Source organism: Rhea americana, unplaced genomic scaffold (assembly GCF_003343005.1).
Source record: "Rhea americana isolate MKP2758 unplaced genomic scaffold, rheAme1 scaffold_218, whole genome shotgun sequence".
NCBI lineage: Eukaryota > Metazoa > Chordata > Aves > Rheiformes > Rheidae > Rhea > Rhea americana.
Genome location: NW_028186321.1, coordinates 879,794 through 951,882, shown reverse-complemented (window position 1 = coordinate 951,882; position 72,089 = coordinate 879,794). Strand labels below are relative to the sequence as shown.

At 34.5% G+C, this 72,089-nt stretch overlaps 1 protein-coding gene across 4 annotated transcripts; it reads left to right on the top strand.

Moving 5' to 3' along the window:
- The first annotated feature begins 20,766 nt into the window (after positions 1-20,766).
- On the top strand, positions 20,767-68,173 carry WDR11 (WD repeat domain 11). Of its 4 annotated transcripts, none has more exons than XM_085305272.1 (30): positions 20,767-20,924; positions 21,964-22,075; positions 23,478-23,631; positions 27,739-27,912; positions 29,277-29,463; positions 33,045-33,210; positions 34,351-34,465; positions 35,571-35,766; positions 37,595-37,698; positions 38,867-39,046; positions 40,531-40,615; positions 43,556-43,662; positions 45,311-45,386; positions 46,817-46,925; positions 47,264-47,388; positions 47,833-47,980; positions 49,819-49,925; positions 50,517-50,631; positions 52,240-52,411; positions 55,772-55,880; positions 56,707-56,769; positions 57,921-57,986; positions 58,707-58,878; positions 59,151-59,246; positions 60,342-60,507; positions 61,445-61,542; positions 62,456-62,601; positions 63,429-63,511; positions 64,634-64,732; positions 67,598-68,173. In XM_085305272.1, the coding sequence occupies exons 1-30, from the start codon at positions 20,839-20,841 to the stop codon at positions 67,609-67,611; spliced, it is 3,630 nt and encodes a 1,209-aa protein (XP_085161398.1). In that variant the 5' UTR covers positions 20,767-20,838; the 3' UTR covers positions 67,612-68,173. The 4 variants fall into 4 exon arrangements, with proteins under 4 accessions (XP_085161398.1, XP_085161397.1, XP_085161396.1 ...); XM_085305271.1 differs by lacking the exon at positions 67,598-68,173 and adding an exon at positions 65,759-67,590; XM_085305270.1 differs by lacking the exon at positions 67,598-68,173 and having other exon boundaries at positions 38,870-39,046; positions 64,634-65,393.
- The last annotated feature ends 3,916 nt before the right edge of the window (positions 68,174-72,089 follow it).

The window sequence follows — 72,089 nt, the reverse complement described above, 5'->3', positions numbered from 1 at the left end:
GGGCTATGACTTGAATTAAATCTCTGCAGTTTCCACTGGGTGTCCCAAGCTACTTCCATGATGTTCCAGAAGTGAGCACTTCCAATTGAAAAAGGACAAATCTGGAATATGCAAGGTATGTAGTGATTCAGACAATGATTCAGATATATTMCTTTCCCTCTGGTAATAACCCAGAGCAGGTAGCACTGTAGAGATGAATGCTTTCTTCCCTCTCACAAAATATGTTGTGATTTGTCCTTACAGAGTGAATTGTTAAAAACTGATGATTAAATAAGTCATGCATGACAACGGTGTTCAGGCATTCAGGTAAAGGAGCTGAAGGATGGTAGGCAGTAACAGATGCAATGCATGTTCATCGGCCTCAGGTAGCTGTGTCTTGTGCAGCCATTGTCCATGAGAACGAACGTGCTGTGAAGTGTGTACAACATCCCTACCAGGCCAGCTGTTTAAACTTGCTTACTTCTAGAGAATGGGCTAATTTCTATTTTTTTGTAAGGTCTTAGAAGTGTTTCAGCAACTCATGATATTATCTATTTAGTAAAGCTGTACCAGAGCTCTTTCATCTATCGAGGCTTCATTTTCTTAAAAACAGAGTTTAAAAATCTAAGTCTCCTTTAGCCGATGCCAGAAGGAACTGGGGCCATCAGGACTGAAGCAGGGCCAACTGTGGAGCAAGACTGAGATCAGAAGGCAGAGTAAGTTTTTCTAACGGCACAGGATTTCTTGTGTGTTTTGGGCAAATAAGCATTCCAGACTCCCACTTTAAATCTTTTGTTAAGGTGCTACTGATAGAGGAATACAGTGCATGTCTTGTATGGCTTATGATATGAATGCTGATGGCAGTTGTGCTAAATAGCAGATAGAGCTGTAAACTCGGAATTCTGAAAGGCTGTAAACAACATCTTTCCACGCTTGTATTTTGTACCGCCTATGGCATATAATGAAACTGCAAACAGGGAAGGAGAAGGTCCCAGTGCCGTGCCTTCTTGTCAGTCCCTTACCATAGAACTCCCATTTAAATTCAACAACACTGTCTTCATGTCTGTATCATCTCTGCTGCAGGGATGTACCTTCTTTGGTGTGTCGGCTGCCTGGTAGATTTTAGCAGTAGAAACTATACTAATTCATCAATTAATAAAGTTGTCAAAGGCAGGTTAGTTGGAGCATAGAGAAATAACTCCTGGTTGGGATTAATGACTATTGTGGTCCTAAAAGCAACCTTTGTCACAAGGATAGAACAAGTTTCCAGTTTTGCAAAATGAATTCACTACAGAAACCCTCTCAGGTCTATGAGGCTCCAAATCAGACAAGGGGCAGTTTGCGCGAAAAGAAAGCTAAAGTAGAGCTGAGCGTGCTCCCCAGTCATCTTGGAAGAGAATGAGGTGTGCACTTCCTTTTTTACAAGTGAATTAATAGCTGTAAGCTCATTTTAATAAAGATATAGTTTCAGTAGGTTGCCTAAATACAGTTAAACAAAATAGGTTTGCTTTAAGTTTCACCAGGCCTAGTACATTTAAAGATATTTTGAGTAGAAAAATGATTTCTAGTTCAAAAGAATATGTCACAGTAGCAATGGTCTTTATCTTCCAATCCAAGCCATATTAACTCCTGGGGTGGAAGCCAGAGGAGGCTTGAGAAAAAGGAGCCCTCTCTTCAGAGGAGGAAATGAGGCTTTATACTTCTTATTTAAGATTATAGGATCTCTAGTTTCAGTTTTTGGCTTTACCAGAAATATTCAAAGTTTTGTCAATCAATATAGCTATTGTGACTTGATGATCTCCCAAACACTTTGCATCTTTTACGGACATCTTAGATGCCTGAAAATCCAGGTTAGTGAGAAGTGCCATTGCAATACTATGGCTGTCTTGATAAAAAGATGAATGGTAACACCTCTGAAAGGATCAAAGTTGAGACAGGTTACAGGTCTAGGATCTATGCATTGGAGACAGTTCTGTTTTCTAATAATATATGCACAATAGAGGAGTGAGATGTTTCCTTAGTAGGCAAAGACTATCTAGACATCATGGAGCAAAGGCAAGAGGATTCCTACAAGTGTCCCAGACTGGAGTATGACATCTCTGATGTATTGTACAGGAGGAAAGATAAGAACTGTCAAAACCAACGATTTCCTTGAAATCCAATTCAGTCTCAACCAGTATCATCAGATTATGTTGTGTTGGTTAAAAATAGTAGGCCTGAATGGCCTTTCTAACAGCTGTTTTGGGTAAATTACACTTTTCTTGGGAGAAGATATCCTTTTTTTTTTTTTTTTTTTTTCAAATGTGAGTGCTCAAAGGTCACAAAACTTCCTCCTAGAGCATGAGAGGAAAATTCATTATTGAAAATGCATGTCAAAGGGGACAGTAGAGGTGAGTGTGATTGTTTCTAGCATTTAAAATCTTTAGGATACACTCAGATCAGCTTTTATTTGACGACGATAAACTTTTTGTTTGTTTGTTTTCAGTKAAAGTAGGAACTCTAGCTAGCCCCAGGATTAAGGAACTGGGGCTTCAGGGGAAACTGTAAATATTATGACACTAGTGCAAATACAGATTTTGCAGTTGTAAAGTTCCAGTATTGGAACATGGTTCAAGTATGTGAATTTCCCAAGAAAATCTTCATCATACACTATTTCATTTGTACGTTAGTGCATTATTTCAGCATAGGTGCTAAGAAACAAATCATTCATACAGGTTTACAAACCTGAGATCATTCCACCAAATATTTTAGTTGTTGTATATGTGGCCTTTGTATTTATTAAGGTAAAATGAAAGAAAGAGGCCTAGAAGATGATTCTATTGTGTCCAGCTCTGACTTTATGTATCATCTCCATTTTTATCCTTTCCTAAGTAGAGAGTAATATGAAGTAATGAAATTTCCCCCTCTTTCGATATATCTTTCCTGAGAAGAGAGTAACTTCAAGTAATTGAATTTTTTGTCATCTTTTTGTCACTCCTAAATGAAGTAATTTTGTCTTTTTAAAAATAGATTATACAGTATTAAATGTTTGTGCCACTTTCTCTTCTTTATCTTTGGAATTCAGCAGCACTGATAGTATTGTGATCATTGGCATCAAACTGTTCCTTCCATAAAATATTGGCTTTACTGAAATGATTTATACTGATTACACAGAAAAATAGTCAACCGTTTGCTGATTGTGTGGGTAACACAGCAGAGGGAGGACGGCAGACAGAGGGAGGACGGCAGACAGAGGGAGGACGGCAGACATTTGATCTAGCTTTTTAGAAATCTTTGATTTATCACTACTATGTTTAACTGAAATCCCATCCTCTACTTCTTTTTCTTTCTTTTTTCTTCTATTCTACTTTGTTTCCTATTTCTAGTCTTTTTTTTTTCTATTCTTCCTTTGCTTTTGGAAAAAAATAAAACTACTGCAAGAAACAAGACAGCAACAAAGCGAAATGAAAAACAAGTCAATTTATTTTCTAAATCTATTTTACAACCATGAACTTGTGGGGATACATTTTTAACATACTGAGTCAATTGTTAATTAGAAGATGTTGATGCCTTTGAGAACTCCAGGTGGTATGATCAAAATTCCAAAAGTATTTGTGTACTTCTAGACTGCTTTGAAAATATTGTTAACAAATAGGTCAAGATATGTAAAAGCTTGAAAGTTGAAATGATATTCCATTGTTTAATCAAGGAGCAAGATAGGAATTGAAAATCATCATCAACAAAGTATGAGCAGTTGCCTTTGGGAAAGATGACAGTAAATGTGACAGAGTAATACATGCAAGTACTCTAACAAAATCCACTTTCCTGTAAGTCAGTTGAAGAGACAGGTCATCTCATTGATGCAATCACTGATTTTTATAAGGGTTGTAGAGTTGATTTTTATACTGTTCTTTTCCAAAATTAAATTTACATTTTAAATCTTAACTCATGCCGTCTTAGTAATTTGTTGTAGCACCTATCTGTGCCAGTCACTGCCACTGCAATTTCTGTGAATTAAAACCAGTCATGGTAAGGTAAAATTAAAAATGTAAATGTCTGAAATTTAATATCCATTGCTGTTGTGGACATTTGGAAGCTTTGTTGRCAAGGCAAAAAATTTTCACTGCAAGAATTAATTTGCTGCAATAGTACTTTCTCAGCAGAGCAGCAATGCTGAGGTTACTTAGCATGATACATATTCACAGGTGAGTCATGCCCAGATGATGCCTGTTTCTAGGCAGCATCCCCTTTTGCCAAGAGAACAACTGGCCAGGTGTGCATGGCAAGACTGTTCACATCACAACCTATGCAAAGCATTGGCTTCACTTCCATGGTAAGAATTAAAAAAACAAAAGAGGTAGAACTTGCTGTTAAGAGAGAAAGGAATGGATCAAATTCAGTCTTGCTGTAAATCCACTGATGTTGCAGGCTTGCATTAGAAAATTTCCTTCTTTTCAGAGGCAACATTATCACAAACAGTGACAAGGGGTTTTGTGTCACACGAAGAGTTTGTAAAAGAGCCAGGATGTTTACTGTTTGTTAATGAGGATTCTCTTTCACAGATATGCTTTGTTCGAGTTGCTACAAGTGGTTTCAATATTACAAATACTTTTATGGGAAATGCCTGGTTTACTTATATTTAGTTAAACATTAATTTTCAAAGAAGAGTTGATATGAAAACCACAATGCATCTGTTAATGGTGAATTTTTGCTAAGCAGCCTCCTGCTGTTTGTCAATCCTTTTATTTGAGAAAAGCTGGATAGGGCATCAAAYTAGGATATGAGAGATTCTCATTTTCTTCCTGGCTGTGCTAGCAGTTTTTTGGATGACCTTGATGAGCTTTATTTTCCTGTAGAAAAAATCATTTCACAGAAAGATAGATATAATGTTATTTGCTTTCTTTAAAGAGTGAGTGGTAAAGAAAGTTAAGTAGGGTATTTAAGTATTCTTATTTATTTCAATTATAGGAACAGGAGTAATTTTCTAAGGAAAATGTCCTCTGCTGATCGTTTCCACAGCTTTTTGTACTAATCTGTGAATGTCTTTGTCAGGTCACTGACACTGATCGACTTTAGCAGTAAACACTTTCAGGACTAATTGCTATTGTGCTTATCACATTACATCATATAAAATACCACGGTTAACCAAAGGGAAATTAGAGTACCACTCAATGTTGACCATTAATGACTTGCTTTATGTGACTGTGCACATATACCATAGTGCATGGGTAGCCTGATTTTTTTCATTCAATCTTCAGAGCTACTTACAAAGAAACATCATTCTCCCACCCTCCACATATCTGCTAGTATTTTTGATCTATCTGCAATCTGAAATTATTGCCTATTACTACATCCTGCTGCACAGAAAGGTTCCTCTAACAGTGACTCACTGAAGTGAATAGAGCAAGTATTTAAAAACTGCAAATCAGATTGTTTTCAGGTTAATCAAAGACATAGGAACACAATTTGTCCAACAGCCCATCTGTCATGGATAAGGGCTGAGAAAATCTATATGAAACGTGGAAATTGGAAAAAAAACGTTGTTGCAATCATATTTTTCACTGATTTTGTAATAGAATGAGGAAGGTGCTTAATTATATTATCCCAATGGTAATATCTGAAATAATCAAGTTTCTATTTTGCTCTCTTTTATTTTTCCCTGCTACCATCCTTGTGTAACTTCTAATATTGTTAAAGTAATCATTAAATTAATGTCTAATATTATAAATTTTAATAAGAATATGAGTAACGGTAGAACAACATAAACATTTACAATGCCAATATAATTAGTCTCATCTGTTGCAAAAATTATTTCTTGTGAGCTACTTAACTAGTCCTCCAAAATTTTAGAAACATAGCAGAAAAAGCAAGGTAAAAATTAAAGCCCCCCGATACCCTTTCAGAAGGGGAAAAGGATGATTAAGGGTTTTCTTTTCTTTTCTCCTTTTAAGGGCGCAATTATTCCTCGGTAAATTGTAGCACAACAGATTAGACATGCTTGTTTATACCAAGCAAAAATCAAGCCCTTGAGATTACTTGTGTTTAATTACTTTACAGAGGGTTACAAAAGAAAAGATTATACTTTGAAGCTGGCTTTCTTCTTTAAAATCGTATAAGAAATTGTGGCTGTCAGCAATGCAAATCATTGCACCTATCCAACTTGTAGGATTTTACATGCAAATACGCATGCAAAAGAAGTTCTACACCTTGAAATGTTGAAGGACTTAAAATCTTCTGGAATTTAAAACTTCATACTTAATGCAACTTTGAGAAATACAAAACCTTACGGATATATGTCTACTTTTTTATGATACATTTTGCATACTGAAATTGCATTTAAAATGTGCGTGAAAGGTTCTTATTTCTGGCAGTAATATATGATTACTAACATACTTAAATGACTGCATTATCTTTTAAAGGAATATAGAGTAATCTTATGTTTGCAATTGAAAGATTTCATATACGTGAGCCATGACTGAGCATGAACGCGTTCGAAGAAACTCTCTCAGGAGGAGACTTTCTTCGAACGCGTTCATGCTCAGTCATGGCTGAACTTGAGTCTGTGAGGACTGGCAGGCATAAAAGGTGATATAACAAATCAGGATTGGTATTGTAGAAAGCCTTTAGTCAGAGCTCATGTATATAAAGCAAAAGAAATATATGCTTTTTACCTGCCCAAAAGAAAGTCAGAAGTTTTGAGCTGTCTGCATGAAAATGTCAGAGCAATATTGAATCAAGAGTTAGACATAGGAATTCGTGCTTTCTTTTGAGGAATTATTTGTTAATAATTATTTTTTATTATCAAAATCAAGAATGCTTTGTAATACCACAACTCTGACTTCAAATCTGCTTTGGCCTTAATATTATATGACTCATGTTAAATATTTAAATATTTTTAAATATTTTCTGCTCCAAAGCATGCATGTCTTTGATACGATTCAGACTGATCATTCTGTTTTCAAATTATGGATATTTTATTTAACTTCTGCAGGGACTGGGGAGCTAGAGAACCTTTATAATGGAAAAATCATCTACGATATTCCACTCTGTAAAACATCTGTGTTTCCCAGTGCATACAAAAAGTAGCGTGCTATTGAAAGAAAAGAAACATGAGGCTGCAAGACCAATGATGGAACAGAATTGATAATCAGGAAAAAGCTTTGTGCATTGGGCTCAGAGCTTTAGATCCGTTGATCTTGTCAGTGCAAAACTGGCTGCTTAATTCATATTAAATTGGATATCAGTCCTTCTCATAGGAGCTACAGCAATATGTTCGGGGGCTACACTAGCTCAGAATAAGAAGGTTTTGCTTAAACTTTCTACAGAAAAAAACTAGAGACATGTTTGCCAAATTGCTACAGCAGGAAGAAGTARTTTGTAGGGGAATAAGAAATAAAATGAAGGAAGTCCCTTCAAAAATAGTGGAAATCCTAGCCTGTTAACATTATGTTTACCACAAACTTATATTTACCATGATTTGGCCACTGATTTTGTTGGCCATGTTGATCAGCATTACTTCATTGTCTTCTTGTGATCCTTCACCTTTTATGTTTTCCTGTCATCTCTTGTCTTACACTTCAGTAACTTCTTAGGAGTTAGATCTAGCTCTCAGCTGAGTCTGTTGAGCTCTAGATGCAAGAAATTCTAACTATGGACTAGAACATGGTCTTATTTGGTAGTGAAATGATTGAAGAGAAATGTTAGGCTGTGGGGAACCAGGTCCATATTGAAATGAAAATTGTAGCTTCTTTAGTCAACAGAGAATGAACACTTTTCCAGACCACAGAATCATATCTTAGCTTAGAGCAATAATCTGCTTTTTACTTTGTCAACAACTTCATTTGACTGATTTTTGCTGAAAGTAGTGTTGATACCATTTGTGTGACCAGGAATCCATTTGGAGAGGAATACAGGCTGTTGACTTTGAATAGTTTGGGCACTCCATGAAACCAAAAAGACATGATATGAAAAACCGCTATCCCAAGACAGAAGAAAAGTATTTATCTTCCCACAGTATATGGGAAGCACTAGTATTCTGATATGTATGTCATTTATTTTAATTTACCAAATATTGCTTAGATAATTGATGATAGTTAACAGAATGTGTGATATACTATGATCAGATGTTTTCATTTATATCCTTACAGATTGGTGCTTCTCAGATCCATCAAACTTCCTTTCTTTCATGCTTTCATTCTCATCTCCAAGGAGAATTACATCTTAAAAGTAYGTGAGAAATGCTTTACTGTGTTAAGTCTTGCACCACAGGGAGCATACTGAAACATAATTCTCCACAGTGCTACTGCAAGAAGCCACCTGTGGTTTACATCTGCTGCCCATTAAAGTTTAGAAGGTGAGAACTTTGGAGACATCAGATACTGTGCTTTTAGTACAGACATGTAAGCCTTAAAACTCATTGCCTTTTCCCAAAGTGAGTTTAAGAAATATTCTCCCTCTGTCAGTCATGAAGAAAACTAGCAATCTTAGAGAAGTCACTTCTCCTGTATTGAAATCTCAGTGTGTCCACACGGCCATCAATGTGTACACTTACTAAATGATACCTATTAACAATTAAGGATTGGATAGTCCTTAAACTATACTAATTTTTGGCAGAAGTTTTTTTTAATGTCTTCCTTCTCAAGGGAAGATGAATATTTGTCATGTCCTAACCAAAAAAAAAAAAAAAAAAAAATCCTGATTTCCATGCTGGAAGTACTGAGAAAATACTACTGTAATGGATCTGGCGTGTTTTAGCACAATAAGAACTTACCAGTTTGCAGACTAAATGCATCAGGAAGAAATGAGATGAAAACAGACATATATGGACTCTGTGTTTATTAGATTAAGGAAAGTATCTCCTTACTCCATATATGAAGAGAAATTATTTTGCTTTTTCTTCCAGCTACTGTCGGCACTTCCATAACTTASGAAAATCAATGAGAAGCTGGATGGGCTGGCTCCAGTGGTAGGGACTTCAGGAGTGGGATGCTTCTTTTGTGCCAGTCCAGTCCAAGCATGCAGCAGCCTACTTTCCCCAGGATGTAGATATAGAAATTGTCAATATTCAAACAAAACTTTAGTACTACTTCTAAAGGGAAGAAGTAATTTATTTATTACTGAACACTAACAGAATTGAAGATTTGGCTTACAGTGAAATTTCTTTGATAGTTGTGGAAAAAAAAAGAAAAATAAATGTTTGCCTATAACAATACTTCAAGGTAAAGGTTTCTTACTCTTATGATTTCTTTTCCAGTAAGAATGCCAATCATCAACTATATTATTTTAAATAYGGCCCGAGGGAGCTGGCTTAAAAGTGAACACATTCCTTTCTTCTTGAACTCATGTAAGTAAATGTAATAAGTAAGCTGTCCTGCTTTGGAAAGGAGAGACAAAGAAAAACTGAAATCACTCCCTGTGTTTGCAGTACAGGAATACAGAGATTCTTTTATGGCAAAGTTTCAAGATAGCATTCTGAAAACGTTTTGCAAGAAAGAGATAGAGGTACATTTTCAAAAGCAACAAAATCCCAGTTAAAATCAATAGACGTTAAACTCTACAGTCACTTTCCACTCCGGAAAAATCTGACTCCTTAAATTACCTTACCCAGTGTAAAACCAGTTTTTAGATGCTTCCACATATTACTTGTGTGAAAAATTATTACAGCTTTGTGCATTCCCATAATTTCCCCTCTAAATGTAAGTTTCCACATACATTTATGATAGCTCTGCCCTGTGCCCCTACAACGAATAAAGTTTTAAAAAACATATTTTCTAGAGTAGTTTATCTTTGCTGAACTATTTCAACACTGACTAGGTCATTTCAGGGTTGCTTACTGAAGAGTGAAAGAACACTGTGTTTCCTCATGGAAGTGTTAGATTTCAGAGATTTCTAAGACCTACATTTCACTGTAATTCCCACTTGAACAGAGCTCACACTTCTAAAGTGAGATGTCTCTAACAGATAAGACTCCTGGAAAGAATTTCATGTCAACCCCTGAAGGCCTTTTATTTTTTTATGATCTGTCTTTATTTTCCCCCTGTGCTTCACAATCTGAACAATCAGAAATGGAAAGGTAAATAAAATCAAGTATAGGAATATTGCCACAATTTGGAAGGCCTTAAAGCCAACTTATCACACAACCGAAGCCAGTCAAGTCAAACTATCTCATGCATGTGTGAGAATGTACTAAAACAACAGCTATTATTATTATTTTTGTGTCATCCATTGCATCTTGGGAGAATACAATCACCTTTTAAAGAACTGCCTTTAACCAACAGGATGTGAACATTTTAAAAAGCACTAATAAGCAAAGAGCCAGATCTCTCTCCACTATTTAAAATGAAGGGAAAAAATAGATGAACACTGCTGATGCCACAGAATGTAAAACAAGATACACAGCTCGATCAGGACTTCGAAGAAATAAATCTTAAGAAATTCATAGCTGGTGAGGGAGGGGTCTGATCTCTATCACAATGTCAGTTTTCTCTCTCTTTTTTTTTTTTTTTAAACAGACTCTTCAGAGGATAATTTTCACATGTATGTATACATAGTATTTGTCTATTAATAGATAGTATTTCAGCAGTCATTTTCTGCCCTGCAGGCATTTATAGGAACAGGACATTTTATATGTCAAATATGATGGCTCTTGTGAGGAATTTTACTTCTATATTACATTTATCAGTGATCATAACACTTGCTTTTTCAGCACTATTTCAAAACCAGATCAAGTAACAACTGTACTTATAGGAAATATTTACATAAACTCTTTGAAATCTGAAATACAAACAATAACAAACCATAGAAAAAGTATGAAGAATGACTTGRTTTCTCCCAGTCACCCAATGTCATATGAGAAAAGTATGAAAATTGGTCATTGCAGGAGCCAGCCTTATTGAAGAAAAATCTGTGACTTGCCTTTACGCCATTGACCATGTATTTTTTCCTTTTTCCACAGTTCCTGGACTCTGCTTTAAACTTGTTGCTCTCAGCTTCCACCTTTTTCCACTTCTTATGCATGCAATTTTTCTGTAGAGATGCCCTCTAACTGATCTGGCCAGTCTGCCCCACAGACAGACCTGTTGCCCTCTGCTGAGAGGCCATCTGAACCGTACAGTTACACATAGCCAGAGAGATGCTTTCCACTGACCTAAGATTTTGTGCTATTTACCACAGTGGTTTGCTTTCAGGGCCTTTTTCAGGGGCTTCTTTCACCTTTAACTAAACCTTAAAGGTCAATTGATATTCCTTCCTTCAGGATGCTTCAGCGTCCTTTCTCTGTGCACCCAAAAGCCGTAACCCGTGAAGTAGCCTATAAAGCAATATTGCTTTACAGGTGAGGACCATCTTCAGTGGACCAGCTGATTTTTCTACATTTTAAAAAATATTTGAATACCAGCAGCTGTGTAGAATTACTCTCTCTCTCTGTCACAAATCTGGATAGTTTGTTCTGATATCAATATGTAGATTATATAGATTATAATTTTATTCTGCCAGCTATGTGGATTGCCACAGTATCTTCTGATTCTTATGAACTGCCATCCTCTTCTCTTGTTTCCAGGTGACCATTTTTGGCCTTATTTAAACTGGTGAATATAAGTCCCAAATCTAGTTGATGAGAAAATCCTCAGCTGCCTTAATGCTCTTATACCTTTGTTCCAAAACCTGTATCTTATCTTCCTGCTTGTGTTCAATTTGTAATTTCTCCAGAGGAAAATGAAATCATGGCACATCTAGAGATAAGTCGCTGTTCATCACTGTACTGAATGAGAAAGGATGCCCTGCTCATCCTATTTCCCAAATTCTATTGAAACAACTTTTTGCTTCTATTTACCTGCCAAGGCTGCCACTTTATACATCTCAGTGTATCAAAGGGATCAGAATACTTTCCTGGGAGGCTTTGAAAAGAGCAGTAAGTTTCACCAAAGAACCCAGACCCCATGGTAAATTGCTGTGCAGCACTCTTAAAAATATTTTATTAGAAAAAACATAAGCAATTACCAAGCTGCTAATGAGATTTAATATGTTGCGCCTTATCAGAAACCATGATCTAGAGTCATTAATACCACTCAGAGGAACTGGTGAGAACATACTTATGACTTGTAGCAGTACCAGCTGATAGCATAGTAACTGCCATGAGGACTGAAGCTCCATCAAATCTAGTGAACAAACACTTATTTTAATTAATGTTACTGTTTGTTTGCTAAAGCTGTTTCTGTTTAAATGGGGACTTGATCCTTCACAGGCCTTCTTAGCCTTTTATTTGATTATTTATATAGCATTATCCTACCAAGCATTCTCACTTAAGCATCTTCAATCTCTCTTTAGCTTATAAGACCTCCAGAAGCTCAAATCTCTACCATATCACCTTGTTCATAAATCAGCCCAGACCACAGAATTCACATTCCATTTTGCAGAGGGGAGACATTGGTGAAGCACTCATTATGGTTTGAGCAGCTGATACGCTAGGATGTTTGTTTCCTAGCCTCATGTAGACTGGACTTCTACCTATTGAATTATCCTGCCATATTGAGATTTTCCATTGATCTCTTCCATCTAAATCCTTGAAGCAGGACCCTAGCTGATAGACATCAACCGCCAAAGTTCAGTGGACATTGGACTAAGACAAGTCATATGTATTTTTTCTAAGAATGTGAGAACATTTAATGAAAATGTTATACAAACATAATAAGACACAAACATAGTAACTGAAGGTTAATACTCTGACAAGAATAATTTGTATCCAGCCTAAATATTAAGGAGTATATTAGGATATAAATATATAAGGATATATTACATTCAGTAAATAAAAATACTTTAATGGACGTACAAAGGAGTGCAGATACTGTTACCATGGTTGGTAGGCATTTGAATGCCTGTATTTAGTGAAAATAAACATTAATAATAATGTGGATTAAACTTTTCCCTCCATTTAATATGCAGTATACATGTGGACACTTTTATTTCTCAGTATTCACTTTATCAAGTAAATAGCTCTTAAAATCAGTCTTATTTTTGAAGATTTTTTTTCATGAAGCATGTCTTCTTCCTTAAACATTTATTTCAGAGAGCAAATGGGCTGTCAGAAACATTAATTGATTTAAAAGTCTTGAGTATACTACATTGCTGCACAGAGATTTCAAATTTCAGGTTCATATTAGTAGGCACTGTTACTCTTACCCTATATAAATGTGTGTTAGAGTAAAATGCACCAATGCAAATAAATTGCTTATTAGCCACAGGAAAAAAAAATAGTTTCTGTATATGCCTAACTAAATAGTAAATAGTGCTTTCTCAGATTGCTAGGTCATTTCCAAAGCTCTGAAACAGTCAGACAAGCTTGCTTCTCACCTTTTATCCATCTTCTGGATCATTTACTAGCATGGATATCTATTGCACAGTCTCTAGCGTCCCAGACGCAAAAATTCCATGCTTATCTGTAACAATATGCTCTCAAGGTGTATAAAAGGCCAGTGCCTGAATTTCAGCAATAGTCATCAATGAAAAAAGCTCACAATTATGTTAGTGTGATTACAAACTTTAATGATTACAAACTTTAACTTTACTTCTCAGGAAAAAAATAATTTTGAAGTCCAAATCAAAGGTGCACTGAATATGGATATCTGGGACCAGCATCCTCATTCCCTCTCTGTGTCTGTGAACGATTGCACTGATATTTCAGATTTATGTCTGTATCTGAGGTATTTCTCAGGAGGTTTTTCATGCTGTCCATGCGTAGGATATTATAGGATTCATGGTTACCCTGTTAATCTTACGCTTTTTCATGTAGGGCCTCTAGATTGCAATTTAGCTCAGAACTGCCAGCATGAGAGGCTCTACAAATACAGAGAAACAGACAATCCCTGTCTCAAGACCTCATAAACTGAACAGACAACAGAAAGGTGGGAGAAAGTATGTATTCATTGTTTTAGGTGAGAACAGGAGTAAACAGACATAGATTCTGATAAACTCACTCTCACTGAGTGCTTTTTAATGAATGTGACTACATTAGTCAGCATTAGAAAAGGTGGCATGATTTAAAGTGATTCGCAAGTTTGTTGTAGAAATAAATATTAATCTTTTTATCTCAGTTCACTGTCTTATTCGTTAGTCCTCTATTTTATTTATGACTTTTCTGATGCTATGTTTCCAAGCATTTAACAAACTTTTATTACAGTCAAAGTGGATGCAGCAGTAATTTACCTGTTCAATCATATTCTAGTTAATTATTTTATGGCACTGATACTCGGATGAGAAGATGTTGCCTAGGTAACAGAATAATCCTCTATTCTTTTTACAAAAGCTTTAAATCTTTTATGATTCATTTCATCCCTCATTCAAAGAATTAAGCCACCTCAATATTGTGGTCCAGTATCATTACAATGTATTGTTCCAGCTCCGAAGTAGTTTTTGACTTTCTCGTCACAAAAACCTATGCAAGCCGGACAGAAGAGGGAAATATGTATGTCCACCTTTTAAAGAGATAGCGGACACAATGCACTGTTCATACGCACAAAATCTCCAGTAATTATGGATAGTGTGAGTCACACAGAGGCAACAGCAATACAGCAGTACAAAGCTCATTCTCTCTCATGTTGTTCTCATATCTTGTTCCAGGTCTGCTCAGACATGTACTGAGCTGCACATCAGCAACGTATACCAGCGGGATGAGATGTTTGCCCTGAAAAGGGCTGAAAGAAGCCATGTCAGAAAGCTTCCAGTGTCACTATTGTCAGACACAAGAGAAGAATCATAGTTTGATTATTCTCTGAATCTCCCAAAATGAGATTTTCTGAACTTGCATCTGAAATCCAAACAGTTACATTTAATGAAAATTTTCTTTAACAACAGCAGAGAGGAATTCGCCTCAGCTATGAACTCTGATGTAGTAATACCTTTCATAGAAATGGGTGAATGCTCATCAGCAAGAGTATTCAAAGAAAGATCATGAAAGAACACATAAAGGCCAGTGCCTCTCAATGACTGTGTTAGAGATGTCATGGATACTTGGGGATAGGCTGAAATCAGAAAAGAAGGTAACAAAACTGATGATATAGAAATTGTTTAATTTATGAATAAAATCATAATTTATTCTGCATTTCATCATCTTTTGGGACCCTTAAAAAAGAGAAATGCTGAAGGCTAGGGAAAAGCCTGCAAAGCACTGAAGCATCTGGAATTTTTCAGGCAAACTGGAACAGCAAACTTTTTCAAGTTTTCTTGAAACTGATGCTATTGCACAGCACCAGGTGATGGGATGGGACAGTCAGGGAACATCTGCTGAATGAAAGGAAGCTGACTAAGCCAGCAGGATTACAAACTGAAAAACTGCTGATACAGGACTAAGCCACCCTTGAACCATGTTTACCTGTTCAGTGCTGTGAAATACCAAGGTTTAGTGATCCCTTTGGCAATCTGAGAACATGTATTTCAACCTGATTAATGTTTAAAACAACTTGTTCCACTGGGATCATTCTGAGGAGGTTGCTGCTACATTAACTCAGTTCTCACCCTTCCATCAGAGTTTGCTTTAAGTGGGAGACTTTCTGCACTTCCTCCCCTCCCATCCACAAGCAAAACACAGTATAATCATGGCAAGCAAGGAGAGAATAAGCGACTGCTGAGTGCATTTTAAAATACGTGTCTCAACATGGCTAAAGTCTGATTTCTTATCTTTGCTCCAGGTGGATACCAGGAAGTATGTGAGAGGAACTGTTGGTTTTGTATCACAACACCCCTCCTTTGTAATAAGCAATATTGCTTTATTGTGCAGGTGAGCAATCTTACCAAAGTTGACTCAGTAGTTTATTTCTCTATTTGCTAAAAAAGTAGATTTTATTACCAAAAAATAACAGCAAAAGGTACAGAAAAACAATGCAAAATGCGTATCTGCCATGCTAAGGATCATAGAGTTTGAGTGATGTAGTAATTTCACTGAATAAAGGCTTTCACATGAAATAAATTTCAAATAGGTACTGATAATCATCTGCGAATCTTCAACATATATGTACACCATACTTTTGCTTCATTCTAGGGTATTGCATAATCACTAGAGACAAAATGCAAAAAATGCAGAAAAATATTCTGTACTTCGGTGAAAGATGTTTTATGGTAAATAAATTGCATTTGTTGGGGAGAACTTGTTTTTTCTGTCTTTTTAAATAGAGAATAAAAGACTGTTAGTCCTGTTTTTAGGATCATGCTTTTTGTTTCCTATTTCATTTTGCTATTTAGTTACAGTCTTTTGTCCTTGGTCTGAATGTAACAAGGTATTAATATTTTGAAAATGGTTTTGTTCTTGCCTATAGTAGAATGAATATCTGTTCATAGAGATCTGTAGCTGGTGACACTGCTATCTGTTAGTAAAGGTGGACGTTCCACTTAAGATGGACAAGTTGTGAGTTTGTGTACCATCCTAAACAAACTCTGGTAAGTGCTGAAGAATTTTTTTTCATGCCTGTGGCTCACCATCCTTTACTGAAAAATGAGCAATAATTTACTCCAATTATCAGCTATCTGAATAGAAAAACTGATATTTTCTTTAATCTTTCTTTTCACTGTACTTCTCTTTGCCTTTTATTTTCCATGAAACTCTCATTGCCAAAAAGTTGAGTGACAGCTGGTCCTGTGAATATTTCGGTTTCAGAAAAGCCATGCTTTCCAGACTCGCAGGCCTGAACGCTAGCAAAAGTATCTGGCCTCCAAACTGGCTGGACGGAAACCTAAGGTAAGGGTCCAGGCAATTTCTAAAGGACTACAGCTATATCTGCAATGTGGATGTCAGCACATGATAATGCCCTGCTTATCTTGAAGGCAGCACAGTGCCTTGTAGTAAGCGGTTTGTCCCAGAGTGTTTTCTAGAGGATCAACTTCACACGCAGCGAGACAAAGTGGGCCATGTAGCAGCTTAGCAGCTGTGCCAGCAGCCTAGCCTGGGAGATGCAGAGATTTGGAGCTCTGCTCTCTGGCCTACGTTCCACCAAGCAGTAAAAGCTTTGCCATAAAGTGTCTGCACTGCGGTTGTATCAGAGAACTAAGAAGTTGGAGGCAAGATTCTATTTTTGAGTAAGAAATCAGTGTAAATATATTTCTTCTTTGGCCTGTTGGAAATACCTGCTATTTTTGCCTTTTCTGAATAGCTTAATGAAATAGCTAACAGTTGACAGATAAATATGGCAGAGAGTTAGTTAAGCACAGTAGACTTCACTGTTTTCTGAGTACTCAAATATTTTGTACTGCAGACAGGCTCTCTCTTCTTATTTTGCTCCAGTCTGAATCTACTGCCTTAGAAGTTCACATATATATGCCCAGCAGTTTTAGAAGAGCTGGATTAGGCTATGTGTGTTCACTTGAAAAAAGAGTTCCTGGGTAATTCTTGAACTTTTGAGTTATGGCATTTGCCATAAGGAGGCAAGTAATTGAGGCTCTGGTCAAAAGCATCTGATTTCTCATAAAACTGACAGGGTTCTAGGAGTGAAACATTTCAGATTCTGAAATTTGTATAGTCATTTTGTGATTTTGTGTTAATTTCAGCAGAACTGTTTAGTCTCAGCAATAGAATCTTTTCATAAACACCTTTTCTATCATCTTTTTCTGAAATTATGAAACGAAACGCAAAGATCTCAGGGTTACAAAGTTAGGCTGTGATCAGATTAGTCTTGACTTCAGATGCACTTTCTTTGCAAAAAACTCCCTACTTGCTTGATTTTAAATAAAAACGTTATCAACACTAATGCTCACTATTGAATTCCACTTGAATTCAGGGATGCTTTGAGATGTTTGCATCCCCTTTCTTTAGTGCAGCTTTAGAAATATCTGAAGTGTTTTGGTATACAGGCATGCTTAGCTGAATACGTATGTGATTGCTCACACTTCTTTGTTGCTTAGGAGTACTTTGCTGAAAGAGAATCTAATTCTCCAAGTCCTGATAGATCTGAGAATGGGATTACTCCTGCTCCCTCAGTTTAACAATGGATACTTAATTCAGAGAACACTTAAATCTTAAATACTTGGAACAGAAATGATAATGGTAGGGTAATAGCAATATGATTTGTAATGCAAATATAACTCTGCCCAATAGCCTAAATGACCTATCCTTACCAGTTACATATCCTGATTTCAAATACAGCTTTGTATAATGGAATGTAACATAACACATTCCCCAGTTGTTGTGGTATGTTGGTAGATCCCATGAACTCCAGCTGAAGGCTGTGGAAATTAAGGAAGTCTCAGAAGCTTTCACAAGGATTACTCCTGCAGTAATTACTATATATAAAAGATAAAAAGAGGAAGATTGTGTGTATATCTATATTTTGGTGCCATTTTTTATTGCTCAAACTCACATCAGCATTATGTAGAATCATGAGCCTAAAGCTATGTAAAATCACAGTTCTGGTTATTTATTTAATATGATGAGTGGATGTTGAGTTGATTTTACTAGAACAGAGCTCAAAGATATTTCTTAAGAAATATTATTATCAAGTAACTATCCCTGTAGTCACTACCCTTCTCTTACAATATTTTCCAGAGTCCTTCAACCTCCTCTCATTTGGAATAACAGCATCACTCCCTTTTTCTCCAGCCTTGATTTTAGAGTGTATATGGTTGACCAGCTTAGAAATAGTTGGTGTCTCTAGTTTTGGTTCACATCCATCGCTGTGTCTCAGTCTCTGTGTTAGGGAGGAGCTACAGGGAACAAAGAGATCACACAGAGTCCATCCAATGCACATCTTGCCCTCTGACAGTTTTTCCGTATCAGACATCTCACAATATTCCTATTTATTTCAGCTCTTCCAGTGACCCTTATCATTGTCACAAATCTCTTCCTCATCTCCTCTTTCTCTCTTTGAAGAATCTTGATAATGTATTCAGAGAGAGAATTGATGCACTCTGAAATGTTTTTCATTCCACTATCTGGCCCAGAAAACTAATCCATTCTTACATTCTTAGTTCTTCAACCTATTATTTTTCTGACACCGTCATCACTTCCTTTTGTCTCTCCCTTCTCCTGGTACCTTTCTTCTTATCTTCAGATACCTTAATGTACTCTTAGGCATTTCATTTACTCTTTGATTTTCCAAGGTCAAGAAAATGGATGGAAAACTTAAAAGGAGCTTCTGTTGTGTGAAAAAATCCCAACCCACCCTCCCCCCTTAACCACCCCCCCCTTAACCACCCCTCAAAATACTGCCAAAAAGCAAGCCAACTAACCAAGCAAATTACCAAAAAAAAAAAAACCCTAAAACATGAATAGCAACATGATGCCCAAGAATACTGAATAAAAATACAGAATAGACAAAAACCCTTAAAATTAATGAGATTAGTGGTTGCTCAAGGTCTTGCAGAATTGATCTCTTGAGGTGTTGCCTTCAACTGGTGGCAAAGAGGAAGGAACAAAGTCAATCTTATATTTCTACGAACACTGAGATGTGTTTTGGGATCAGATTTTGAAGGAAGGCATTCCAGTATTAAACGGTTGCCTTAAAACTGCATTGAGTCATGTACTGTGTCTCAAGGGCAAATTTCTTTAGAAGAGAGTAGGAAAAGACATCAGCTGCAGGTAGTTTCTTGAGTTCCTCCTTTTACAAATTCAATTGTGACTAATAAGAAAAAAGAAGAACAAGCCCTACTGCACTTTTTGTAACAAACTGGCACCACTGCATTTCAAAAACATATAGCCGACATTAGGATCTTGCCAACTCTGGCCATCTAGTGGCATCTTTTTCACTACAAAAAATATCAGTCAAACAGTTAATAGTCATCCCTATTTTGAAGAGAAGCAAAACCTGCAAACAACACAACATATGTCAACTAAAACTGAAAAAGCTTGCCTGAAACTATCTGAATCTGGCCATCTTACTAACATTGTGGCACAGAGAATGTATATAGCTTCCTCCAGTTCATTAAAAATACTGGAATTCCAACCTTTTTTTATGTTCAATATAACCATATAAAACAAACTGAGCACATGGTGTCTGCTGACTGTTCCTGGGTTTTGGCAGGGATCACGAAATATAACTTCAAAGAAATGGCAAATTTTGCTGTTCCAGTTTGCCTGAAAAATTCCAGATGCTTCAGTTCTTTGCAGCTTGGTGCGTTCCTGCGCAAACACACAACGTGTGCTTGTGTATTGTTCTTGCATTAGGGTATGTCTGTCTGGATGTCTCTGCCAAGCAGGAAGGACAGTTTGGAAGATGGGCAGATTGGAGTGTGGGTAACACAAGGTAGGACTCAGCACCTCGTGGTGAAAGGGTTTTGTCCGTTTTGGGCGAAGGAGCAGCAACACTGTGATTACTGCAACAGAGCTGTTGCTGTTGCCTTTCTCTATTTAGCAGGTAACTTCGGAGAAGAAATGAGTGTGATGAAAAAAGTTAGCTGGATCCAGTAATCGGTGCTGCAGCATGGAGGCACCCAGAGATCCAGCACAAAGGGGTTTTGATGTGACAGATACTTTGACAGATACTCTTTAGATGGGAACCTTTGAGGGAACAGCTGGACATTTTTGTGTTTACGTAACTTTTGGTGTTGCGTTTGCGGACTGGGAGGAGGCACATCGTTTCCCAGAGGTGTTCAGCAGAGGCAGGCTGAGGCCAGGAGATCCCTGCGGGTGCTTTCCGTGCCCAGGCTGTAGGATCGGAACTTAGGGAGGATCTGAACTCCGCGCCCCAGGCCCGGCGGTGCCAGCCGGGCTACAGCATCGGCAGAAACTGGCCCGGCCAGCGCAGGGGGCCCAGCGCGGAACTCGCGCTCTGGCGCCGCGGGGCCCACCCGGAGCCCGGCGGCACGGACCGGCGACGCACCGCCGCGGCGGCGCTTCCTGCGCGGCGGCGGCGGCGCTGGGCGAAGCCGGAGCGCGCTCGCCACCGCCGCTCCCCGCTGCCGGCCATGCAGCCCTTCACGGTGAACATCAAGCTGTCGGCGCGGACCCTGACGGGCGCCCTGAGCGCGCCCAACAGGGGGGCGGCGGACTGGTGAGGGGCCGCGGCCGGGGCGGGGCGGGGCGGTCGGCCTGGGCCCGGGGACGGCCCGGCGTCTCTGCAAAGCTTCCTGCTAGCCAGAGGGCCCCGTAGTTAAAAGCTTTAAGCTGAGGCTTACGTACAAGTACTGTTAGGCACCGGGCAAACTTATAAGAGCTCCCTCTCCTCTCCTGCCCTCTCTGTTCCTGCAGAGGCCAGCAAAGCATAGGCAGGGAGCAGTGGAGTTTGAGCTGCCCAGTTCCCAAGCAAGGACAAAGCCATGTCTTTAGAAGGGTTTATTTTATTTTTATTCTGGTAATATTTGTTTCTGGACTTGTAAAGGACTTGCTGATGTAACAAACCATTGAGATTTGAGTGGCTTCTTCTGGTTTCCAATATTGGTCTTTTTTTCAGTTACATTTTGAGTAGTATACAAACCATAAATACATTGGTTTTCGTATTTATCGACAAGTTCACCCAACTGTTCTGGGAAACATTAACCTAAGGCTGCTGAATCTGAGGCAGAGAAATTAAAACTTTTTAAAAACTATGACCTTTAAGTTTGTCACCTCTCAAAGAACATTGCCTGAAATTCTCTCTTCTATTTTTACTCTTTGATTTTCTTCCTTGATGTTCTCCCTTGCTTAGTCTTCACCACAGCTCTATGATTGTTGTCAACCTGTGAGGTCGAATAGGCCTCGACAGATTTTTCATGATTTCTGTAACCATTCAAGCACTGTTTCAAAAAAAAATAATAATAATAACTTATCAGCTTGTTCATTTATTAAATCTAAGAATTTACAAAAGGGAATGTTTATAGGTAAACACAAAGAGATACTTTGTGGCTTCTTAGGATTAGGTCAGCAAATAGTTCAGTAGGTGGTGCTGGAATTGCAGTTCATAGTGCTTTGGGGTGTTATGTTACTAAGTGACTTTTACTGTTTGGTACTTGTGTCTAGTAGCACGAATTCATCTTACCAAAACAAGCATTGTTATGGATGTGAACTGATTTTTGTTATTTTTGCCTGTTTGATGATATTGTATGCTATTCTAGGGGTTGGCAAGGTTTGATTGCATATGGATGTCATTCTCTTGTGCTCATAGTTGATGCCAGTACTGCTCAGACTTTGCAAGTTTTGGAAAGACACAAAGCTAATGTTGTCAAGGTGAGATATATGTGTTTTAAGGTATATTACTTGATTATGATGTGTATATTATTATTCTAAATCACTGTGAATACTTGATATTATATGGAACTTGCTTGCCTTTGGCACCTTTTTCGGGTAAGCCTTATCCTTGGCCTTAATTATTCTCAGGGTAGCCTTTACAGTGAATAAAAAAATAAATTCCAGTGTCTAAAATTTTATAAAAAATACCAAATATTTGCAGTAAGGAGGTAGGTGCTGTAGTGACAACTTTGTTCTAAAATTTTCACTTAGGTTAAATAGTAGGTTGTATCAAAATCAGTTTTGTTCCATCATTTTGATGTGCTTCAGCTACATTTTCAAGCTTTGAGAAGTAACTTCATTTTAGTAGAAAACCAAACATTAAAGTCCAAATAGTCTTTATGTAATTTATAAGAGAATTTTCCAAACCCACCATCTGGTGCTTTATTAAGAGAAGTAGACTCTAGGAAAGTACTTCTTCTTAGGAGAGTACTTTTACAAAAAAATGTAATTATAGGAATAATTTTTTAATTCATCTCCAAAAATGAGAGGAATGAAATGTATGTTTATTCTGATATGTTAAGAAACAGGGGTAATCTTGCTCTTTGAATTTGGTGAGATGCAGGGCACAAATTGTTGAAAAATAAGCAGTTGTCACCCCTATTTCTGGCTAATGCTGCTGTATTTTTGAGTCAGGATGGAGAGGCAATGGTCAGCACAGTAAGACAATAATTCCTTCTAGGAGAGGACCAGGGACTCTGGTGGAGCACAGTGTGACTGCAATGAGGAAGGAGAGTTTAAGAGTGTTAGAGCTGCACGTGTTCTGTTTAAGACTTCTCGCTTTTTAGAGTTCATAACGGCTGACAGCTCCACCCTTGGGAATTGATATTTTCCATGCTTGGTATTTGCTTGGAAGTAATATCTATTTAACTGAGGAAGAAATAGCTTTGTAGATTTCTCCTATTGCTTTTCTTAGTATTACATATTTACATTTCACATGTAGATGCTCTCACAGGAAATTTTTTTGTTTGTTTGTTTTTTGAACATTAGGGAGCAGGAATTACAAAATTAAAATTTGCAGGTAGAGGAGACTCTCCCAGGAATTCTTTTAGCGATTCTGATAGAAATATGCTTTAGCTTTGTAGTTAGAACTCTTTTAAGATTGCTTACTATACCTATGTAATGTTTTGTTTAATTTATTCAGCTATGCTTTTTGAGGTGCATCCTCGTCATACCAGGGTAGATGTAGCAAAACGGTGGCTAGTTTTATGAATTCCGTTGTAAATATAATTGATTTTTCAAGGTAGTGCTGCATAATGATAATTCTTAAATATATGCTTACACAGACATCATTAAATGATGAGTTATTTAGCCTTTGACCAGTTTTCATCTGTATCTTCAGGTTAAATGGGCTAAAGAAAACTACCATCACAATATTGGCTCTCCATATTCTTTACGTTTAGCTTCTGCTGATGCTACTGGAAAAATAATTGTTTGGGATGTGGCAACAGGAACAGCTCGTTGTGAAATACAAGAACATGCAAAACCAATTCAAGGTAATGATAATCGGTGATGTTTGTATGGAAGTTACTTTAGGAAGCCTTAGGTAAAAGTCTGTCAGCTAGGATTTATAAATTATGCCTAGTTCTGCCATTGAATTTTACTGTTGGAGTTATTCATCTTCTGTACGTTTATTTACTCATCTTCTGTGTAAGACATAATGTCTCCCAGGGTGAAGCTGTGTTAATTCATTATGGTAGTATCTTCCAGGTTATTTTGACAAAAAGTTGCAAACTATTTTTGTTAATGTTACTGACTGAAATCATAAAACTAAGTGTCAAGTACATCTTCCTGTTTTTGAATTGGAGATCTAGAGCGGCCTGCACTCTATCTGAATATTAGTGCCATTTGTAGAGGTGTAGTATTTTTACAGCATTGCATTACTGTAAGTTAGAGTTTTGATTGTGCACTTTGATAATGACTACTTTGATAATTATTTAGATGATTCATTACATAGCTACTGCTAGCCAGACATACTAGCCTTATAACATAAATTTGCAATGTAACCATAAAGAGAAGTTGTTTTTTTTTCTGAGCATATGTGCAATTGGCAGTTAATGGGAGCAGTGATGCTTTTCTATGCATAGGTAGCAATAATAGAGATAAATGTGAAGAATTAGCAACTGAACAGTCAAGAGAAAAAGTAAGTTTTGGATGGATACAAATGTTTTCTGCTTTCATTTAGGAAGATAGCTTACTAGTGGCATTTGCTTCTTATGATTCTGCTTTATATATGGTTGCCCAGTGCAATTGGGATGGTTTGGAAAGTACCCAAGAAATTCTACCTGAACAGTTTGGGGCAGCTGGGTATTTGAAGATGCTTTATCTTGTTTGCATAAAAAAGACTGTTTCAACATATGCTTATTCTCAACATATCTCTAGCTTTTAAAAATGTACACATTTCACAAATTTTGAGGGGAAGTAGGAAAGAAGTGGGGGAAAAACAACCTAATCATTTTTGATGTTGGAAGCTATAGAGAATTTATGCTCGCTTATGCTAGGGTAGAAATCTCTAGAAGTTTGGCCTGGCATAGAAGTTAGTGGTATTTTAATTGGGCTTAAAGGGGAGAGAACAGAAAATTTAGCCACTAACCTGATATAACACAACTAAGAGAAGGTGGGAAAAGAGTAATATTTCTCCTGGCTTCTGTTTGTGTTCTTCCGTTAGTGGGGTGAATGCTCCCTTTCATTAGTTAGCATCTTGTACTTCATCAGTACAGAAATTGTAGTAGTGGTTAGAACAGGGAGTCAAAAGATCTAGACTTTCTTCCTAGTAACATCAGATATCCATTATCATCTTTATTATCACTTTAATTGGTGCAGTTTGTAGTTGATAGTACTACTCTTATACTACCGCAACACTTGATTTGGGAGGGACAGACTTGTGATAAACATTTTTCTGCGTATTGGAAACACTTACAACAGATCTCTCCAAGAGCTGGCTAGAGTACTGGTTAGCTTTGTAAAGGACATGCTACTGTGGCTGGACTGTTTCCAATACCTGAGCTGCTGCTGCTGGGACTAGACTGCAGTCAACGTTAGACCAGCTCTTTTGAAGTCAATTGGGAAGGATAACTCTACAGGTGCAGCAGCATTTACATGCTCTGGGTGTATGGTGAATTTTCTGTTTATTGCTGCTGTTGTCTATTAGCAACATATCTGCAAATTATTTCTGAAGTAAAACTTAGATTACCTTTCCTTTAGAAAAAACCCTACGATAGTGATTTTCTAAAAATAATTTATAGTTTATGTGGACTATTTTTAAAAAACTTACCATGACCTTTGCATTTTTCCTGTTTTATTTTGAATTCTGTCATCTGAAAAACCCCTTACAAAATCGGTTTTTATACATTATGCTTCTATTTTTATAAACTCTGGGAAAGTAGGTACAGTATAGTAACACTACCTGTAAGTCATATAGTAGGATGCTGAATATTTATTCTTCTTTAAGTTCAATTAATGTTATTAACATTTTCTTGTGTTATAAGTTGTTTTTTATCCCTGACACTGAGTCATTGAATGTTTAATGTGGTTTTACCCATGCCATATGAAGGTTTCCCTGCCCCCCCCCAACTTTTGCAGACCTAGTGGAAGCCTTTCAGTGTGTAATTCTATTGGGTGGGGAAAAAATCAATAAGCAACAGAATTAAAATTGTATTTTTTCCTCAGTCCCTAGTTTTATTTACCAATAGCCTATGACAAAAGCAGCCTGTCAGCTACTTTCCATCTTCTTCTGAGCCTCTGGCTGTTTTCTGCAAGCCTGTAGAAAATAGTGGAAATGCAGAGATTCAGCACTGGAGTGATCTGTCAGCTCTTTGTATGTTGTCTGCAAAGGTTTCATAGGATAAAAGCTGGAGCTTTGCTGCTTCAGTGACAAGAAAAGTAGTGCTTCATTGTAAGTCATTCTATATTTGATCCAAAGTCTTCATTTGGTGGAGGAGGAGTTAACAGTGTGGGTACACACAGTATGAACAAAAGGCTGAAGGGTGTTTTTTGCTGCCTTTCTGAAACCCAATGAGAAACACTTACCAGATCTGAAAAAAGAAAGCTGAGTTGACAGACAGAAAAATGTCTGAGGAGAAAAGTATTTTTTCCCACATCCTTAGCTTCTTTACAGCATGTTGCTTTAATTTATGACTTGGTGAGACTGTGCAGTGGTGGGAGCTGGACTCGGGGTGAGGCTTTGTTCATTGCCTGCTCAGCCCTTTCCATTATCTGGTATATTGTCCCATGTAGTGTGCATTGCTACACAGTTTTTGTGTACACAGTTTTGAAAATACATTATACATTCCACTGAGTGTCTTTCGTGTTCGTTTTTTAAAGAGAAAATTGCATATTGAAAACCATTGTCTATGAAGATTTGAATAATTGTTTCTTCTTCTCATCAACTTAGAAATATCTCAAAAGTAATTGATATTTCATGCAAATGATTTATATGCATTTTTATGATGTCTTGATGTTAATTTTATTATACATAGCATGTGAAAATTTTATCTTACTAATTTTGTTCTCAATTTGTGTGGTATTATATATTCTGCAAAATTTCAGATTTGTTTGCAGCTTTTATTTTAATTTGAAACTCATTTCTGCCTGCCTTCCTTCTTTTCTCTCTGCTTTATTTTTACTTGTCCTGATTAGAACACATTGTCCAGGTGTTCAAGCAGTAGAGATTTATTCTCATCTGGCAAGTAAATCTAAATGAAGATTACCAAAAGGGTATGGGAAGAGAGAAGCAGAAATTTTCAGAGGGCATCTGAGTACCCCTCTTTGATTATACGTTTCTTTTGGTAACTATATGTACTGTCAGGCTATATTCCTGAATAATATTTTGAAATATTGAAACATTATACGTATAGACTAAAACCAGAATGCCTCTGATATAGGTATAGAGGTGCTAAGGTGAAGCAATACTTTGTAGTATGGGGCAGAATACCTGATCTCCAATTGAAAAAGAATTTACCTGTTTCATTACAGTTTTACCAGTGTAGCTACCTTTGGTTCTTCTGACTGATGTAGTGTAATATAGCTATTTATCTTAAGTATTTGTTTGGTGATATCAAGCAGTGATAGTCGGCAAGCTTACCTCTTCAGACTAACCGTATCACTTAGGCGATGTACTTGTGTACAGGTGTGGTACGGTCGCTTTCATTCTACTTTTGAACTCAGGACTCTCTGTTAAAATTATTTTAAGTAGAAAATACATTTTCTTCCATATCTAATGCTGACACTATTTCAGTTTTTAAATACTATTTTGGGGTGTTGTATTGTTCTGTTCATTGTGACTCTGTGATAGTTCTGCATACTACAGTGTGTTGTATCATATAGAAATTTCCTGACTGAAAAGACTTGAATCCTTCAGCTGAGATGTGGATTTGCATGTGTGTGGACATGGATAATCCACTGCATTGTTACTTATTACAAATGTAAATTCATTTTGCTCCCTGAATTTATCTTTTGGAGCAAGAAGTGGAAACATGATGTTCATAAGTCAGTGTTCGTTTCTTTAAAGACAAGGTGTTCTCAGAAGAAGAATATTTTTGAAATAGATCAACTTTAGAAAATCAGTGTCAAAGTTGACTGTTTTTCATTCTTTGTCTTAACAGACATGCAGTGGTTGTGGAATCAAGATGCTTCTAGAGATCTACTGCTTGCAGTTCATCCACCTAACTATATTGTACTGTGGAATGCAGATACAGGCACCAAACTTTGGAAGAAAAGTTATGCGGAAAATATTCTGTCTTTTTCGTTTGACCCCTTTGATCCATCACACTTAGCTTGTAAGTTTATAAAATAGTAATAAAGGACAGTTTTAATACAGCAGGCTAATTTGCACTGGCAGAAATTAGAAAAATATCTGTTTGATGTTATCCAGAATCGTGAATACTTATATTACTACCATTAGTTCAAGGTGGAGATGAACTTTAAGGGGAGGAAAAGTAGACACACACTAAGAAATACAGCCAGAGATATTGCAAGAGTTTGGTGTGACCTGAATATATGTGACCAGGAAAAATGTGTTAGTTAAATGAAAGGTATTGAGATTAAAGAAATTGATTAGAGATGATAATGCCGGGAAAAATTCTTATGGCAAAGACAGAGGAACCTTTCATTCATATTGAATTCAAAGATGTTGTTGTGGGAGAGGAAAAGAGGACATTGGTAGGGAAGAGAAGTCAGAGGTCTGAGAAGAAATGTTTGATTTTTATAAAGGTGGAAAGCTTGTGAAGAGCAAGCTGGAGGAAGCCAAGTAGAGAAAGTCCTGTTAAGCAACCGTAACAAGTTAGAGAAGCATTGGATGCTGAGAAAGAAAATCCAGTTTGATAAAAGTAGACCAAGAATGCATAGCATCTTGAATGTAAAGGGTTTTGTTTGTTTGTTTGTTTGTTTTATGTAAAAAAGAAATACAGTGTTATTCTCAGTTTCAAAAGCAATTCAGATGCCAGGGAGATGCATTGCATATTTATTTATGTTTTAGCAGGAAAAAAAAATAAGGAGAAATAGTGAAAATGACCATTTTATTCTTTAATTTAGCTTAATCTCACCTGGTCTGTAATGAGATAAGGTGCAGAACTGAGGCTTTATATTTGTGGTTTTTATCTGTTATACCATTCAAACTGGAAAAGTCTTTTTGTTCATAAACATGTAGAAAAATGTTAGCTGTCTCTTTACAGCTTGATTCAATTTTTATGCTGCAACATAAGTAATGTGAGTTAATGATTTTAATGATTCTTTGAGCAGTGCTCTGTGTGAGAACAGAAATGGCGATATAGCCAGTGTCAGTAACCCTGCTTTGTGTTTGTACTGTGAAGCTTAATGAAGAATAGTTGATGACAGAGATTCACTGTATGGAACAAATATGAGAGGACAAACGAAAGGTTTCTGCCAATAATTTCACAGTATTTTTTTAGTATAGACTTAATTTGGAAAAATGGAATTCTGTGGATTTTAATGAATTGCAGTAGACCATCTGCTACCCTTTCAGTAGAAGGTGCATGTTAGCTAGAATTATGAGTTTTCCATCTAGTAGGCGATTATTAAAGCCATTATCATTTCTCCCCACCAAAGTTGCATTAAAATAAAACACCATGATAAAATTGCAGATTACATTTTACTGTAATAAAAACTGTTTTTCTTGGTACAGTGCTCACCAGTGAGGGAATAGTGTTCATCTCCGACTTCTCTCCTTCCAAAGCTCCTGCCAGCTCAGGGAAGAAGGTCTACATCTCCAGTCCCCATTCCAGTCCTTCTCACAACAAGCTAGCTGCTGCTACAGGGGCCAAAAAAGCCCTTGATAAAGTAAAAATTTTAATTAGTAATGAAAAACCAAGGTAGGTTACAAATATTTCTTCTCAGATATTTTTTATACCTATGTATTCTCTAGAGATTATTGGATTAAATATTGTGAGATAATTTATAAAATACTACATTGCAGTAGTAGATAGAGAATAAAGAAGGTGTTATTATAGGTGTTTGATCCACATAGTGGTGTTTCTATTTTTCATCTTTATGGCGTTGAAGCTAAAGACCGTCTGAGGATATGTGAAGAATGACAATTTTTATTTTTTGGTAAGTTCATGGTGCATTGTCTTCCATTAACTTTGGTTTCTTAATTAAGGTTCGGTTGATTTCCATTTCAAAAAATGGCTCGTCATTTTATTTGCCAGGCAAGAGAGGATCTATTTTTAAATGCACCTTGAATTTTAACATGCTCTTTGTGCATTCAACAGATGTGCCCTGTATATGATTTTTTTTAAATCATATCCGTTAACAATATAGACAAATAAACTTTTCTTTGCAAAATCTCTCATGACCTTGTAAAGCCAATATAGCCTTTAATGAAGGAATTGGATTTTATTCTCGTTTGACATCACTGAGTTACTGCATACCTTCTGACTGAAAAGCCAGTTTTTACTCTCTTTGGCTGAAACTGCAGATTGCTAATGGTGCTGCTGTTAGTTGGCTGTTTGTCTTTAATTTTGATGATTTTCAAAAACTGCATCCAGTTAATTTTGGAGTTTCTGGGAATGCTGTTGGTGTCCATGGGCAGATTTCTGTTGTCTTTTAGTGAAAATCAGAAGTGAGAAAAATGGCAAAAGCATGTACCAATGGTTTATAAATAGCAAATCTTAAAAGTTAAGTGACTATTGACTTAATTAAGAGAGGCAGTTACAATATGAGCAATTGGAATAAAAACAAGTGTGTGTAGGGATTCTGAAAGCTTAGCATAGGGAGAAGCTGGATATATGCTCATGGATGGGAACTCTGGTGAAGCATCCAGAGATCTTCCATGAGTGAGAATGAAATGGAAAACTTAGAGATTCTTACAAAGATAGAGTTTGGGAGGTTGTGGATCTAAGGTCTGTGGACACCTTTCATGCTTAAGGGCACTATGTAAGTGCAATAAGAAGCTGAATTCTCAAGAAGTGAAATTGAAAAGGAGAGGTACAACACAGCTAACAAAATCTCTATTTGTACTGACATTGAATGCAGTGAATAAACCAGTTTGTCTTTCGTATTTCAAGTTGTTTGATATTTATTTTATTTTATTTGATATTTATTTTTTAAAATAGGCAAATGAACAATGTTGTCTAGAAATAGTACTTTGCACAGATCTGTATTACTGTTGAACAGTTGTGTTACAGCTGAACTAAAGAAACACAAATGCTTGTTTTTATCCAGTGTTTCTTACAAAACTTGGTCAGAAGGTACCTGTTGTACATGATTACTTTCCCTATTTTGAATCGCTTTTAGTTTCATTTTATTGTCGGAAGGCTTTGAAATGGAGTATACCTTTAAAACTGAAGCTTTGTCTGGTTTGGATGAGAAAACTTACCAAATTGTGCGTCATCCTTGTTTCAGATAGTAATTGGAGTAAGATTCATTTAAAGTGAAGTAATATATTTAGAAGAAAGGTATTGTTCATAAAACATGTTCTCAACTTGTGGAGTAGAAGACTGCCTGTTCTTCTCTTAGGTTCTAACCATGCTGAATAGTGTTCATCTTGCCTTCAGATCATTGTTGCAGTCTAGTCCAGGTTAGTCCAGTGATAGGAGAAAAAGAAGAAAAAGATGGAGATGATGTTCTTTCTGCACGCTTGGTTTCAAACTCAAGTGTTAAACTTTAGGATGAACAAAGCCTTTATGTAAGGGTATAATATTGACAGTCGTTCTTCCAATTCAGTTCATAAAAATGACTGTATTGTCCCAGAATGTTTTGTATAAATGGATGGTGTAATGTTCTGCTGTAGCTAACAGTTTCTTGCAGGTGTAAATTCAGAAACATCTTTTTTGGCCAGGGCGGGTGGGGAGAGGAGTGAGAAGAGGTTAAAAGAGTTTGTTTCAATTGTGGAATGAGAAGGGCTGTAGTAAGAGAACTGAAAATTAGTAGCGGTACCTGAGAAGAGTTCTGTCACCCTGATGTTGTGTTTGATACTGCAATAATAAGCTTTTAAAATTTAATATAATATAAATAAAACTAGAATTTAAACATATGTACTGCTGTTTTTGTGTATTTTATGACTTTTTAAAACTATATTTTTTACAAGTTTGAGGGGTTTCTGGAAATTATCTAGACCTCTTTTTTGTGGTGTAATTCTTTTATTTCTTTTTTCACTTTCCATTTATGTATTTCTCAAATCAGTGACTGAGAATAAACTATTCAGACTGTATTGTCAGTTAGCACTTAACAACAAACTTTATTAAGTATTTGAAATTTATGCTCCATTTTAATAAGTTCTTTAAATTGCAAACAGAGCAGAAGACTTGTTGACATGTCATTCTGTAATCGTTTAAGAAATTATGATTTTTTATATTAAGTTAAAGGGCATGATCTTATCTTGTAGTTTATTATGCCTGACTTGTACTGTATTGAGCAGAATCTTATTTCCAAATACTGAGATAGTACATATGCTGCTGCAATGTTATGTATGTTCAGTAATCACAGCAAACCAACAAGTGCAACCAAATCAACAATGCATTTTTCTGCATTCTTCTGATTACATTTTGAATTGTATATGAATGTTGCTAAGGGTATGACAGTAATCTCCTTTTCCCTCCTTTTCCCTCCAGAACACCACAAAAGCTATAATGGGGAAAAGGGAGGAAAAATTGTAGCAGTGATGATTTGTCTGGCTTTACATTATTTTAAGGAAGTTTTGAGGAAAGAGGAGCAAGATATTGTTGGGAAAGTGATTACAAACATAAGTTGACTCGAACTCATGAAACAAAGAAGCTTATAAGGGAAAGGTTTAGAGTATACTGGAAGGAGGAGATTAAAAACAAACAAAACCATTTGAAAGGGATGCTTCAAAACTGAGCACAGGATAAGGATGATTTCCTTCAGTGTGACTTACATATAGTTCATTGGATTACATGTACTTGATGAACCTCTTTACCTTGCAGTCTCTTGCCTGTTAAAATTGCATAGCATCTAACTTAATAGTGTTTCAGTCAATATTCCTCAATAACATTCTTGTTCTTTATTACTTCCTCTGATTTGGAAGTCTAGTATTTAAGGTTAGTTCATTTCATTTAAAGTAATATGTATAGAAATATGAAAATTCATAAATGAATTGCTCAGTATTTGAGGTGTTTAAGAATTATACTTGCTTCATTTGAATTACTTTAAAATTATTTTAAATTCAAATTTTTAAATTTTAAATTATTTTTAAATTACTCTAAAATCTTTTTTTAAACAGAAGTTGAGTGTATTTTGAAGATCAGTGTTACTTTGCAGTACTGCAGCAATTAAATGGATTTCTGCAGTTCACTAGCAATCAAAATAAGCAATATTACAGGCAAATTAATCCTGTTAATTTTATTTTGAACTCAAAATATTTGTTAGTACAGGAAATTATTAAAGGTGTTCTTTATTTGGGGGTTACTTAAAATTTATTTTTGATATATTGCAGTGCTGAATCTGTTACACTGAACGATTGTCTTCAATTGTCATACTTACCTTCCAAAAGAAATTACATGTTGTTACTCTATCCCAGAGAAATTTTGATTCTTGACTTGGAAGTGAATCAGACAGTGGGTGTGATTGCAATCGAAAGAACAGGTGTGCCTTTCCTACAGGTAATAAAAATTTGACTTGTTTCTGTCATTGTAGTAGACTGTCAAAATCACCTGCAAGTTCATGTCCCACTGATAGTTGTGTTTTGATTATTACTAGAGTAAGAAAAGTAGTAAACTCCGAGGGGGGGGGATGGAATTGCCTCTATTGTCACTGTTTAATGTAGTTTTCTGTTGTTTGCAGCAAATACTGCAGACATTTGTAGTGTTAAAAAAGTTACCAGTCTGGAAACAGTGCTGTGGAAAAAAGACATTTTACTTTCCAGCAGTTAAGTCTTTTGTATACAAGTTCTCTGAGCATTGATCAAATAGCTAAGTCTAGTCTGAGGGGTTACTGAAGCATGTTGGTTGTCTTGGAATCATGAATTATCGCATCAAAAAGGAAAGTTTAAAAGATCTTAACTGAAGTATATGAGAAAGTGGATGTTAGAAAAAACCTCACTGAATTGCACAAAACCATCTATCTGTACTAGTATCATTAGCATCATCTGTTGATTCTTCAAATAGATTTCAAATATACTGGTTATCTTTTGAAGAAAAGATGCTCAAATCTTGTGTACATAATAAGGTTCATAATTCCCATATGTGCTAGTGACTTTATGAGCTGATAGGCTAGTTTATTTTTGGTTACTTGATTATAGAAGTCTTCAGGTTAGGTTTAAAATGCTATTGTGCCAAATTCACTAAGTTCTTGGATTTTTCATGAATGTTTGGGTATATTTTGAGCAATAACGTCTCCGAAGTTATGAAGAGCTGTACTTTTTTCCACAGTATACCATTCTGCATTTTACTACTTGATGAGTTTAGGAATAAGATTTAAGAAATAAGATTTAAAAACATGAGATTAAAAAATCTAAATGAATTTCTTGTTATTAAGAATAGATGATGTGGAGCTGTTGCCTATTTTTTTTTTGTTGTTGTTGTTTTGTTTTTTTTACTTTTTCTGGCACTGATACTTTGTATATCAGTTTTTATTGAGTTTGCCTTAGTCACCAGTAATGCAGCTAAGCAAATTCATCAAAATAGTGCCTTAATGGTAAAGTTCTTAATGACTGTTGTGTATGCAGCGTGTTCATTTACAGATGTACTTTACAAAAGATATAATTTTGTTAATCAAATATAATGTGATATCTGTTTACACAGGTAGTTCCTTGCTTTCAGCGTGATGGGTTATTTTGCCTACATGAAAATGGCTGTATAACTTTAAGAGTTCGCAGATCTAACTGCTGTGTAACTGGAACTCCAAATGAAGAACCAGGTAAGTTTGGTGTCAGCAAATGGCCAGAAATAGATTTCGAGGCATTTCAGTTATTTAGCACCAGTATTCAGTCCTGTTCTTCCAGATTTGAAGGCATCACCATCATGACTTGTTCACTCTGGTGAATTACAGCGCTCCTAGTGTTTTTTTTTTTTTCTATTAAGTAAATCCATTGAATGTATACTGCATTTTCCCAAAATTGTTTTTGACATCCTTGATATGTAATGCAAATAAGACATGAGTGTCCTGAAAATGTTTTCGTTAATGAAAATACTATTTTAGTTGTGAAATAGTTTAACAATTCAATATATAAGAAATGTTTAGATAAAAGATGATTAATTTATTCTTTTTATCTTTCGGGGAAGAAGGTATTTTACTGACAACCACAATGATTTTTGGAAGTAATTTCGTCTCAAGAATTGATTTTGGAACTATTTTCTGTTGACTTAAATCTACATTAAGTTCTAAACGACTAAGTTTTTATCTTCTTTATAGAATCTTACTAAGAGTGACTACTGAATATATATAGTTTAGGGAATAGTAAAGACGTATAAAAATAGTTCTGTAAATATATAGCTAGGGGGACAATAAAAGTTGACTAAAAATAATTCTGTAAATGTCAAATTCATTGCGAGAATAAATGACTTTTTTTTTAATTACCTTTTCTTTTAATGTGGTTGGTAATTTGGCAATTTTTCATGAGCTACAGCGTTACTTGTTTCTAGTTTTTACCAGCAAGTCAAATGAAATTTGGATTGTGGAGAGAAGATTCAGTTTCTTTCCAGATGTAAAACAGTAACTTTTTAGATTCAAGTGGAATAAGCCACTTTAAAGACAGAGTTGTACTTTGGAGAACTCTTCAGAGCCATACACTAAATACAGCAAAATCAGCTATATCTAGTCTCTGATATATGTACACACACACACACACACAAATATGTGTGTGTATATAAAACATATATTTTTCTTCCCTGAATAGTTCAAAGGAAGCATGTGGATTTCAACCAAAGAACTCGGTCACTGTAACCATTTACTTCTGAGGATCCATCCCCTTGTATGCTTTCTATTCTAATTGTTTGTGTCGTTTGGCACATTGATGTTGCAGATCCCGACCCAGTTCAGGAGCTGATTTATGATTTAAGAAGTCAATGTGATGCAATTAGAGTAACAAAAACGGTTCGTCCATTCAGTATGGTGTGTTGCCCAGTGAATGAGAATTCTGCAGCTCTCATAGTCAGCGATGGCAGGGTAATGATCTGGGAATTAAAATCCAGTATTTCTGGCAGAAATTTGCAGAACAGGTAATGGGATTTATTTTTCTCATCAAATCTTTCATCAGCTACATTTACCAGAGTTATATTAAATTATATTCTGAAAGTAACAGTGTTTGTTTTGCTTGTGTGTATGATAGTATGGCATGTGCTATGCATATGTGTGAAAGAAAGAAGAAATATATCATCCAAAGGGATTAGTATGTAGTCTTCCCCCTTTAAAAATAATTTCTACCCAAGTGGATGGCATAAGGAAACAAAAGATAGAAGGAATATTCACAAGGAATATTTTCTTCTTATTTGTCTTTCTTCAGACTATATAATTTTCTATGGGATTGGAGCCATCAGTTTCAATGGCACAAAAAGCAGCCTGCAAAATTAGTCTGGAAATTACTAGATTTTTAGTAGGGAAAAAATACTCTGCTAGCTTCCTATGAGTTGACACAGAGCAATATGAGGCTGCACAGCAGGTGGCTGGAATATGGTAGTGTAAACAGTTAACATATCTTATATCCAAAGCATTTAGTGTTTTAGATTGAGCAGTTTCTAAAAATGCTATGTGAAATAGTATAGTTCTTTGAACATTCAATCTATTAAGGTCATTTGACTGCAATAAGCCTTTGACTATGGAATAAAATAGATTACTTACTGGCATAAAAGAAAAATAAAATTCTTGATATACTTTTAAATGCCAAAAATACCAGATTTTCAATGTAGCTCTTTTTGTTGCTCATCAGAGATTTAAAATTTTTATTGTTGGTATTCCCCAAAGTACTATTAGCTGGATTCTTTGTGATACATATCTAAGAGTGTTGTTTATGATCCATATGYTGCTGGGTTTTATTCCTTGGATTCTTTAAGTACATTTCTAAAACACTGATTTTCGTCATGATTATGTAACTAGGAATAATGGTATAATATAAGAACTACTGGGCCTAGAAGATTCCCAAATATGGTTGGTTTGTACTGAAAAGTAAAGAATATTTCTAGTTGGCACAGAATTGTAAAGGCTTTTTTAGGAGTCTTCCTCCTTTGGCTCTTGCTTTACGGGATTGGATCTGATCTTGCTTAAAATTTGAACACAAAGACTGTTAAAGTGGGAATTTAAGGAGAAGGGTATTCGCTGTGCCTTAAACTGAATTTTTGTGTACACCTGCGTGCAATCTGCAGTCTCTGGTGATCACATAGGCCTGTCCTCAGGCTAGTAAGTTTATAGTCAAGTTTGCAGGGGCCATTTGAGTCCCATTCAACAGGAGATTGCATTGGAACCCCAGTTACAGTCACTAGGAAAAAATACTCCCCAAACTGATGCATAGATACCCAACAAAAGTATAAACACAGGTAATATGAGAAGTTTCTGTTGTACCTTTGTGTACGCAAAGGCAATCATATTTCATCTGTTTGTGAGAAAGGTGTTATTTCAGTGTTGGGCTTCATCATCTGGATCCTATATAGGAAGTGCTCTTCTGAGCAGAACTTTTGGAATCTGTGTTCTTAAATGTCTAAATATTTCTGATTGCTTGCTAGGTGTATTCATTAATGTAGTTGTAAATATTAATAAACGCTGTATTTAAAAGACTTCTTTCAGTGCTTGGGTGCACTTCTGAACAAGAGACACATTTGTTTTTCCATGTATAATAAAAGTTACTGGCAAAAATCCATGCAAGTAAGATGAAAATGGTTCTGAATTGTGTATATTTTCTCATAGTAGAAACATCTCATGGGAGCTGATGTAATCATTTCAAAATGATTTTGCAAGTAATAAGTAGTGAGAATGCTGAAAGAACAATTTGGAGAAATCCCAAAATTGAGGATGTGAGTCAATTTGCATTACAAACTTGTTTTCTTTCTTTTACAGCAGTTCAAGTGCATCACCATTGTATTCCCCAGTTTCATTCTGTGGGATTCCTATAGGAACATTCCAAAATAAACTTCCAGACCTTTCATTAGACAACATGATAGGTAAGAATTTCTTGCATTAATATTATGGTTACTAATTTCTAGGATTTCTGAATAATTGCACCTCTTAAGTTACTTGAGAACTACATATGTTAGATTTGTTTTCTATGTAATTTTAATAGCAATTACCAAATAAAAGAAAAAAAATTCCCACTTGCTAAAAACATTATTGATTACACTTTAAGACTTTTTCTATTGAGGGCTCTTGCTCAGAGTTCACGTACCGTAAGAGAAAAATGTAAGTAATTTAAATTGGAATTTGGCCAAAAATCCCATTCCTTCATTTGTTCAAAGTAATCTTAAATGGCTGAAGACAATTTGACTCATGTATCCTGGGCCTTTGTGAAAGCCAGATAGCAACTAACACTTCAGTACTGAGAAACGTTCCATAAAGAAGTTCCATGCAGATAATCAACTTTATGTTCTGAAATTGATTTTTATCGGAAAAGTGTCTAGAGTTCCTCAGAGGTGCTAATGTACTGTTGGTAAAAGGTGTCTGTATTGCTGTTGCAGACATCTCTTACCATCATGGGATGTTATCTTGCACTTATCTCCACTGTTTAAAGATGAAATGATTTTTCTCTTATCTGCAGTTTCTGTAGTCATTTACATCATAGATACTGTTAATTTGTACCATATATCACTTGAATTGGTACAAATGACTGCAGAAGGCATACAGCAATGAGATTATATCTTTATTTTTACACATCTTTAGGGTGTCAGCTGAGCAAATTTCACTCTTTAATTTCTAGCAGTGGGCTGCTAAGTTTTACTGCTTGGAGTTATAGCTACATAAGTCTTTGAATTGTTCTAATAATTTCAAAATGTTTGTAATTTATTAAAAAAAAAAAAAAAAAGGAGGAGAGGAAACAAATAGAAGCTACCCTTGGATGCTGGAAGAATACTGAAACAACTTTAGTTTATTGTTTTGTACTTGCTTTTTTACCTTTCTAGCTTTAGAAATGAAAGTTAATACTGGAGAAATTGCTCGCTTAAGTGCAGTGTTTCAAAGAGTTTCGTCATACCTAGTTCAAAGGGAAGGAATGCCTCTTTAATTAAACATTGTTACTTTATAGGTTAGGTTATTTGTAAGTCTTTTAACCTCCTTTGATAACTTTCTATGAGCTCTGAGATTAAAATGTAATACTAACAAGAGCTTTAATTTTTAAAGCAGGGCAAGGTACAGCTGCTGGAGAGGATCAGTCAAAAAGTTCTTTTCTGCAAGAAGTGCACCTCAAATTTCTGCTGACTGGACTTCTTTCAGGACTACCTTTGCCTCCATTTGCTATCCGTATGTGCCCACCTCTTACAACAAAAAACATTAAACAATATGAGCCACTCCTTGCTGTTGGTAAGTATCTTGAGTCTTTTATTGATTTCTCTAAACGTTATGTGTTCCAAGTTAAATAAAACCACAGTTACTGAATCTTACTACAAATGTAGTAAAACTCATCCAGATACTGCAGTAGTTATCAGTGAACACCTGATTTTTTTAAAGGCTAAGTTGTCCCTGTTTAAATATTTGAATAATGTTATCTTGCTGGCAAGTTCTTTGAAACCACATCAGGGATTTCACTATCCACACTGACTGGTGTTTATCTGTGCAGTCAGTTAAAAGACTGGAACAGTAGATACACAGACACTGTAAATTAAAATTTGTAGCAGGTTGTAGAATTATATCTCCTGATGCTGGTTTTCAAACATGATCGAGCGTATCTAAAATATCAGTTGATCCTAGGCTGTCCTCTAGGTTACAGCACTGCATGCTGCAGTTCTGTTCCCAATACTGCACTTCTAACCATATCTCCAGAGACTGTGCCTATCAGAAGTCAGACTTACAGGTTGTTTGTTAGTCTTAAGGTTGCCTGTGCTACAGAGTCTTCTGGAATGTGGCATAGGTTTTTGGAGGGAAGGAGGTAAAGGTAAATGTTACACAGGAGCTCATAAGCTCCTCATGAGCATATCACGCTAGTAATGACTGTGTCATACTAATGCATGTATGTACATGTGCAGTTCTCATAAAACTTCTGTTATCACTCAACACAGTCTACCATCAGTAATTGTGCTCTGAAATGTAGGCAAGCTGCCATTACTTGATACAATGCTGCTAAAACATAACTCTCAATCCTGTAGAAGTTTTAGCTGTTGCTGTTAGAACAGGTGAAATACAAGATTAAGAAGCTAATAGTAGGTACAGAGAGCATTTACAGCAGTCTGCAGCATTCTACACTTGAGGTACCTGAATCGCTCTTTGCAGTTCCTTTGTCATATTCAATAAAGTTGATATGAGTGTAAAGAAAGACGAAAGTCTTCCCAGTGTCTATTAGAAAATTATAATTTCAGCATTCCCAAATGTTTTTGACTACTTGTAGCTAACAGCTACTAGTTTATTGATTCGTAATTTGAAAGAGGTCGTTATCTCAGGGATGAGAAAACAGAATTGCTTTAATGATCTGGTAAAATTTACTCTTGATTCTGTCGTAGGATTACTAATGAAAATGGTTAATACTCTTCCTTGAGTAATCAAAATAAAAACCAGTCCTTTCTCCTATGATTGGATATATGGTGAAAATACAAGAAGAATTAACAGATTTTCTACACATCCCACAAATAATTTCAGGAAAATGTCTTGACCTAAATTAATTTAGCTGGCTGCAGAGAACCTTAGAAGGTTTAATTTATAATTAAACATTACAAATCAAAATACCTTTTCTAAAATTACATAATATATAATAGTTAAAGATGAAAAAAGAGAAGTATCTATAAATCTTGCATTTTCACTCAAGTATGAAAGATAAAGCTGGTCTGTATATCTTTAAAATTTGCTTTTTGTAGGTACAAGTAATGGCTCTATCTTGGTTTTTCATCTTACAAGTGGACTCTTACACAAAGAGATAAGCATCCATTCCTGTGAAGTCAAGTAAGATTTTAATTCATACTATAATCCTTTGGGGAAATGAAAATTTAAACATTTCATGTACAAGCAACAAGCAGTGTGAGTGTCTTGTTTCATGGGTAATGACACTGAAGAAAATTTCCTTTTCAGTAGTCTGCCATAATAAGTAATATATTGAGTAACTCACTATCAAAACTAGAATGAAAATTACATTGAAATGTAAATATTTGAATTGTATCTATGCAGGCTGATCTAAGATGTGTATCAACTGTTTTTCAGTTTCTGTAGAACATTATAGTACAAAGAAATCTTTTTTAACAGAAGAAACTTTATTACCAAGTCTTGTTTATATAGCAGTCATTACTTGCACATTTCACTCTTTCACATAATTCTGTCTTGTACACCAGTATGATTCCTGTCCTCACATGAGGCTGAAATTTGAGACAGTTCTAGCCCTAGCTGAATTCAACATAATTTTCTCTTTTAAAGATTTTAAAGACCCAATACATGACTCAACATTGAGCCGTCCTAAATATAGAGCACAGCAAGTTTTAAAACTCTCATACTGTGTGTTTTTTAGTGTTTATACAATGGCATAACTATATGGCAAAGATACCAAAGATGATGCTTGCTGGATACATATTTCTGGACTGATTTGAGCATAGGAAATAAAATATTTCTAGTAGTAGTAGTATAGATTTATATTAAGAGTTGTGGCACAAAGCCTAATTGAGGTTTAGATCTGCTTCATTCTCAAAAACGTGAAAAATATGGATGTCTCAGCATAGATAGCTCTAAGAGAGTTCATTATCTAAATATGCTTTGAATCTACCACCTAAATCATGTAAGTGTAGTTGCATTTGTGGTGTGATTGATAGATATTGTAAGAACAGAATTTCACTTTCTGTTCTAATGCATTTGAGTTTTATCCTTGTTTCATACCCTTGTTTCATAGAATTATCTACTTACAAGATGTTTTCTCTTATGTTCTCACATACAGCCCAAGCAGCTACTGAATCCTGCTTTATTTTTCGTTCATGTGACTATAGCATTCAAAATTAACGCCACTCCTAACACTGCACAGATATAATTAAAAATATTTTTTAAAACCACTACTAACATTTTGCAGGTGGGGTTAAAAATGTTTTCTTAGGATTCAAACACATCTGAAATGCACTTTGAAAAATCTTTATTTATATTTTATTTGATTTAGATTTTATGTATTTTTGGAAGTATAGTTAGTGTGGGCTTTTAATTTTGCAAAGGTTTTGCAATATTTGAACAACTTTTTAACAATACATGGACTTTGCAGGAACTGTCCTTGCATAGATGGTATTTTCAGAACAGAATTAAAATGAGTATGAATTGTGTTAAATGCTTGTAGTCAAAAGCAGTCATCTGAGCAAATCTTCTAAAGATTTATTTAGTTTCTCAATCTGGCTTTTAATGGTCTGAGTGACTTTCTACATAATTCTGACAAGTTCAAGGGAATGCTTTAAGCAATGTGGAATAATGCATAATAATTTTTTAAATTAATATTTATGAAGTACAACAGTTTTTCTTGCAGTGGGAATTCTTAACTTTACCTCCAGAATGTTGGATTCAGTTTTAATTTATAGTATATCTGCAGGGAACACCATTATTTTAATATATAATTAATAATACCCTGGAACTATAGCTAAATGCCAGCAGAGTTTTCAGTATCCTGTAGTTTAAGAACAGAAAAGAATAAAACTCGGGTCTTTGAACTTTACGACTCAGGCAGTTTTACATACTTCTACATACTGAAGCTTTAAAAGCTTCAGTTCTTTTGCATGTTACCTGTGCTAACATAATACACACTGAGTTGTCTAGGTGTTACTAATTGTGACTTAAAAACAAAAACAAAAAAAAGCCTTTGTAGAGCTATACCATGAGTAGGAAGGAAGAAGTGATTCTCTGTCCTGCATTTAAGATAGTGCTAAAGAAATAGTGGAACAGCTAATTATCAATCAGTGACAAAATGTAAATTTACGGTTACTCGTGAGTACAAACTATACAGATAAATTGTTTTAGTTTGGTTTGTTTAGTTTTGAGTTTAGTTTGGTTTTTGATTGGGAAACACAGGAAAGAACAGAAGTGCTTCAGAGCACACTGAAGAAAAGGGCAGGCTGCTATTAGGAGCATGAGTGAGGGGAGAAAAACTAGAAGGAGATTTTAGAATATGTGCTGGCTGAGAGAAGCTGTGAGTGGAAGATAAGTCTTTTTTTGTTGTTCCCTTAGGATACAGAGAAATGTAGTTAATTTTTATTACTAAAAGTGTAGTTAATTTTTTATTACTAAGAGGAATTAGAACAAATATGAAATAACTAATTCTGTTACTTTTTATGTTTTCTAACTGGAGCAATCTGAATTTTTTCATAAGCCAGTGTGGCAAGATAGGTGATGATAGTGTATCTTCAGTGTGGAAGAGAACACGTTCAAGGCATATAATTAAAATGTCTATGATTTAGCTTCTTGCTCAGTCGAAGTGGTTCATTCTGAATGCCTTTACTGCTACTTTGGCTCATTCCCATATAGGTAACTGTGACTAAAGCAGTACTTAGTTTTTTGCTGATGCCCAGCAAGTTCAAAGTAGCAGCAGTTTAAAAATTAAAACTTAAAAATTTCACTGACTATAACTAGAATGTGTGCGGTCTGCAGGCAAAACTAGACATCTTACTTGAGAATTACTACACAACATCTATGTTTTAGCAGTCAAATTTAGCCTGACTCCCCTCTGGGAAACTATTTTGCAAACATTCATCACCTCCCTTAAAAAAAAAAAAAAAAAGCTTTCTCACTTAGAGAATGATACATGAAAAATACCTGCCAGTTCTGCAATACAAGTGATAGTGAACTTTTCTTATTTTTATGTATTTGTAAATTATGCATTTATTCAAATATTTTTGCTAATACAGTCCATGTACTCTCTTCTGATGACAGGGGAATTGAGTGGATAAGCTTGACAGGTTTTCTTTCCTTTGCCACATCAACACCTAACAATTTGGGGTTAGTAAGGAATGAGCTGCAGCTGGTGGACTTACCAACAGGTTAGTATTTCCTGAGAAATCTGTTTAAGAGGCTGACAGATTTGTTGGTGAGTGACAAATACAAGTTTTTACTACTTTTTTTTTTCTCATTGTCATGGCAAAAAAAAAGAAAAAAGAAGAAGAATTTAACTGATTTTGCTCTTCCTTCCTTGTAAAAGCATATAATGTGTTCCAGCTGGTGCTCTACAAACCAATTTCCTTCAATAAGTTTGTACAGATATCTGACTTGGACTCAATAATAGAATGACCATGTGTCAGCAGGAGGCTTAGCAGCATTCACAGAGTGTGGATATTAGAGGCATATTTTATTCACAAAATTCATGTAGGCTTTATGTAGCCTTTTTTACACTTGTGGAAAAGATTCAGTTTTTGTATTTTGTATTTCCAAGGTGCTGCACAAGGTGACTATTCTTTTAACATAACAATGCTACAGTTTTTTTTTCCTGATACTCTATTGTTCATTTGTTCAAAACAAAGCAGGGAGCAAGGAAATGAACTTTGTAAAATGCATGTCAAGTAAAACGTGGTTTGGATTTTTCACTTAGCTTTCAAATCAGTATAGAAACATTTATACTCATGAGTGACGGAAGACTCAATATTTCCACAGGCAAACAAATTTCAGATAAATATGAATACCTGATACTTTAGCGTATGGTTTATTTAAAAAATAATTACGTTTCCCCTTTTAAAGCCTGCTAGAAAGGCATATGTACTGAACTGAATGAGCAGTGATTCTGCTATCAGTATTAGCCCAACTTTCTTTTTTAGGGCTAAGCATACTTGTTTGCATTCTCTTCATAAATGCATTGACAAATTCTTATTTATGTTTCTGAGCTATAAACAACAATTAGGGAAAAAACCCTAAGACATTTGATGAAGCGAATAGAGCTTTAAGGTTTCCTGTTGGTTGGCCTCTGACATGAGTGCTATTAACTAGTATTGTTGATAGCTAGCTTTATTCACATTACTGGTTTACGTGAGTAATTTAGCTGTGAGTAATCACGAGAGAAGTATTTTGAAAACCTGTTAAGGAAAGAGAAGAAACTTGTATTACAGTTACTATGATATATTTAATGTTTGTAGAGCTTCCTTTATTTTAACACCTTTAATTCTGCAATGCTTTGTATAGATGGGTGAGAATGTTACTGAGTTAAGATCATGAGTTTGTATGTTTTTTCATCAATGTTTGTTGTTTTACTTGAAAAAAACAATAATTCTGCTAAGAATAGAATGAGTTAATACTTCACTATAGAAATACTTTCTGAATTCTTCTCAATTTAATACTAGATTATGGCAAAATTTACTTCTCTTACAAAATTTAAAATCTACTCAGGGATTTCTAACATGAGGAATCAAGAATATATTTCATATTTTATTGTCTTTGAGTGGAAACTAATAACTCCTTGAATTATTTCTATACATTTACATAATGCTGGTTATGCATTAATTTCAGGAGTTGTGCTCTGGAAGTGAGTTGTTTATGAAGTGTTAGACAGTGGACTTTACATTATGGTTTAATCCCTAGAAATACACAGTAAAACCTTAGCAGTGACCAGAGTAACATAAGATATGGCAGGCCCGTAAGAAATATTCTAGTTTAGTTTGGTTAACTATTTCTGTTTTCTCCCATGTCACTTTTATGTTCCAGGCAGGAGCATAGCATTTCGTGGGGAGCGAGGTAATGATGAGCCAGCTATTGAAATGATAAAGGTGTCTCATCTGAAGTAAGTAGATTAGCCTTGTGAAGTTTATAAATTGTACTGTATTTCATGAGGATCCTCATTGCTTACTAGAAATAATCTCTACCAAGAACAGTCACTTCAGAGAGTAGAGAAAAATATGCAAACTGCATCAAGAGAAAATATACTTTCACATTCATACCTCCTCTACTCTGAAATTTATACTTAAGCATTCACACCTTTTGTACTCTGATCTAATATTCTAACGTATCTCTGGTTGACCTTGTCAAAAACTTAAGAATCCAATTAAATTTCAGTTGTTTGATTTTTTGTTATAAATCTCCTTTTCTATGACTTAACCCTACTTAAAACTAGAGGATTGGGATTAGGGATGGGTTTTTTTTTTTCATTAGTTTATTAAATTCCTTAAATATATATTTCACACCTTTGTAAATAACTGTCTACCTGGATATCCAATGTGAGGTAATGATATTTAAGAAGCCAGCTGATGAACGGCCAAATTGCTTCCCATCAAATCCTGCTTATTTTGATATCTGACCTTGACGGGAGCCCCTAGTCTTTATAATAACAAAAATAACAACAATTGTGTTCTGTAAATTTTCTTTATTGTTGTAAATGTGATTAAAATACTACTGAATTTAGTAGAATATTGTCTTTAAATTTTCAGTCTTTATTGTAGAGAGATAATGTCTTTTACCTTGAATAGAAAATGTCTTGGGAATTATGTATGTGTTCCAGGGAATTTAGATGAGTTCAACCATATAATGGTCTTGGTAATATGTTAAAAATTAAGAGCAGCAATGGTATTAAGTGAGAACAAGAAAGGATAGCTTATTTGAATAAAAATTAATGCAGTTGAGGAGAGTAAATAAAACCAGGGAGCCTTTCTGTATTTTCATGTTACGTGTAAAAAGTCCTAGACTGAAGGTGAAAGGTCTGAAGACATGACTGACAAGTGGTTTAGTATAAAAGGATCTTCTACTCACTTATCACTGGATTAGGGAAGTGCCACGTATATGGAGTAGAGAAATAAATCTATCCAAATTACAGTCTTGTCCTGTTCTAATACCATGTGTATTCATCAGTGCAGGCTGACTGTGGCCATATTGGAGGTACTGCTCCTTTTTCTGAATTCCTTTCCTTATCACCTTTTGCAGTAATTGACCTGCACCACCAAGGTGACAGAAATTTCTAGGTTTTGTTTTTATTTTATTTTATTTTATTTTTTACCTTGAAGAAGGACTCTCTTCAGGCAGACTCTTTTGTACCTGAGTAACTCAAGGAAATCATAAGCTTGTGTGTGGGATTTGAGCCAAATTAATTCACTCCTCTTTCTCCCAGTTTTTGAGGGTTACCAAAGTGCTATTATGAACTTCATGTATGAAGTAAAATGCTAAAACTGGAGTTGGAATGGAATGATTACTGTTGATGTAGTAAAGTCTTGTTTATTTTAGGCAATATCTAGCTGTCGTATTTAAAGACAAACCCCTGGAAATCTGGGATGTCAGAACATGCACTCTGCTCAGAGAAATGTCAAAAAACTTCCCTACAGTGACTGCTTTGGTAAGGAGTAAGATCTCTATTGCTCACTATTTATTAAATCTAATATATTCAGATAGCATAATAACATTTTGCCACAAGATTGTTCAAAGATTTTTATTTGTAGTATACAGATAAATGCTTTCACCCTTCCTTTTTCTTTTCTTCATCTGTTATCAAATAGAGGCAAGAAAAAAGGAAATACTTGGTGAAAAATTGGTCCGCTTCTTGGGAGGTGGGAGATGAGGAATCAAAGAAGGCAATTCTCAAAGAATTTTTTATATAATTAGCAAAAAAAATTCTCAATAAATTTAGGGAGTAAAAATTCATGTTTTCCATTTTGGTTGAATGATTTTTCACAGGAATGGTCACCTTCTCATAACTTAAAAAGCTTGAGGAAGAAGCAGCTAGCAGCCCGTGAGGCCATGGCCCGACAGACGGTTGCCTCAGATACTGAAGTCAGCAGTGTAGAATCTTCTGTTATCAGGTATTTCTGGTTACTATTTCATTTAATGCTATGACACGTCACTTACTATTTTGCACTGTATACTGTTGTTTTATAGAATGGAATATTTTGGAACTGATTCTTGGATGTATATCAGGTAAAACAACTTTCTATCCTCCTTTTGGTATCTAAACAACACAGGAAAGCTTTTAAATGTGAACTTTGATCTGCTGCTGAATGAGAGAAACAGTGTAACAAGCAGGACTTCTGTCTGTTAGTTCGTTAGTTATCCAGTTCTTGAAGTAAAACTCTTTATTTGCCCTTTGAACATTGCCAAAAGTATATAATGAGTTAACTGTTTTTTTCTGGTAAATTACTTTAAGGGAAATGAGCATTTTTACACTACTTCTGTCATTATTTAAGGAGATCTTGACTTGCAGTTCTGATTTTGGGAGGCACCTATGTCTCATTATATTCTCTTTAAAGTTTGTTACAGGAAGCTGAAAGTAAATCTGAGCTGAGCCAGAACATTTCTGCCAGAGAGCACTTTGTGTTTACAGATACTGATGGACAGGTTTATCATCTCACAGTAGAAGGAAACTCAGTAAAAGACAGTGCAAGAATTCCTCCTGATGTGAGTTCTAGTTTTCTATGTGTTTGGTGCTTAATTTTTTTGGTTTTCAGAGAGAAAAAACTTTAAGGAAAATGCTTTCTAATGGCAAGTGGTTACTAAATTCATTGCTTGAAATATGAAATAAAAGTTCTAACTTTGGCATTTATAACAATTTTCTGTGTTTTTCATGTTCTTATGGTTTTCTATTTAAAAAAATACATTGGAATAAATAGTTTTTATGTTAGCTAGAATATTTTTTTAGTCCCTGACTTAATTTTGTATAAATGACACAATATATATTTTTCTTAATTTTAGTAAAGCATATACAAAAAGCTTGAATCATAAAAGAAGAATTGTTTAGTGTTTCTATGAGGTAGACAGAAGCGATTAAGTTTGGTTATCATTATGATCTGAAATGTGACAATTTCAGAAACATGATTTTGGACATCAGTGTTTTTTGATTAAGATTTTCAAATACACTTTATTCATTGCCAGTTATTTAAAGAATTCCTAGTCTTCCATTTTTGTTTCTGTCTTTCTGGATTTTCTTTGTTTCTTGAACTTTTTAAAGCATCTGCAGATGCTTTAAGTCTTCTGTGATTTTAAAATATTTTGTGATTGTAGATTTCTATATAAATTTTAAACAATATTGTTTGTTTGCCAGTGAAATGGAGATGTCCTGAATAATTTTTTTCTATAGGAAACATTGTTAGGATATCTTTCCAAAATTACAAAAAAGTTAAGAACAAGTTCTTAGAGTTAGTAGCACTTGGTTTCCTTTTACATAGTGATAGTACATAATAGTAATATCAAATTATTAGTTGGAGAAACTTAATTTATTTTAATTTGTTACCAATAATGTCCTTCGAGAGTTTTTGGGACAGCTTATCTTTCCTGAGAAATCAAATGTTTACATCACTTGCAGATGAAACTTAGCTGTTCATGTGCATCACCACTGAAGAAGGTAAAGTCTCGGAAGGACTTCTGCTTTTAATTAGGTTCTTTGACTCTCTCAATTCTGCAGAGATTGTGTGTGTGTGATATATTACACATAGCTACTGTCTCCTGCTTATGCCTGCTTTCTTGAAAGATTAAAACAATCTTAAATCAGGGTCCTCACAGTGCCAAACAATTGAGTTAGGCAAGGGCATAGCTTTTATAGGCAGCTGTTTTCAGAGATAGCTTTACAGATAAGAACCTGTCAGACAGGGTACAGTGTTTGCAAACACTTTTTACATTGTGGTAGTGTAAATATTGCTGCTTTTCTATAGTCATGATAATGTTTGATGGTTATTTTTGTATAATTGTGAAAAACCCAAGGTGCCTGTATATCTGTTTATGTAGATTTCCAAAGCGTGGTACTGAAACATGATTAGGTACTGTTAATGGATTTTATCTTATGTCATAAGGAAAACTTAAGTGGACCAGAGTCCTCTTTTATGAGTTTATTTTTTTATTTTTTACTATTTTTTTTCTATTCAATTTTGGAGGCATTGATAAGTTGATTTGCCAAACTGAAAACTTTTTATTTTTGTGTCCTTCTCTAGCACACTAATATTGTGTTTAATAAATCTATCACCTTTCTCTTTTTTTGCATTAAGAGACAGAGAAGTGTTTTCCATTCCTTTACACCCAAAATATCTTAAGAGGAAAAAAATCTTTTGAAACATACTAAAACAAATTTGGCTGGCTGATAGATGTTTATACTCAATTGAATTGTTGCTGTTTTAATGGAGCAGAATTTGATCTATTCATTTCATATAATATTTGAAAAAATGACATACTAATATTGAAATGTTTCTTCATATGTTTGGCCCTGTTAACGACAAGATTTTATTCTGTTCCCTAAATATTTCTAGGGAAGTATGGGTAGCATTACATGTATTGCCTGGAAAGGGGATACCTTGGTTCTTGGAGATGTTGATGGAAACTTAAACTTCTGGGATTTGAAAGCTAGAGTATCCAGGTATGAATGCAAATTAAGTTTGACAAACATGACATGTCATAACAACATGACATAACACTTATGACACATGAGTGTTAGAGTATGGGGATTTTTTTTCATTTTTGTTCTTTGCTGTAGATGGTCTTCTGTTTTGGTGTTAGATGAAAAAATACAGGTATTTTGAAATAAAATTTCAAAAATACCTTCTGCCTGACAATTCTTTACATTTCCCAGTTTGTGTTTTCAGCTGTTGTGAAATAAAATATTTTATCAAAATTTCAATATCATCTAAAGAGCGTTCTCATTATGGTAAATCTGTAATGTCTACTGATAAAATATTAAATGTTGCAATATATGTTTCAGGTATCTAATCTCTTTATTTTTCATGATAGTTAGCGTGGCCATTTGTGTGTGTGCATGTTTACATACATTTATACATATGTATGTATATACATACATGTATATTTATATACACACACACGTGTGCATATATATGTATGTACATATACAATATCAGGATCTATAATGTTTATGGAGAGGGCTTAATGATACTAAGGGCTTAGTATTAGTTGTGGAATGATGAGTGTTAACCTTGCACCCTTCTTTTCTTAGGGGGATCCCTACACACCGAAGCTGGGTGAAAAAAATACGTTTTGCCCCAGGGAAAGGAAATCAGAAGCTTATTGCAATGTACAATGATGGAGCTGAAGTTTGGGATGCAAAAGAGGTACATATCTGTTGCGTTTCAATATATATTTCTTTGCAAAATACAAATAAACCTTCTAAAACTCAGGAAGAGTACTCAGAGTTTGAGTTTTACTTAGCCATGATGCCTTGTTGACAGCTATATTATAAAGTTGTCTGATTTTTCTCAAAGGACTTCTAGTTCCTATAAAGCATTTTCTAACTGTCATCAGATTGAAAGTACCTTTCACTTATAAAGCCAATATGTCTCTGATATGCCCTTTATCATTTTCTAGTGAAGTTTTTGAGGTGCACGCTGAGGATTTAAGAGGGAGAGCCTCAGTCTTGGAATTTGGATCTTTGAATAGGAGCATATTTTTTTGATATAGTTCCTAACTTCTGTGCATATTAAAATGTATATATTCTTCCATGCATGGATTTAAGTTATTAGGGAAGACCAGGAAGCTAGACGCTTGATAATTAGCATTGTCTAGCTTCTCTTACTTGAAAATTCTGTAGTAAAGAGAAATGTTCACAAATTTCCTGGGGTTTACTTCATACATTTTTCAGGGAATTATATTTACTATGAGAAAGGAGGAATAAATATACTATTTTAACTTAGCCTCCTGGAGTAAGTTTAGAGTATAAAATTGGTATTTTCATTCTTTTTCTGTTCACTTTGTAGTGAGTTCCACTTCCTGTAGTGAGTTCCTTAATTTGGGTAGTATGAAAACCTCCTTTGATAATTAGAGTAGGAGCAGATGTGACCAACAACTGTGAATTATGTAGGCAGAGTAGAAACCCATAAGTGATTCCCATATGAAAGCTTAAAATGCATTCAGAACTTCAGCTGAAAATCTGTAGAAATATTTTTATAGTCTCACTCCTATAATCCCTGTAATTCTCTCCTTAGAACTTCACCTTTGCCCTCAAATAGTTCACCAGTAAGTCAAATAATGTCTTCAGTGCTAAGACTGATCAAACTGTTGTATATTGTCTCTCTAACTCCATGCTTAGAATATTAGTTATAGCACAAGCTCTGATAACATTTACATATATTAACATTTTTAATGTTTGTGATACTACAGAAGGGTAACAAAATCTATAACTACTGACATATGGTTAAAAGTACAGTTTTGAAGATTTGGCTTATCTCAGGGAGTTCTTTGTTTTATGGATAATGAATCATCCTATTTCCATAATGCCTCATTAAAGTTAGGCCTAAATATATTTCCAGAGAAGTTCAGTATTTAACAAGAAAGCATATGTTTATGAAGAGACAGAATTAATTGATGAGAACCTCACTTCTGCTCAGATGCACATATGCTAGGTTAAGGGACTGCAGTTAGAGGTTATGTAAATTCCTGCCAGTTTTGCCCTAGAAACTTTATTTCAGAAAAGATACTACAAAAGCTGTGCTAAAAAGGATCCTCTCCCAGGTCTTGGTTGGGAAAAAGTCTTTGCTCAGGACAATCACATGCCCTACTCCAAGGTTTCTTAATTTTCTACTTTCCAGAGAAGACCATTATTAAGGTGATTTATGACCAACTTCTACTGCAAATTTTGTGGTATGCCTCATGGGAGTGTGCCAGAGTATTACACTGTATGATAGAGAGCCTACTAAAAATGAAAAATATTTCAACTTTTCAAGGTACAAATGGTAAGCAGTTTAAGAAGCGGAAGAAATGTCAATTTCCGGATCCTGGATGTAGATTGGTGTACTTCAGACAAAGTCATTTTGGCATCAGATGATGGATGCATTAGAGTCCTAGAGCTGTCCATGAAATCATCATGTTTTAGAATGGATGAACAAGACTTAATAGGTATGTTGATTTTCTTTTTACTGTTGATTGCTGGATATTTCATTTTGAAAGTGGACTATAAAAATATTCAATACTCCTAGTAGAGGATGGTCATATGTGCAAGATTAGCTATCCTTATAAATTTTTCATAGATACAGTCAAATTTTGTAGGCTTAGGAAATATGGATATTTTTACAGTAAAAATTTAATCTCCCAAATAAGCTATACTTTTTAATATTTTAATTGAAATATAAACTAACTAAATATGAGCTTTTTTAAACAACTGTCTAGAGAATTAATGTCAAAACTATCAGTACATCACCTTCACTTCACTACATAAATCATTGAAATTCACTGTATAATTTTGCAATGTCTGTTAATATGTGGAAGGGTTTTTTTTGTGAAATTTCCAGATACTGAAGTCTGCTTGTAGACTTCTTGTCTTGTAATTCTTTGCTTTCCAAAGTACATTTTCCCACAAAACTCTAAACTGTTAATTGTTAATGCTGTTTGATTTTTTTTTTTTCAATACACTTAAATAGGGAATTTAAATACTTAGACTACATTTTGCTATTTGTTACTTCTACATTTATAGTCTTGGGGACAAGCAGGCTATGCAGATAAATGGTAAACACAGGAAATTCTGAGCTAGAGAATGCTGTTCTTAAATTATCAACCAGTTAAAATAAATGTGCAATGAGTTACTATTCAAAATGGGAAATGTTTTATGTAATTAGCTGTTATATGTGATAAATATTTTTATTCACTGTATTTTGCCAAATTTTGTCTAAAGAAAAAAAATTAAAGATCAAGAGTACTGAAGCAAAGATACCTGTTAAGATACCTAAATTTAATGATAATTTTCATTCATTTATAATTATGTAATTGATTTGGGAAAGTTTAAAGGAAAATTAAAACTAAGAACTGACTGCAATTTAATAAATTATTATTTCTTTCTGGTAAGTTGCTAGAAAGCTAGTAGCTTAGGAACCTGGCTGAACTGAAAACTCTATGTAAATTGGTATTTTTTTGTTCTACTTATGAGAGACCACACTGGCAATAGTAACAAAAACTTGCATTCATGCTTGAATATTTTTGAACAGAATCCTCGACAAAATACCATCCTAAAGATATACTGTTTTCTTCTACTTCCCCTTAATTTTCTTCAGCCAGGGGCATCAAAACAAGTTTCTGTGCTGTTTTGTAAACTCACAGCCACTCTTGGATATTTTGGTTGAAATAAAATCTTATTTCAGCTGTCAAAGGAGCGGTTTGACCTAGTGGCATGTTACTATAAAAGAAGAAAAATACTCTGTTTCTTAGTCAAAAGTCACTTCTGTGTAATCTAGCTACAGCTTTTTAGTTAATCAACTACAAGAAAAACAAAATTATTGCCAGATTTAAAAGTCTGCTGGGGTCTACTTAATGGAGATAGTTTTTCATATCCCTAGATTTTATTTTCTTAAAAAAAAGAAAAAAGAAACCTTCTTTCAGGTTTTGAAATATGATTTATCAGAGCAAATTATCTACCAAGATAAACAATAGCACACCTTGCCACTCTAATAGAATATCAGTGTGTATGTAGTCTGTTCATACTTGTAAGTTCTCTTGAGTAATTGGACTCTGTTTTTTTTTTTTCCTTTTTCCCTTTTATTCAACCACAACAGAATGCAATATCCTGTATCGTTAGGCCAACAGTTTGGAATATCTATTCTCTGTTTATTAGTTAAAATTGAGTTGCATTTTAACAGTTGCAAGTTCACTCTCTCAGTGGTGATAACTGCAGCCACTAATTAAAATAGCTTGGTCTCATGACTAACTTTTTTGCAACTCTGATGAAAGGAAGGTGTTTCTGACTTGCAAGTTGTTTCATTTCTTTCTTGTTAATTATCAGAGGAGAGTGAACTCTGCACTCCATCCCTGAGAACTCATGTCAAAGACCAGTCTACTTCATAGGGAGTTCCAAAGGAATATTTGCAAAGGTTTGTCAGCAAAGCAGAGAGAGTTTGCGTTATGACAGACGGTTTTACCAAAAAATATCACGAGTTTCAAACTGATGAAGATAAAACTATCTTCATGATACAGAAATCTTTTTCATATTGTTTTCTGAGAACTTGTACTGCCCTTTCTATGGCAGCTACTCATACAGATTCTTTTGATCTGGTGCTCTCAGTGAAGTACTCTGTAGAAAAGCAGAGAAGGGTAAATATAGTCTATCAGCTTGATTCTAGAGTATAATTCTGTGGTTTTTGTTTCATAGAGTAGTAGCCTAGAGCTCTTATGAGGCTGCCTTTCTTAGGAGAAAGAAAAGATGCAAGATTTCGTGAGCACTTTGGTTAAGCACCTTCTTTGTTTTCACTGCTTTACTAGGTTAGCTATATAGATCCCTCAGAACTTGTCAAATCAAATATTGTTGGAGAATAAATTGTCTCATTTTTGTGCTCGTGAGGAATGTGTATGTCTCTTCCTTTCTGATATTCCCAGTAACTTATTTTGTTATGGTCTTTTTGGTCCTTGGTCCTGTCTTGACTCTTAAAATCTCCTTAACACTTGTAGATTCTGATCATGACATACAAAACAAAAACCCCTCAAATTTCTGATGTGGGGAGCTATGTGTGAGGTGTCTGAGGAAAAAAAATATTTATCACAACTATTTTTATTATCAAAAATACTCTGTGATATTAAACTATAAAAATCGATATTGTAAAACCAAGCAGTCTGAAGTCAACATATGCCAGGGTTAAGGTTGCCTGTGATTTAACTCTCCTTCTGCCTGTATAGTATGGCAATTTTTAAATTCCCATACCATGTTTATAAGATACCTATATCATTCAGACCCTAGAAATGATAATGAATAATTATGTAATAATGTAGCTGGCTGGTATTTGTTTTCATCTTAAGTATTTGGACAGTATTTACTGCATATCATCCAAACCTTGTACTGAATATTACTGATTTCTTAATTTGTGTGATAAATAAATGACATGAAAATTTTCATCCTATTTCTTATTTGCAGATATAAACATGTATTTAACCTGCACTGTATATTGAAGAAGATAGGATTGCAAAGTAAACTAAAATTACTACCTGCCAGTTTTCTGCAGATTGATATTTGAGCTTCTGAGTGTTTAATTTCTTGAAATATGATCCGTGTAAATTCTTATTCCAGCATAGTGGAAAACCCTTTGCCTTCTGTGAAATATACTTGCTTGAATGTAACAATAAATTTTTATATCTAGTAACCCATGATATGTATATGAAAAGTTGTGATTTATGATATTTTTCTACTGCTTGCAAACAAAATGGTGCATTCTGTGGTTAGTGAATAGAGTGTTATTGAACATAAGCCACTCAATAATGAATCTTTTCTTTTTCTTTCAGAACCTGCATGGTGTCCTTATCTCCTTGTTCCAAGGGCTTCGTTAGCTTTAAAAGCATTCTTACTGCATCAGCCATGGAATGAGAAATACTGTCTAGATATTAACCATGTGTAAGGAGAAATAAATAAATAAATAAATAAAGCATATATATTCATCAAGGGGTTGACAGTGAGGGGATGACAGGTCATAGGTGTGTATAAGACAGAGAAACAAAAGAAACAAGCAAGAAAGGAGAAAATCAAATTCTTTCAAAATCCTTGTGAACAGATAATCTCTTGTAAAGGGATACATGGGAATCTGTGAGCACAGATAAGAAACAGAAAAGGTGAAGAGATTGTGAATTGTCGTGGATGTAGGAATTCATAATGGCTGCAGATCTGTGGAAGCGAGGGAGAGATCAGTGCTAGAACTAACCAGTTGCAGGTGCCTGAGTGGCATTTATATATTTTGTGAAACATATTTTGTGCAAAGGGTTAGGGTTGATGATGCTACTGCAAACAAGGAATTAGAAAGCAGGAAGAAGAAGTATAAGGTGTAAGAAAAAATTTAAGACAAAAATGTAACTGCTAGGGTTTCAGCATTGGAAGGAGTGTAAAAAAGGAAGGTGATTTAAGAGTGAAGAAGGTGCTGATACTTTCAGGGTTCTTCATAAACTTCAAGGTCAATGAATAAAGAGAAAAGGAGGAAAAGTAACATTGGTGGCACTGATTCAGTGAGACTGAGAGAAAACAAAGATAGTCTTTAATTGTTTTTTTTTGAACTAGTTACTAGAGAAAAACTAGGAATGTGTAACTAGAGAAAAAAATTTGTCGGAGTTGCTTCCATAAGAATATGATAAATGGTTTCCACATAAGCTCTTGTGTTTTCTACTACCAATAATTCTCTTCCATTTCAGATAATATTGTCAATTTGGTAATTTTTTCTTTTTTAATGCAGTGATTATCCAGAAAATGAAAATATTAAAAACCTGATTCAAGAGCAATTGAATTCATTGTCCAAGTAAGAATCTTCTTATTAAAATTACTAAGGTATTGCATTCATATAAGGCACAAAACCAAAATTTATGATGATTGACAGCTTAATGAAAAAAGAATGCTTTTTACCTCATTAAAGATAAGCTTTGAGTAATGGCAGCTTTTAGTTTAAACACATTTAATAACTTATATGATTCCTAAAGATGACCCTGTATTCATTCTTTAGGAAAAAAAATATATATTTTAAGCATGTGTTATGGTTTATTTTTATACGAAAGTAAATAAAAATATATTTTTAATAAAAAAACTGTCTTGAAGTATTTGTTAAATAATGAGTCAAAAATCAAAATGTGCCATTCCGGCTATGTAAAGTGGGTTGGAAGTCGGTGATTGAAATCAGTATGCAATTTCTAATTTACTGGTGAGCATTTGTAATTTGTTAGGCAGTGCTTCTCCATGATACACGGTCATCTGATGTTGGTCCAGATTGTGTTGGGCTTGAAGGACAGTGCTACTTAAATTTTCCAAGGTTTGTTAAGACATTTAAGCTCTGAGGCAGAAAAGACACTTTTGAAAATCTTCTGTTGAAGATATACCTCTATCCTGCTCCAGATGATTCTTACTTAAATTACTGTGCTTACAAAGGAAACAGACTTCAGCATTCCATTTAAATTTTGAAATTATTATTCAAAACTAGGAAACAGAAGTTTTTCCATTTTCCTTTCCTACTTTCACTTAATAGGTTATTTTTCCATTTTTTTACCAGTTTGAAAATATGTAGAAAGGCTAGAGGCATACATCTGGACCTCTTAAACTATGGCACTGCGTAATTATATACTTATTTGTAGTTATTTTAATCTTGTAGCCTGTAAAATCACTGCAAACTAAATTACAGCTTCTTATACACCCATGTGGTGGTTCCCTTTATTACAGGAATAAAGTAACTTGCTATTTAAACTGTTAGAGTGGCTTACTCCTTGAGATTTAATTATATTTCAAATTACATATACTTTCTGTTGCAACGTTTATTTGCTACAATTTTTTTCCAGTTCTGAAAAAAGATGTGCATTTTATTTTCTGGTTTTTCATTTATTACATAATAAATGATATTTGTGTTTGGGAAAAAAATAGTGCACAGCATTTTTACAGATTACTTACAATTTTCTCCTTTTGCAGTGACATAAAGAAACTTTTGCTTGATCCAGAGTTTACTCTTTTGCAAAGATGTCTTCTTGTTGCAAGGTAGCAGAGATTCATATAATTGTATAAAGTGTTTCTTAATAAAATCTTGATCCTATTATACTTCTAAATGTGTTTAAATTTTAGCAATAAGTTAAAATAAGCTCTTCTAACTCAGGGCGCTTGCTGAAGTACTTGAAGTTATGCATACCTTTGAGTGTTTTCAGGACAGGGAATGGAAAAGTAACCTTACCGAGACATTTAGTTTCCTTTGCTGAGTGTAGAGTACTTTCTTCAGTCTTGTTACTTTTGTAAATGCAATTCTACTAACTAAATTAAACTTACTTGTTCAGTGCCCAAAAGCGTCGCTCAAAACTTCGCATCATACGATATACTATATACAAACACTGGGAGGGCTAGTTCTTTATAGTTGTCTAGTCACACTTTTTTTTTCAAATTATTCCTAATAACTTTCATATTATTGAAAGGGGATATTAATGATTATATGTAAAATCATAATAAAAAAGCAGTTATGTTAATATACTGAAAAATTCCCTGCTAGCTTTATGAACAGATCATTGAATTTGTTTTCTCTTGTAATAGTCTCCTATTTATCTAGTTTGCTGGATGTCATTCTGTAATCTGTTTTTGTAATTTGCCTCATAGTTGTGGGTACCAGAAGTACTTTGTATCTTCTTTATATAAATATATTCTAAATTTATAACACACACGTGGCATATGAACAATATCATTGTGTTTCTTATCTTGATTTTATGTTCTCAGACTGTATGGAGATGAATCTGAACTGCATTTCTGGACTGTTGCTGCCCACTATTTGCACAGCTTATTCCAGGATAAACTCACAAAACCAATCGATACAGATGTACTTCAAGAAAAATTGGTCAATCCATTGGATATATGCTATGACATACTGTGTGAAAATTATTACTTCCAGGTATTTCAATCAGTTTAAAAATACATTTAATAAGAATGTGATCAGAACAATGAAAAATCATCATTGTAACTTTTTTAGTAACTTTGAGCTTTTCTCTATACGTATTTCGCTTTATTAATAACATATGGCTTTGGATTAAATCACTCAATATTATTTAAGAACAGGGAATTTTTGTAACTCCTAAAATGTTTCCGTGTTTTTGAAATGTTTATTTTTATCTGTTCTATTACTCTTATACTTCTAATTTATTATTATTATTATTATTTGTACAGAAATTCCAACTCGAAAGGGTAAATCTCCAGGAGGTAAAGAGATCCACATATGATCACACTAAGAAATGTGCTGACCAACTTCTTCTCTTAGGCCAGGTTTGTGGGTAATATTTGGATTTTTTGTTCTTCACTGTCTTTCTGTGTGCTTATCTTATTCAATTAAGGTTATGGTTTTTTTCAGCTGAGTCACTTCATAGCAGTACTCCCTTAGTGCATAATTTTTGCTAGTATGTTATTACATTGTAGGCTGAGTGTAATGATATGGCAGATGATACTGTTCTACTATAAAAATCTTCCCTTGTATCTTGTGACTAGAAAAGAAAGATTAATTCTGAGCTGCCAAGAAATAACTGAATAATAATATCACTTGGATAGGTCAGTCTGCACATAGTACTGCCATTCTAGGTATCAAAGGAAATGCTTAAGCTTTTCATATTGCCTCTGATCTGGCAGGTCTGTATTGACCGGTGAAAAACTATACAGAGCTGCTCACTGAGACCCTAACAAGAGTATTGTTGCATTTGTACAGTATATTTAATTAGCTGTTTTCTACTGATGTAGTTATATTACATCCATTTCCAAAAAGAGCTTTAGTGCTACTAGCTTGAACTTAAGTGTTTCTATGCTACTGTGCATTTGAGCATGTCAGCAATTAAATCTAAAAGGTTGGCAGAGGTGCTTAGTCTTTACTAACTATCAGGAGTTTTCAGTTTTTCTTGCACAGTTTTTCTTGCACAATTTTTCTTTAAATGTTAGTCAAAACTGCAAGGTGGAATTCATCCATTTATTTTAAAGTAACAGACAAAAAATCAGTTCTTGAGATCCTGACCAGATTCTCTGTCTTTTATTTCTTCTTTGCTTATTTTAAATGCTTATTATCCTTTTATATCTCTGCAAAATATGATTTAAACAGGAAAGTAAATGTTCTGAAGTCCTTGTGGCTCTTCTAGGACTCTTAGGCTGATTAAGCATGTTACATTCAAGATGAGTCTTTAAATGCTATCCTCCCTAGGGATGCTTTTCTGAAATACAGTCCCAGTCATGAGTGCACTGGGGGATATTTCTCTAATCTGTTTTAGAATAACTTTCAGTGTTACTTTTTTCCTGTCTTAAAATGTCTAAAATACAATTTCAAGACTTTTTTTTGTTTAAGTGAATATGTCTTTTTTTCTTTTTTTTTTCTCTTTCCAGACTGACAGAGCAGTACAACTGCTGTTAGAAACAAGCTCAGAGAATGCACATTACTACTGTGATTCACTCAAAGCTTGCTTGGTCACAACTGTCACCTCATCAGGTCCATCTCAGAGCACCATTAAACTGGTAGCAACGAACATGATAGCCAATGGAAAGCTTGCAGGTAAAATGCAATTTGGATTTTTTGTTTACCTATGAACTAGTAATTCTGATTATTATTATTAAAGCTACTGATGCAGCTGGAAGAGGAAAATGTGCTGTTATTATAGATCTTGTATGTTGTATATTTTGTAGTGTGTGCTATATATAGCGGTTAACTCCGAAACAAGCAGAAAAAAAGTTCAACTTATTTTGACTCTTTTTTTTCTTTTTATTTGAAACCATATTTCTGGAGTGATTCTCTTAGCATATTGTGCATATTGTGCACATGCACGAAAAGAGGCTGAGCATATAAAGCTACATATTTTCTGCTTTCCTAATTAAAACAGTAAATTTGTATTTCAGTAAATATGTATTGTTTTGAAATACATTTTTACATGTATTATTATATGTATAGATCAAATTTTTTTAATACTTGAGGTGTACATAATATGGGATTGGCTGAAGTATTCAACAGCACGCAGAGAAAGTACATACACCCTTTTCAAAGTAATTTTCAAGTACTTTTTCAAATGCTTTATAGTACTTGACTAAAAAAGATACTTTCCACTGTATGGATAATGTTACCGCCTCACTGTTAATAGTTACAGTATGGACAACATTAAACATAGAAGATTTTTTCTAAAATCAGTTTTTCTGATTTATAGATGTGATAATATATTTATGATGAGAAATTCAGTGAACTTCTTGTCATTTTAATTTATGACAAAGATCAATGGGACTTTTGTGAGGTACTTTGAAGCTCTTCAGCCTAGGGAAAAGCCTCAGCACTCAGGTTGTATGGAGAGTCAATTAGTAGAAACTAGGATTTTTCAACATCTTCATATGCAGGGAAGGAATACAAGAGGGATCCTTTTTCTGGGGATGAATGTTCTGCTCACACTTTTTATCGTAATTCTTTTTTTCTTTGGTTTATTATGCAATCTGTTTTTATTTTCCAGAGGGTGTCCAGTTGTTGTGTCTGATAGATAAGGCTGCTGATGCCTGTCGCTACTTGCAAACCTACGGTGAATGGAATCGTGCAGCATGGCTTGCAAAAGTTTGTAATATCTCAATTTTTAGATTATTAACATAAACTACTTGCTTAGTATATCTAGATATGAAAGCTGCTGGCAGTGTTAAAATTCTCAAGTTAAAAAAAGGAAACATCAATTCAAAATAATATGATCAGTTTTTTCCATGCATTAATTTATAGTAAGCCAATCTGTTCAGTCAATATTGACAGATTTTTGTGTAAGAAAACTGCCATTAAGCCTCTTGACTGAAGCGATATATCCTTTTCAACCAAATGACAGCATTGGTGCCTGAAAACATATATAAGCTGTACTGGCATATAACTGCAGCACAGAGTTTACCATAAACTGCAAAAAATGAGCCTTAGAAGTGGATGAATACGTAGGCAGTGAACTTGTGTGAAGTTTCATGTGGTATGTTTGCTCACTTAAAGTTAACACTAACCAAACAAATTTACACCAACTTCTGGTATATAGATAGTACCTCAAAATACCTTTAATATTCCATATTAAGCTACATAATAGACGAGAGTTAATTAGAATGGTCTTTCAGTGTCTCTAAAGCTTCTGTTATATTTCTCCTGCAGAGAGGATGGAAAGAAACATTTGAGTTTTCTAAATTGATGATTCCCACTCTTAAGAAAAAGGAGGACATTTTGTCTTTCAGTCTTCAGCAAATGCTAAAGATTTCTAAGTTCTTGATATCTGAGGTTTCAGTTAAGCCTTACCATAAAAATAAAATTAAATTAATGCATGGAAATTTTTTTCTGTGTTTTCACATTTTTTTTTCCTTATTACATCCATTCAAAGGATTTTTTATAATAAAATTGGTAATTTGAGATGATGTTATTTCTGCCTTAAGGACTGAAAAAATGGAAGGAAAATATTTTATTAATTTAGCATCTGAGAATTCGTAACTGGATTTTCCATCTTTTAAAGGTTCGTTTAAACTCGGAAGAGTGTACTGATGTGTTAAAGCGCTGGGTAGATCACCTTTGCTCTCCACAAGTCAACCAGAAATCCAAAGCCATTCTTGTCCTTTTGTCACTTGGATGCTTTACAAAAGTTGTAGAGATGTTGCACAGGTAAAGCTATATTTTTTTTCTTGTCTAAAATTCTCATTTGAATATATGTCATTCAGAAACCAAAGGGGTTTCCACAGTTAAATTTCTGACAGTTGTTTGCATTTAGTGTTACTTTTTTCTTTAATTGACATTCACCTCAACAGTGCATCATTTCTGTGTACTTATATTGATCTTTTTGTTGCAATTGCAGGAAAAATACTGTCATTCTAATTTACTGCAGGCTTTAAGACTGCTAACACAATTTGACCAAGCAGTAACAATTTATAGTAGCTACAATTAGTTCTAAGTAAGTTGATCCTTGATCTTTCAAAAATTTTGTATCAAATGTCACTTCCTTGTGGCAAGGAGGAGTCAGGTGCAGGGTGATATATGAAGCTTGGTGAGAGAGCATTGCCACACCAACAGGTGCACGAGAGGACAGTGTGGTATGTTCCTACATATTGCCTCAGTACCTCAGGGTAGCAGCACATTACTGTGTGGGAAACAGTGAGCAGTGTCACCATGTTAGTGAACCCTGCGCACCTTATGAAGCATGAAGGTGCCAAGAGCAAGTTGGAGCAATAGGGGAAACTGCGAGAGCAATGCGTGAATGGTAGTGTGAATGCGTGCCTGGTAACAGCTAAATAGTGACATTATTTAACTGTAATGGTATTCAGAAGCCCTGTTCAGCCCTTTTTGAGGAAGAGATTTGCCACTCCAGAATTATCTAGAAAGTTTTAGAAAGCCTGTACGCAAAGGACTTGATGCAGTGTCCTGGAACACTTTTCTATTTTCCTGTCTTAACAAGTTATTCTTTTCCTTTTTTTTTGTTCCTTCACGTTCAACAGTATGAGGTACTTCGATAGAGCAGCTTTGTTTGTTGAAGCTTGTCTGAAGTACGGGGCATTTGAAGTTAATGATGATACAAATATCCTTTTTTTGAAATCTTTTTCATTTATGTACTCACATACAGTTTTATATGAACCAATTTTACATGTACTACAGTGCACAAGAATAAAAATTCCTATTTTTGTTTTCCAGGGTGTGTATTTTGAAGGGATAATGAGGAAATGAGTGAAAAGGAGTACTTTGCATAAATCCATACCACTACATCCTTCTAATAGTCTGCCACTGTTTTCTGGTGGTACTGAAAAGTAAATTAAAAGTGAAAGAAAAAAGAATAAAAAGAATAAAGAACAGATGACGAAATGTTCTTTGCAGAACTTGGGAATTGTTACTTCAAAGCATACAGTGAGATCAGTGGTTCAGTTGTGTTTTGAACACTATCTCAAAAGAAATTTCAATACATTTAGTCCCTGTGCACACCAGCATAAGGTTCTGCTGACTGAAGTTCTTTATGAAGGGGTCAGTTTTGAGACAGTGAGAATAAGGAAGGTTAAATATCAGAATTCAGGATTAAGCTGAAGGTGTAATAAGTATCAAATAAATCAAATGGTATCTAAAGTATTCCCCAGTACAGTCTACATTTCTAATCCAGTTTTACAGAAACTTTGAACAGTCATTCTAACTTTTCTATTAAGATATATGTAGTAAGCAATAATGCATATGTAAGTAACATTTGATTGTGTTCTATGAAGTCATCACTAATATCACCTTTTAAGTAAAAAAGCCACTAAGAAGTCATGTAGATAACTCCATATGCATCTGATCAGTGACCAAGTCTTGTGTTATGTTCATATAATTTCTTAATTTCTTTGCAAGTTAGGAAGTGGTATAATGGGGAGCTGCTTATGTTCATTTGCATTTTATCTATTTATATTTTATTTCAATTTATGTATTATTTTAGTTAATAATACTTCACATGTCACCTGGTAAATGCTAACATACAGTAAAGAGCAACATATAAAGCAATGTTTTTTTTATCTTTATTTGTAGTGAGAAGTGTTTTAGATGGAATTTAATATTTTGTTCCAGCACAATTAGCAATATTTGGCATTTTCAGTTTAAGAGAACTAAAGAGTGAGGAAAAAATGTGTTCTGAGCTTTTAATTTTGCCTTCCACTTGTGTTTTCCTTAATCCTTCATTTACATAAACTGATCCATGCTGTATTTGCAGATTATGCCAGGAGCTTGAAGATCCTAGGCTTTAAGCAGGGAGCTATTTTCTTTGCCTCAAAAGCAGGAGAAACTGGTAAAGATTTATTAATTGAACTCAAACAGCCTAAAGAGGAAGTGACACAAGGGTAATAATTTATTGTTAAAAGGAGATTTCCTGTCAAACAGAGTAAGATCAGTCAGGATGAGAGTCTGATTGTGTAAAAATGAATTTTCTACTGAATCACTATGATAACTAGTATATGTGATTTAAGCAAAAATTGTTAAATATTTGTGGAGGCAAGGTTAAGAACTGATTAATAATACACTTATCTCATTTTTATGTATAAATTGTCTTCATCTTCAAAAGAAGAGATGGAAGCATATGATAAAATTGTACAAGAATATTGCAAACTTTTTCAACTAAAGCAGATGAAAATCTAAAAATTTACTGAAGGAATTCTAAACATATATAGAAGTCTACATTTACTTCTAAAAATCAAATCTTTAGACATCTTCACTACTGTTGTATTTATATGTGTAAATGACTCAGACTGTATTATAAAAGTATAAATGTATTTAAAGAATAAATAGAGATCACAAGGCACACAGTTCAGTCTTGGAAAGTCATATTTTCTCAAATCCCATTTTCCTGTTTAAAATTATATTTCAAATCAGTTCATTGTATTGGCATTTTCATAACTGCCTGGAATGGAATCTTTACTAGATTTAATTATAGAAATTGCAGTTTCTGAAAATCCGTCAAATATCCTGTATTTAGTCAAGATACTCTTATATTCCTTGTTATTGTTACATGTGCATTCCCTTCACACATAAGGGACTAAATTCTGCTTTGTGCTAGTTACTGGGATCAAAGGACCAGAAAAGATCCTGCCTCAAAAGCAGCAAGCATTATGGTCCTGCATAATACTCCTGAGCTGCTATTGCTGTCTCCACTGTTACTGATTTATTTCCTATTTGATTGTGTTATTAACAGTAGGCAGAAAGAGCATTGTGCAAAGTCAAAATGTTGGCATTTTAATGAGGTACTTTTTAATGATGACATTTGTTATGTTTCGGGTATTTAAAGATGCCATTGATTTCTTTTTCATTTCCGTGACAGTATTTCATCAGAAGCAAAATAGCTTTCCACAGTATCCTAATGTTTAAGTGTTTGTTTTCATTACTGTTTCTTACATTGGATGGATCTTTTTTATTTATTACTGAATTCGCTGAGAGATTTTACAACGAAAGAGTAGATGTTAATGTTAAATCATACTTACAAACTGAAGACTGAAGCATGTGAAAATTATTCTTAGCTAAAAAGACTTTATTCCTCTTTAAATAAAGTTGTTGGAGCTATTGAAGTTTATTTTGCAGTAGTGGAAAGAATATCATGAAAAATATTTCTCATGGCTTTGAATGTAATTTATACATTGTTTACTTAAAGGGCATTGGATTCTCTTTATGTCTGAATGTTTCTAGATGCATATTCTGCACTCCTTCCCTAAGGAGCACCAGCTTAACGACATGTTTTAACTCCATGAACGTTTTCTTGCATTCAGGTCTAGAATAGCATTTTTGATAAAAGAGGAAAAGTTTTTCAATATCATTATTTTCAATAATGATGGTTTTTATACAAATTGAAAATGTGAGTTTTGTTGCTCTAAACAGAAAACTAAATGTTTTAACCATAGTGTGTCTTGTTTCTTCTTGCCACATATTGCATACACTATAAAGTACATTCTGTTTAGTGTATTACAAACAAAGCTTATACAGTTATTCTAGTTCAGGAAAATAAGTATACAATGAAATTTGCCTTAAGTACTAACTGGAAAACAACAAAGTTATGCCAAACTGCTTGTCATTAGCAATGGGCTAACTTCTGGCTCACATTGACTACTACTACAACACTTCTCAATTCCTACTCTGGTTATCAGAAGCAGTACTCAGACATGGTTACTACACAGTTGATACAAGCACACTTGAGTTTTGCCCTCAACAAGTCAGCTAGAGTTGTTTGTTATTAGGTCTTTGGGAAAAAATCTAATTTAATATATGATTGGAATTGCAAATCTGATCTTAGGTTTTTTTTAAAAAAACATTGCAAAGACCTTTTAATACTGAGTGTTTCTGTATACTTTTAAGTGTGAAGATTATGTGATACTCCATGTTGAAACCTATATGAAGAAAATATAGTGTAAAAGTGATTGAAAAATTCCTTTAGATTATTGTAGTGCTGTTACACTACAATAATAAACCAGACTTTGAGAATCTCCTGCATGTCTTGATTTAATACAAAAATGCAATCAGTTTTACTCATTTTGAATGTTTGTTGTGTTATTTGTTGTTGTCATTTTGTCTTCCAGACTAGAACTATGCTCATGGCTAGTTTTAGTAGAGGAAGTGGTTATCCTTTGTTAATATTGGATAGATTTTCCATATTATTACTAATGAAATATTGATTGTAATGTTGGTTAAGGTCTAAGGTCTAATGCTGGTTAAGGTTGTAATTACCAACCTTAATTAACAAACATGAAATTAATGGTAGTTAAATTTGAGTAGGGCATTGTCCACCATTTCCAGTCTTTAAAAGCATGGATATAAGTGATGAGAAAAAAAAATCCTTTTTATTTTCATGCTACCCTACAGACTGCTAATACAAGACTTTTCCTCCCTTTTCAGCTGATACAAGTGTGCTTTACACATCTTGATTTAAATAAAGGAAGCAAGTACTTCTACATCTCTTAAATCAGTGTAGATAATCAACTTTTCAAAATATGAAATACATTTGACAAGCCTGAGAGTTTTTGTATGTGTAAAGAAAGTGAACTAAAGCAATTAAAAAAAAAGTTTCTGGTAAATAAGATTTTAACCCCTTTAAATCCCTGTAAGAATTCCTTTCTCTAAGCACTGTGAATAATACAAGTGTCAATTAAAGCTTATAATCTGTGTATTCCAGATTTTGTGTTTTGAAGCTTCTGTCAAAACTGATGTCTGTAATGCAGCCACCATTATGGAATCTGTGTTTATCCATTCTTGGTAATGAAGAAGCAGTAGAGGGTTTGCAAACCAATATATGGAGAGTCTTCATTCATCTCTTTTTGAACATGGGTCTTACGTTAAATAAGTTTGTTGTCTGATGATCTGAGCTGATTATTTGGTACCTATTTTAAGATCTATTTGTAAAAGGTCAGTATATTTTTGTAAATATATATATTTTTTGACTAAATATCATTATCTAGATGGAGAACTTGTAGAATAGATTTTGTGGCCTGACTCGTGGTGATTACCCTTTTTATTATATTACATGAATGATTTTAAACTTGTATGACCAAGATTGTTTACTTTTTAAATAAGTAACATGCATGTCATTCTGCGGGCATGTGTAAGTTGACTTTATCGCAGTGAAGTATTTTGAAATTTTCACATCTTTTGTGTGAAGCTCATTCAGTCCTGCAGGCATTTTCTTTTTCTTTCTAGATGTCTCAACTAGTGTCCAATATGAGAGAAGTCTATGTAGATATTTTGATGGGATTTTTGTGGTATTACTTAATTTAAATCTTTTTGTTTTTTAATTCATGATGTAAATCCTAAATAATTTGGACTTACTTTCTTTGATTCCTCCTTTTATGAGAACTGATATCTTCTTTTCTAATAGAAAACAAAAAGTCTAGAAAATAGTCTATCAGCAGTGTTTCAGCATAGCAAGACCTGATTAGAGTTTATTTGGAACATGATATGTGACATGATACAGGCAGTCTATGTAAATTAGTTTTATCAGTTAACAGTGTCTAAAATTGCCTAACTTGGATGAGCTTCTGAAGTACTTCTCAAAAAAAGTAAAATATGTATCTTTATTTATATTTGATTCATGGGGAGTAGTCAAAGGAAAATGATGAACTGTACTATTTTATTGCAGTGTAAAAATAATTAGTACTATATTGCATATAAAATATTTATAATTCAATTTCATTAAAATTCAAAACATTTTTGTCAGTCTGCCAATGTAGAGACTTTGTAACCAGATAGAGGCATATATTATACATAATAGAAACTTAATCCAGAATGTTGTGATCGTTATATGGGTAAACAGTCTAAGAGATGTTGTTTTGCAGGAGTTGACCCTGGGAGACAGAAAAACAAGGACAATCACAGATTCTTGAACAGAAAATGGATTTAGTTGGGCGATTGCTAGCTGCAGCAAAATTGTGTTCTAAAAGCCCAACTAAAATTTTAGTTGATGATAGGTAATAATAAAATTCTGGCAGTAGAATCCAACACAACATTGATATTAACATGAGCACTATAAAAGAATTCATTAATGAATTCAGGGTAAAAATTTTCTATGCATCTAAGGAATGGCATAATTTTATTTAGTCAGGCTGTCATGACTATGCTGTTTTCTAAGCTCAGCTGGTATTGCTAGAAAGCAGAAATTTCAAGCAGAATTAAAAAGCAAAGCGCTAAGATTAAAAAGAGTTGGCATCTAATAGTTTTCTTAACACGGCATTTTTTGTAACTAGGTTCCATGATTCCATCCTATGAGGATTATTAAAAATTGGTACTTAAAATTCCTGTAGAATTTTACCTGTAAAATTCATTTTTTTTAATGACAGCTAAGATAAAGCTTTTATATTTAATACAAGCAGAACAGAAAAAAAAAAAAAAAACAAAAGTGCCCTACAATAATGTCTAAGGGATGTATTTAACTTCATATGGGAAACCATTTAGCATCCTGCTGTTCATCAATCTTTTATGTAGGTTATTTTATTTTTCTTGAGTATGCTACATTGATTTTATTGACTAATGATTTTAGCAACTTACTAATCAGGTAAGTTAAAGTAGTCTTTGTATTACAAAGTATAATATTTTTAAAAGCTGACACAGATGAATCAGAAAGAGATGAGAAAAGAAGTAGGCCTATTTTAGGCCTTATCCTGCAAAAGTTTTTGCATACGTAGCTGGATTTGTTTGCTGTTCAGTTTATTATATAAGTGACTTAATATCTTAAGTTAATAATAGTAGTTGAATAATGTGTTTAATTAACTGTGCAGTCATTAAAGAGAGAAATAGTGCCAATGTACTTTATTGCACAAAACTCTTGAAAGAAAGTTAGAAACTATAAGGTTATAAAAAGTGGCAAAGATGATTTATTGATATTTCAGAGGCAATTAACTGAACAGAGACAATGCTAGGGAAAGAATAGCCTCTGCCTTCTTGTTCAGTAAAGGTGCTAGGGACAGATATCAAAGCCCAGCATAAATTTCCAAGACGAGTGAGAAATACTAAAGGAAATCAGGAAAGGAGGAAAATTTAACACTTCTTAAATTGAACTGGAGAGGAAGAGTCTTGGAAAGTCCTCTTAGTGTCTGGGGAAAAAAAATTTAAAAGCCTTGTGTTAAAGCATAGGAATAGGAGAATGGAAAAAAAAAAAGTGGATGCTGAAGATGTATTTGCAGATACTCAAGGCACCAACTTCACTTTTCATTTAACATTTTTAATAAAAGTTTATTCATGAGGAGATTTAGTGGAACTTTGTTTTTCCCTCTTTGAAGATTGTGGTACTAAAAATTGGACTTAAATATCAAAACTCTGTGTTCATTTTCCAAAAAGAAGCTACAAAAGTGATTCAGATTGCTTTCCAGCTACCTACAACATACCGTAATCTTGTATAGATAGGTATATTACTTTGTGTAGGTGGGATCTCATAGAAATAGTTGCCCACAGTCAAAGTATTTGTCAACAGCCATCAGTTCAAAGGGAAAGGAGAGGCATTGATTACTTAGCTTGTCACGCAAACAGGAGCAGGGGATATTGACCTATTTTAAAGACTTACTATTCGCTAACAAGAAACTTGTATTAAGGAAAGGTTGAAATATGTTTTAAGCAGTAACATTTTGTTTGAAAATCTGTTTTGGATAAAGTCATAACAGAAGCACATTGAGTTGTGTTGGTGTTCTCTTCAATCCTTTTTCTTTTAATATTTTTCTTTTAATAACTTTTTGAGCATTATGTATAAAAACAGGACTATTTAAAAGAATGATGAGAGAATATCTGCTGGTGTTTACTCTCTACCATTTTAACACAGGACAAAAAGGCATATAGTTTTAAATGCAATATCCAGTTAATTATTTATAGTGAAAAATTCTTGACTTGCCAGAATGATAAGATCTGAAACTAAGATTTTTCAAAGCCAATTGGAAGATTTGGACACATATTTTTCAATGTAGTTATTTTCCATGAAGTTAATGTCTAAGCTAGCTTTGCATATCTGAAACCCACATCCCCTAATATATGGGCAGATATTGCCAGTACATACTGTTAAATTTTGTTCTTCATCTTCAAAATACTGTCCTTCCCTATTGTGATGTTTTCCTTTGCATGTTGGAGGAACAATGCAAAATTTACCAGAATAAGTTGAATTTGTCTTTGTTTCCTTAAAGAATGATCAAAAGACACAGTCTGCTTTCTTAAAAAAAAAATGCTTTTGACAAATATTTAGTATGTATAGAATAAAAGAGATCCTACAAAAGTACATCCTGACAATTTAAACAGAAGACACTAATTTCTTAGCAAACTTTAACCTAAGCAAACAATTAAGAGAGACTGGAGATGTATAGATACAGTCTATTTTAAAGAATCAAATATCAGAATGCTTCCAACATTCTGTAATGGAAAACACTGACCTTTTTAGTGTTCTCTTTTATTTTGCTATCTCCTCAATCTATATGAGCAAATTAAGTTGTAATGACTTGGGGGAATTAAATGACCAGAGACTTAAAATGTAAAATACTGAAAAGGGCAAAATGTGATAAATTAGTGTAGGTCATAGGTACACCTTGTGAGGGATTACAGCTGGTACTTCATTTATCTGACTCCACTTGCTCTGACAATTGTGATAGAAAATATGTATATCCTAATTAGAATATTTAGAATTTCTTTGTGCTTAATTTGTTGTTGCAGAGGTTTTTTTTATTATTATTATTTATTTAAGGCTTAAATGACTTTCTAACTTAGACATGGCAATTTTGGAAGGAAAGGAAAACATGATTATCCAGAGGGAAGTAACTGTCATGTTCAAAAATGCAATTATAGGACTTAAGTGGTAGACATTGTCTTTGCCTAGAGGAATGGAAGTTAAGGACTGATTTCAGGGTCTAAAACCTGGGACCAGTGATAACCAGATAGAAGGTTTATTTCCTTAGTATTCGTTTAAATAGTTGGTCTTCTTTCATAGGTTAAACTCCTTCCTCTGCCTTCCCATTTATACCTCCCTACTTACTAATGTGCAGGGTATGGGGGGATTATAATGATCAGATTCTTGGAATGGCACATGAATAGGGCAGCAGATGCTACAGATAACGTGAGTGCTGTCTGTTAGAAATTCCAAACTCAGAAAATGGTAAAGACAGGGACATTCAAAATACTCTCCAGAGTGACTTTATTGGCTT

Coding starts and splice junctions, on each gene's coding strand:
- WDR11 (XM_085305269.1), top strand. CDS start 20,839: ATGCAGCCCTTCACGGTGAACATCAAGCTGTCGGCGCGGACCCTGACG. Junction 33,211..34,350: donor CAGGTGTGCCTTTCCTACAG/GTAATAAAAATT, acceptor CTGTTTACACAG/GTAGTTCCTTGCTTTCAGCG. Junction 47,981..49,818: donor GTGCAAGAATTCCTCCTGAT/GTGAGTTCTAGT, acceptor AAATATTTCTAG/GGAAGTATGGGTAGCATTAC.